Raw genomic sequence first — 72,089 nt, 5'->3', positions numbered from 1 at the left:
GACCATTTCTATAGAAGTAATACAGGAAGTTATTAAGGGAATTCTTTACAAAAAAAGCAGCAAGCCCAGATGGCTTCACAAGAAAATGACAAAGTTAGATTCATATCTCACACCATGTACAAAAAGATAAATTCCAAATGGATTAGAGAGCTAAATGTAAAAAATAAAACCAGGCCAATTACTAGAAGAAAACATGCATGAATTTCTTTTTAACCTTGGTGTAGGGAAAGAATCTCTAACCATGACTCAAAGTCCAGAGGCAATAAAACTCTATTAAATTTGATTACATTTTTTTAAATTTGCATAACAAATGCACCATAGCAAAATCAAACGATGACTGACAAACTGGTAGAAAATATTTACAACACAAAGAAAAGACACATATATCTAATATATGAAGAACTCTTAAAAAATGAGACACAAAAGCCCAGACTTTCCCATTATGCAATCTATCCATATAACAAAATCGCACTTGTACCCCTTAAATTTGTACAAATAAAAATATTAAGGAACATACAGGCAGGACCAGAGATAAGCAGGCAGTTCAATATGCCTAATGTACAGGGTGGGTCAAGGTAGTGTACTATCAAGCTAGAGGTTTAGAGTATGCTTCTCTTGGTTAGGAGGAGAGATATGTTTATATCTGCAGTTTAGAAAGAACACTCTGTTGGCTTGGTGAATGCAAATTAGAAAGGCAGGGAGAGAGTTTCAGAAACTTAAAGTAATCCATCTGAGACATAATGGTGCTTCAAAATAAAGTAGTGACTATAAGGATTAAGAAAGAAAAGATAAAGAGCTATTGAAGAGGTAGAATTACTGGATTTATAAACCGAATTATGTGGGTGAGGTAGGAGTTTTGGATGAAACCCAGGGTTTAATGAGATAAATGGTAGTCTTAGAGAGAATGTAGAGAATGCAAGCATTTAAATTCAGTATGGGCCAGACGCAATGGCTCACGCCTGTAATCCCAGCAATTTGGGAGGCCAAGAGAGGCAGATCACTTGAGCCCAGGAATTCAAGACTAGCTTGGGCAACATAGCGGGACCCTGTCTCTACAAAATAAAATAAAAAATTAGCTGAGTGTGGTGGCGAGTGCCTGTAGTCCCAGCTATTCTGGAGGCTGAGGTGGGAGAATTGCTTCAACCCGGGAGGCAGAGGTTGCAGTGAACTGTAATTGTGCCACTACACTCCAGCCTGGGTGACAGAGCAAGATCTTGTCTCAAAGAAAATAAATAAATAAAATAAAATTCAATCTGTATACTAAATATAATGATCCATATTAATTGTTCAGTGCTGTTCCAGGCATATAGAAAATATCTAATAAGGTTAGCTATTGCTACTCTTCTTTTAGGCTAAACTGGTTTGATTAATCCTAATATAATTTACTATGAAATACTATTCACGATTGATATTTAACATTCTCTAAGCAGATCTGGTTTCAAGTTGCACAGCTTTCCAGCTTTGTGACTCTAGACAAGCTTCTTAACCTTTCTTGGCCTCAATCTCCTCTTCTTGTAAATTGGAGTAATAATATCAACCCAGTAATGTTTTGGATAAGAGATAAGAGAAGGCAAGTGCCCAAAGTGGTGTCTGTCATATAGTAGGATCTTTAATAAATGATAAATTGAACAAAAAGCAACATCATTGGCTTTAGGGGATTCGCTCTCATTTATCTTTGTATTTCCCATAGACCCTACCTGCGTAGAACAGCCTTACAGTTGATAGACAGTAAATACTTATCAAATCTGCAGTTGTTTTCTGCTTGACCTTTTCTTTTATTGTTTTTCTTCTAATCTGCCAAAGGCTGTTAATCTTCATTTTTAAAGTATCATTTAAATGGTTAGAGCACCTTCTCCTTGCTTAATATTTATTTTGTTTAATCTCTCTTTACTTACAAACAATAACCCATGCTTCATAATATGTAACACTTTCTTATAAAACCTTCTTGGGGACTCTGCCTATCTGCACTTCCAAGACCTTACAAGAGTTTCATTCAATAATACAATCTCAGTCCCTATCTGGCTTGTCTGTGATGAGAATTACCCAGGCTGCTGAACCTATTCCAAAATTGTTGCTGATCTCCAGAACTTCTGCCAGAATTAAGAACAGTCAATTAAAAACTTGGTCAAACATATTGGATTTAATCATTGTGAATCATAGCCACTGAAAAGACATTTAATTTGATCTGAAATACTTTCACAAGAATATCAACTCTCAGGCATAATTTGTGATTCACGACTGTATAAAAATAAAGAGTAATTTGAAATTTTAAAAGGCTAAGAGTCAACGGACCAGATACCCAAAAGTGTAACAGCCAATTCTGTTGATGAGTCTTAGGGAAATAGGCATTCTCATTGCTACTGAGAATGCAAACCAGTACAACTCTTTGAGAGGGAATTTGGCAATATCTAACATTAACCTTTCAACCCAGAAATCCCAGTTCTAAGAGCCTATCCTCGAAAATAAACTTTTTTTACAATTCAAAATTACATATGCATAAAGTTATTTATCACAGCATAGTTTGTAATTGCAAAATATTGGAAGAACTTAAATGCCTGTACATAGAATACTGGTTAAATAAACTATGCAACATCAGCCCAGTGGAGTTCTATACAGTTATAAAAAAGAATAAGGAGGATCTCTATGAATTGATGTGGAGTGGGTCCATGACATACTACCCAAATGAAAAAAATCAAAGTGCAAGAGGCCACTTCCAGAATGGCAGAGTAAGGAATTCCAAAAATGTATTTCTTAATAAAAGCAATGAAAACATCATAAAAACTGAAAAATCAAATTTTTTAGAACTCCAGAAATTAACCTAAGGTTAGCAATAATCCACAGAGTGTTTATTCAAGAAAAATCACTGCATCTTGGTAAGAACAGCGAGTTTCACAGGGCTTTAACTTGCCCTACTTCCATGCTTCTCAGTCCCATAGAAACCTTAAAAACCAACAGTGTGCCAATGATAGTAGTTGTGAAAATCAGCAGCCTAGGAGACACCAGAAAGGGCATAGAGGTTTAGAAGTATCCAAAAGCCCCATCCCCAGAGAAATTCTAATAGTCAGCTATTCTGATTGATAACTTGCAGAAAAGTTCCATTCTCAGGAGTTGTCATTATTTGACCTGACTCAGAGCTTACTCTGTGTTAATAGGCTTATCCTCAGGGCACTTGTCCAAAACAATCATTGGCAATTAATACCAGAACTGCCTGAGGCTACATTATCAGTTGGGATGTATAATAAGCTAGCCAAAAAACTTGAGAGAAAAAACTGGGGAATGAGATGACCATAGAGGGTTTTAAAAAGTTTCAAAATGTTCTTGAAAATCTGGAGGACCTCACATACACATAAGACTGTGCACATGCCCATGATTGTGTACATGCTTAGGAAAGATCCAAGAAGAAGAACAAAGTTTGAAGATTTACACTACTTCACTTCAAGATGTACTATAAAGCTACAGTGATCAAGATAGTGTGATGTTGATGAAAGAACAGACAAATAAATTAATGAAAGACAATGGTGAGCCCAGGAAGAGTTCCACACAAATATAGTCAACTTACTTTTAATAAAGGAGCAAAGGCAATTCAATGGAAAAAAAAGTATTCTTTTCAACAAATGGTGCTTGAACAACTGTACAACCACATGTAAAAAGTTTTTAAAGCCCCAAAACAAACAAAAAGCCCCACACAAATCTAGAGACAGAATTGACACCTTTTTCCCAGATTAAAAAGATGTAATTAAAATAGATTATAGTGTTAAATGTAAAATGCAAGGCTATAAAAATTTTAGAAGATAACAAAGGAGAAAATCTGGGTGACCTTGACTTTGGTAATGACTTTAACAAAAGGTCAATCTATAAAAGAAAAAAAATGAAAAATTAATCAAATTCAAAACTACTCTGTTAAGAGAACGAAAAGACAAACTACAGACTAGGAGAAAATATTTGTAAAACATATATCTGATTAAATACTGTATCCAAAATATACAAAGAACACAAAACTCAACCATAAGAAAACACACAAACCAATTTAAAAATGGGTCATAGATTTGAACAGATGCCTCATCAAAGCAGAGATACAGATAGCAAAATAAACATATTGAAAGATGTTCAACATCATATGCCATTAGGAATTCACTTTTTTTTCAGCATAACATACTATTTATTCATGTCTTTTTTTTTCTTTTTTTGTTATTGTACTCTAGGTTCTGGGGTACATGTGCATATCATGCAGAATTGTTATATAGGTACATACATGGCAATGTGGTTTGCTGCCTCCATCCCCCCGATCACCTATATCTGACATGTCTCCCCATGTTCTCCTGTCCCACCTCCCACTCACCGCTGTCCCTCCCCTAACCATCCCCCAACAGACTCCAGTGTGTGATGTTCCCCTCCCTTTGTCCATATGTTCTCATTGTTCAACACCTGCCTATGAGTGAGAACATGCAATGCTGGATTTTCTGTTCTTATGTCAGTTTGCTGAGAATAATGGTTTCCAGATTCATCCATGTCCCTACAAAGTACATGAACTCATCGTTTTTTTATGGCTGCATAGTATTCCATGGTGAATCTGTGCCACATTTTCCTTGTCCAGTCTAACATCGATGGGCATTTGGGTTGGTTCCAGGTCTTTGCTATTGCAAACAGTGCCACAATGAACATACATGTGCCTGTGTCTTTGTAATAGAATGATTTATAATCCTTTGGATATATACCAGTAATGGAATTGCTGGGTCAAATGGAATTTCTATTTCTAGATCCTTGAGGAATTGCCACACTGTCTTCCACAATGGTTGAACTAATTCACACTCCCACCAAGAGTGTAAAAGTGTTCCTATTTCTCCACATCCTCACCAGTATCTCTTGTCTCTACATTTTTTTCCCATTTATTTATTTTATTGCATTTTAGGTTTTGGGGTACATGTGAAGAACATGCAAGATTGTGGCATAGGTACACACGTGGCAGTGTGATTTGCTGCCTTCCTCCCCATCACCTACATCTGGCATCTCTCCCCTTGCTATCTCTCCCCAGCTCCCCACTCCCCACCATCCCTCCCCTATTTCCCCCCAGCTGACCCCAGTGTGTAGTGCTGCCCTCCCTGTGTCCATGTGTTCTCATTGTTCAACACCCACCTATGAGTTTCATTCTAACTGGCGTGAGATGGTATCTCAATGTGGTTTTGATTTGCATTTCTCTAATGATCAGTGATGATGAGCATTTTTTCATGTTTGTTGGCCTCATATATGTCTTCTTTTGAAAAGTGTCTGTTCATATCCTTCGCCCACTTTTGAATGGGTTTCTTTGTTTTTTTCTTGTAAATCTGTTTTAGTTCTTTGTAGATTTTGGACATAAGTCCTTTGTCGGATGGGTAGATTGCAAAAATTTTTTTCCCATTCTGTTGGTTGCTGGTTCACTCTAATGATTGTTTCTTTTGCTGTGCAGAAGCTCTGAAGTTTACTTAGATTCCATTTGTCTATTTTGGCTTTTGTTGCCATTGCTTTTGGTGTTTTAGTCATGAAGTCCTTGCCTATGCCTGTGTCCTGAATGGTTTTGCCTAGGTTTTCTTCTAGGGTTTTTATTAGATCTTATGTTTAAGTCTGCAATCCACCTGGAATTAATTTTAGTGTAAGGTGTCAGGAAGGGGTCCAATTTCTGCTTTCTGCATATGGCTAGCCAGTTTTCCCAACACGATTTATTAAACAGGGAATCTTTTCCTCGTTGCTTGTTTTTGTCAGGTTTGTCAAAGATCTGATAGTTGTAGATGTGTGGTGTTGCCTCTGTGGCCTCTGTTCTGTTCCATTGCTCTATATCTCTGTTTTGGTACCAGTACCATGCTGTTTTCATTACTGTAGCCTTGCAGTATAGTTTGAAGTGAGGTAGCATGATCCCTCCAGCTTTGTTCTTGTTGCTTAGGGTTGTCTTGGCTTTTGGTCCCATATGAAATTTAAGGTGGTTTTCTCCAGTTCTGTGAAGAAGGTCATTGGTAGCTTGATGGGGATAGCATTGAATCTGTAAATTACTTTGGGCAGTATGATTCTTCCTAACCATGAGCATGGAATGTTTTTTCATCTGTTTGTGTCCTCTCTTATTTCCTTGATCAGTGGTTTGTAATTCTCCTTGAAGAAGTCCTTTACATCCTTTGATAGTTGTATTCCTAGGTATTTTAATCTCCTTGTGGGGATTGTGAATGGGAGTTCACTCTTGATTTGGATCTCTGTTAGTCTGTTATTGGTGTATAGGAATGCTTGTGACTTCTGCACATTGATTTTGTGTCCTGAGACTTTGCAGAAGTTGTTTATCAGTTTAAGGAGATTTTGGGCTGAGACGATGGGGTCTTCTAAATATACAATCATGTCATCTGCAAGTAGAAACAATTTGACTTCCTCCTTTCCTAATTGAATACCCTTTACTTCTTTTTCTTGCCTGATTGCTCTGGCTAGAACTTCCAATACTATATTGAATAGGAGTGGTGAGAGAGGGCACACCTGACTAGTGCTGGATTTCAAAGAGAAAGCTTCCGGGTTTTGCCCATTCAGTATGACATTGGCTGTGGGTTTGTCGTAAATAGCTTTTATTATTTTGAGATACGTTCCATCAATATCCGGTTTATTGAGAGTTTTTAGCAAAAAGGGCTGTTGAATTTTGTTGAAGGCCTTCTCTGCATCTATTGAAATGATCATGTGGTTTTTGTCTTTGGTTCTGTTTATGTGGTGAATTATGATTATAGACTTTCATATGTTGAACCAGCCTTGCATCCCTGGGATGAAGCCTACTTGATCATAACAGATAAGCTTTTTGATGTGCTATTGCAATCAGTTTGCCCGTATTTTTTTGAAGATTTTTGCATCAATGTTCATCATGGATATTGGCCTGAAGTTTTCTTTTTTTGTTGAGTCTCTGCCGTGTTTTGGCATCAGGATGATGTCAGTCTCATAAAATGATTTGGGAAGGATTCCCTCTTTTTGTATTGTTTGGAATCATTTCAGAAGGAGTGTACCCAGCTCCTCTTTGTACATCTGGTAGAATTCAGCTGTGAACCCATCTGGACCTGGACTTTTTTTGGTTGTTAGGCTATTAATTGCTGCCTCAACTTCAGACCTTGTTATTGGTCTATTCAGGGTTTCAATTTCATGGTTTAGGCTTGGGAGGGTGCAAGTGTCCAGGAATTTATCCGTTTCTTCCAGGTTTACTGGTTTATGTGCATAAAGTTGTTTGTAGTAATCTCTGATGGTAGTTTGTATTTCTGTGGAATCAGTGGTGATATGCTCTTAATCGTTTTTTATTGCATCTATTTGATTCTTCTCTTCTTTTTCTTTTTATTAATCTAGCTAGCAGTCTAAATGTTTTGTTGATCTTTTCAAAAAACCAGCTCCTGGATTTATTGAATTTTGAATGGTTTTTTTTGTGTCTCTGTCTCCCTCAGTTCTGCTCTGATCCTAGTTATTTCTTGTCTTCTGCTAGCTTTTGAGGTTTTTTGTTTTTTTTTTTTTGTCTTGCTTCTCTAGTTCTTTTAATTTTTAGATAGGGTGGCGATTTTAGATCTTTCCTCGCTTCTCTGGTGGGTATTTATTGCTATAAATTTCCCTCTAGACACTGCTTTAAATGTGTCCCAGAGATTCTGGTACGCTGTGTCTTCGTTCTTGTTGGTTTCGAAGAATATCTTTATTTCTACCTTCATTTCATTGTTTATCCAGTCGACACTCAAGAGCCAGTTGTTCAGTTTCCATGAAGTTGTGTGGTTCTGAGTTAGTTTCTTAATCCTGAGTTCTAATTTGATTGCACTCTGGTCTGATATACTGTTTGTTATGATTTCTGTTTTTTTGTATTTGCTGAGGAGTGATTTACTTCCAATTATGTGGTCAGTTGTAGAGTAGGTGTGATGTGATGCTGAGAAGAATGTACATTCTGTGGATTTAGGGTGGAGAGGTCTGTAGATGTCTATTAGATCTGCGTGGTCCTGATCTAAGTTCAGGCCCTGGATATCCTTGTTAATTTTCTGTTTCGTTGATCTGTCTAATACTGACAGTGGAGTGTTAAAGTCTCCCATTATTATTGTGTGGGAGCCTAAGTCTCTCTGTAGGTTGTTGAGAACTCGCTTTATGTATCTGGGTGCTCCTGTATTGGGTGTGCATATATTTAGGATTATTAGTTCTTCTTGTTGCATTGATCCTTTTACCATTATATAATGCCCTTCCTTGTCTCTTTTGATCTTTGTTGCTTTAAAGCCCATTTTATCAGAGAATAGAATTGCAACTCCTACTTTTTTTCACTCTGCATTTGCTTGGTAAATCTTCCTCCATCCCTTTATTTTGAGCCTATGTGTGTCCTTGCATGTGAGATGGTTTCCTGAATACAGCACACCAATGAGTCTTGACTTTTTATCCAATTTGCCAGTCTGTGTCTTTTGATTGGGGCTTTTAGCCCATTTACATTTAAGGTTAATATCATTATGTGTGAATTTGATCCTGCTATTTTGATGCTAGCTGGTTGTTTGGCCTATTAGTTGATACAGTTTCTTCATTGTGTCAATGGTCTTTACCATTTGGTACATTTTTGGAGTGGCTGGTACTGGTTGTTCCTTTCCTTGTTTAGTGCATCTTTCAGGAGCACTTGTAAGGCAGGTCTGGTGGCAATGAAATCTCTCAGCAATTGCTTTTCTGGAAAGGATTTTATTTCTCTTTCACTTATGAAGCTTAGTTTGGCTGGATATGTAATTCTAGGTTGATAGTTTTCTTTAAAGATGTTGAATATTGGCCCCCACTCTCTTCTGGCTTGTAGGGTTCCTGCCAAGAGATCTGCTGTGAGTCTGATGGGCTTCCCTTTGTGGGTAACCTGACCTTCCTCTCTATCTGCCCTTGGCATTTTTTCCTTCATTTCAACCCTGGTGAATCTGATGATTATGTGCCTTGGGGTTGCTCTTCTTGAGGAACATCTTTGTGGTGTTCTCTGTATTTCCTGGACTTGAATGTTGGCCTGCCTTGTTAGGTTGAGGAAGTTCTCCTGTATAATATCCTGAAGAATGTTTTCCAGTTTGGATTCCTTCTCTCCATCACATTCAGGTAAACCTGTCAAATGTAAATTAGGTCTTTTCACAAAATCCCATATTTCTTGGAGGCTTTGTTCATTTTTTTTTTCACTCTTTTTTCTCTAATCTTGCCTTCTTGTTTTATTTCATTGAGTTGATCTTCAATCTCTGATATATTTTCTTCTGCTTGGTTGATTCAGCTATTGAAATTTGTGTATACTTCACGAAGTTCTCATGCTGTGTTTTTCAGCTCCATCAAGTCATTTATATTCTTCTCTAAGCTGTTTATTCTCATTAGCATTTCATCTAACCTTTTTTCAAGGTTCTTAGTTTCTTTGCATTGGGTTAGAACATGTTCTTTTAGCTCAGAGAAGTTTGTTATTACTCACCTTCTGAAGGCTGTTTCTGTCAATTCATCAGACTCATTCTCCATCCAGCTTTGTTCCCCTGTTGTGATCCCTTGGAGGAGGAGAGTCGTTCTGGTTTGTGGTTTTCATCCTTTTTGTGCTGGTTTCTTCCCATCTTCATGGAAGACCTGCAAGACTGCTGGAGGTCCACTCCAGACCCTGCTTGCCTGGGGATCACCCATGGGGGCTGCAGAATAGTAAGAGTTGCTGCCAGTTTCTTCTCCTGTTATCTTTGTCTCAGAAGTGTACCTGCCAGATGTCAGCTTGAGCTCTCCTCTATGAGGTGTCTCTTTGGATCTACAGGGGTTGGGGAGTTACTTGAGGAGATAGTCTGTCCCTTACAGGAGCTCAAGTGCTATGCTGGGAGTTCCATTGTTCCTTTCAGAGCTGCTGGGTAGGTACATTTAAGTCTGTTGCAGCAGAACTCATAACCACCTTTTTTCCCAGGTGCTCTGTCCTGGGAAGGTGGGGCTTTATTTATAAGTTCCTGATGTGCTGCTGCCTTTTTTCAGAGATGCCCTGCCCAGCAAGTAGGTGGTCTAGTCACAGTCTGCCAGCAGAGGCATTGCTGAGCTGCTGCGGGCTCTGCCCAGCTGTTGTGTGAACTTCCTTGCAGTTTTGTTTACAGAGGTACAGTTAGAACTGCCTTGGTAATGGCAGTCTGCCTCGGTAATGGTGGACTGCCTCAGTAATGGTGGATTGCCTTGGTAGTGGTGGATTGCCTCAGTAATGGCAGACGCCCTTCCTGCCACTGAGCTGGGCAGTCCTGGATCCAGCTGCACTTGCTGTGAAACTCTCAATCCAGAGTGTTTCAGATTGCTGGTCTTTGTGGGGGTGGGACCTGCCGAGCCAGATCACCTGGCTCCCTGTTCCAGCCCCCTCTTTTTCAGTTAAATGGGCAGCTCTGTCTCCTGGGCATTCCAAGCGCCAGTTGAAATGGCCAACCAGATTTGTGTGAGTTTTTGTGCAGAATCCCATGGCACCAGCTGAAACAGCCATGTTGGAAACTCATGGCGCTTTTTGGCCTGGGAATCGCCTGGTCTGTGGGCAGTAAAAACTCATTTGGAAATGCAGTGATCACTCACCCTTTGCATTGTTCTCTATGGGAACTGCACTCCAGAGTTGCTCCTATTCAGCCATCTTGGATCTCTTCAGGAATTCACTTTTATTTTTAAAACAGTTTTGTTGCATATAAGTTTCTTGCTTGAACAGTCTTTTTCTTTTGGCAGTCAAATACAGTAGTTCCCCTTTATCTGCAAGGGATGCATTCCAAGACCCCCAGCCTGAAACTGTGGATAGTAACAAACATTATATATAGTTTTTTCTATACATACATACCTATGGTGAAGTCTAATTTATAAAGAATTTATAAATCAGGCCTAGTGACAGAATAGCAATTATTAAAAAGCCAAAAAACAACAAATGCTGGTGAGGCTGTGGGGAAACCAACATGCTTTTACACTGTTGGTGTTAACATCACTTCATGCTAAAAACCCTCAACAAACAAATAATAAAAACAAAAATAATTTATTATTTGTTAATAATAAATTAACAACAAATAATAAATTATTTATTATTAACAAATAATAATATTTGTTTTGTATATCTGGACATTGAAGGAACATATGTTAAAATAATAAGACCCATCTATGAGAAACCCATAGCCAACATCATACTGAATGGGCAAAAGCTGGAAGCTTTCCGTTTGAGAGCTGGAACAAGACAAGAATGCTCACACTCACCACTTCTATTCAACATAGTACTGAAAGTCCTAGCCAGAGCAATCAGGCAAGAGAAGGAAATAAAAAGCATACAAATAGGAAATGAAGAAGTCAAGCTATTTTTCTTTGTTGATTATATGATTTATCAATCATCATAAATGATTCATCAATCTAGGTATATTATATACCTAGAAAACCCTAAAGACTCTGCTACAAGGCTCCTAGAGCTGATAAATGACTTCAGTGTAGAAAAACATTAGCATTTCTATACATCAATAATGTACAAACTGAAAGCCAAATCAAGAAGGCAATCCCATTTATAATAGCCACAAAAAGAATAAAATACCTCTTTTTGTATTGTTTGGAATAGTTTCGGAAAGAATGGTACCAGCTCCTCTTTTTACATCTGGTAGAATTTGGCTGTGAACCCATCTGGATCAGGACTTTTTTTGGTTGGTAGGCTATTAATTGCTGCCTCAACTTCAGACCTTGTTATTGGTCTATTCAAGGATTCAACTTCTTCGTGGTTTAGTCTTGGGAGGGTGTAAGTGTCCAGGAAATTATTATTTTTTCTAGATTTACTGGTTTATGTGCATAGGGTTGTTTGTAGTAATCTCTGATGGTAGTTTGTATTTCTGTGGAATCAGTGGTGATATATCCTTTATCATTTTTTATTGCATCTATTCGATTCTTCTCTCTTTTCTTTATTAGTCTGACTAGCAGTGTATTTTGCTGATCTTTTCAAAAAACCAGATACTGGATTTATTGATTTTTTGAAGGGTTTTTTGAAGGAGACAGAACTGAAGTTCTCTGTCTCCTTCAGTTCTGCTCTGATCTTATTTATTTCCTGTCTTCTGCTAGCTTTTGAATTTGTTTTATCATGCTCCTCTATCTCTTTCAACTTTCATGATAGCATCCTGGGGATGCAAGGCTGGTTAAACATACACAAATCTATAAAGATAATTCATCACATAAACAGAACCAAAGACAGAAACCACATGATCATTTCAATAGATGCAGAGAAGGCCTTCAACAAAATTCAACAGCCCTTTATGCTAAAAACTCTCAATAAACTAGATATTGATCGAATGTATCTCAAAATAATAAAAGCTATTTACAACAAACCCACAGCCAATGTCAAACTGAATGGGCAAAAACTGGAAGGATTCCCTTTGAAAACTGGCACTAGTCAGGTGTGCCCTCTCTCACCACTCCTATTCAATATAATATTGGAAGTTCTAGCCAGAGCAATCAGGCAAGAAAAAGAAGTAAAGGGTATTCAGTTAGGAAAGGAGGAAATCAAATTGTTGCTATTTGCAGATGATATAATTGTATATTTATAAGACCCCATCATCTCAGCCCAAAATCTCCTAAACTGATAAACAACTTCAGCAAAGTCTCAGGATACAAAATCAATGTGCAAAAATTACAAGCATTCCTATACACAAATAACAAACAAACAGAGAACCAAATCAAGAGTGAACTCCCATTCACAACTGCTACAAAGAGAATAAAATACCTGGGAATACAACTAACAAAAGATATGAAGGACCTCTTTAAGAAGAACTATAAACCACTGCTCAAGGAAATAAGAGAGGACACAAACAGATGGAGAAATATTCTATGCTCATGGTTACGAAGAATCAATATCGTGAAAATGGTCATACGGCCCAATGTAATTTACAGATTCAATGCTATCCCCATCAAGCTACCAATGACCTTCTTCACAGAACTGGAAAAAAACACCTTAAAATTCATATGGAGCCATAAAAGAGCCTGCATAGCCAAGGCAATCCTAAGCAACAAGAACAAAGCTAGAGGCATCATGCTACCTCACTTCAAACTATACTACAAGGCTACGGTAATCAAAACAGCATGGTACTGGTACCAAAACAGAGATATAGAACAATGGAACAGAACAAAGGCCTCAGAGGCAATGCCACACATCTACAACCATCTCATCTTTGACAAACCTGACAAAAACAAGCAACAGGGAAAGGACCCCCTGTTTAATAAATGGTGTTGGGACAACTGGCTAGCAGTGAGCAGAAAGGAGAAATTGGACCCCTTCCTGACACCTTACACTAAAACTCCAGATAGTTTAAAGATTTAAACATAAGACCTAACACCATAGTAACCCTAGAAGAAAACATAGGCAATACCATTCAGGACATGTAGTTCTTGCCTATGCTTATAGGCAAGAACTACATGACTAAAATACCAATAGCAATGGCCATAAATGCCAAAATAGACAAATGGGATCTAATTAAACTTAAGAGTTTCTGCACAGCAAAAGAAACAATTGTTAGAATGAACTGGCAACCAACAGAATGGGAAAAAACGTTTGCAAGCTACTCATCTGACAAAGGGCTAGTATACAGAATCTCCAAAGAACTAAACCAGATTCACAAGAAAAAAACAAACAACCCCATCCAAAAGTGGGCAAAGGATATGAACAGACACTTTTCAAAAGAAGACATATATGAGGCCAACAAACATATGAAAAAATGCTCATCATCACTGATCATTAGAGAAATGCAAATCAAAACCACATTGAGATACCATCTCACTCCAGTTAGAATGAAAATCATTTAAAAATCTGAAGACAACAGATGCTGGAGAGGATGTGGAGAAACAGGAACACTTTTACACTGTTGGTGGGAGTGTAAATTAGTTCAACCATTGTGGAAGACAGTGTGGCAATTCCTCAAGGATCTAGAAACAGAAATTCCATTTGAGCCAGCAATCCCATTACTGGGTATATACCCAAAGGATTATAAATTGTTCTATTATAAAGACACATGCATGTGTATGTTCATTGTGGCACTGTTTGCAATAGCAAAGACCTGGAACCAACCCAAATGCCCATCGATGTTAGACTGGACAAGGAAAATGTGGCACATATACACCATGGAATACTATGCAGCCATAAAAAAGGATGAGTTAATGTCCTTTGTAGGGACATGGATGAGTCTGGAAACCATCATTCTCAGCAAACTGACACAAGAATAGAAAATCAGGGTGGGAGCTGGGGAGAGACAGCAAGGGGAGAGATGCCAGATGTAGGTGATGGGGAGGAAGGCAGCAAATCACACTGCCACGTGTGTACCTATGCAACAATCTTGCATGATCTTCACAAGTACCCCAAAACCTAAAATGCAATAAAATAAATAAATGGGGAAAAAAAAAAAGGAAAATCAAACACTGCATGTTGTCACTCATAGGTGGGTGTTGAACAATGAGAACATATGGACACAGGGAGGGGAACATCACACACTGGGGTCTGTTGGGGGTTGTGGGCTAGAGGAGGGATAGCAGGGGATGGCGATGTTGGGTAGGGACAACATTGGGAGAAATGTCTGATGTAGGTGACGGGGGGATGGAGCAAATCACCGTGGCATGTGTGTACCTATGCAGCAATCCTGCAAGATCTGCACATATACTACAGAAATTAAAATATAAAAAAAAGAATAAAATACCAAAGAATATAGCTAACCAAGGAGGTGAAAGAGATTCACAAGGAGAATTACAAAACATTGCATAAAATCAGACATGACACAAATATGTGGAAAAACATCTAACGCTCATGGATTGGAAGAATCAGCATCATTAAAATGGCCATACTGCCAAAGCAATTTATAGATTCAATGCTATTCTGTCAAACTACTAACATCATTTTTCAGAGAATAAGAACAAAATATTCTAAAATTCCTGTGGAACCCAAATAGCCAAAGCAATCCTAAGCAAAAAAAAAAAAAAAAGCCGGAGGCATCACATCACCTAACTTAAACTAGTCTACAAGGCTACATAGTAACAGAAACAGCATAGTACTGGTACAAAAACAGACATGTAGACCAATGAAATAAAATTTTTAAAAAAACAGAGAAACCAGCAATAAAGCTGTACACCTAACACCACCTGATCTTTGACAAAGCCAACAAACATAAGAAATGGGAAAAAGACTGCCTATTTAATAAATGGTCCTATGAAACTGGACCCCTACCTATCACCATATATAAATATTAACGCAAGATGGATTAAGTCATTACTCCTGTTGAGTTAATATAAGACCTCAAACTATAAAAGTCCTAGAAGAAAACCTAGGAAACTCCCTTCCGAATATAAGCCTTGGAAAAGAATGTATGGCTAAGTCCTCAAAAGCAATTGCAACAAAACAAAAATTAACAAATGAAACCTAACTAAACTAAAGAGCTTCTGCACAACAAAAGAAACTATCAAGGCAGTAACAGACTACTTATAACATAAGAGAATAATATTCACAAACTTGCATCCAATAAATATATAATGTCCAAAATTTATAAGGAATTTAAATCAACAAACAAAAAAGCAAACCCCATTAAAAAGTGGACAAAGGGCTGGCACAGTGGCTCATGCCTATAATCCCAGCACTTTGGGAGGCTAAGATGGGCTGATCACCTGAGGTCAGGAGTTTGAGATCAGCCTGGCCAACTTGGCAAAACCCTGTCTCTACTAAAAATACAATAATTAGCTGGACATGGTGGCGGGTGCCTGTAATCCCAGCTACTCCAGAGGCTGAGGCAAGAGAATCACTTGAACCCAGGAGGTGGAGGTTGCAGTGAGCCAAGATCGAGCCACCTCCAGCCTGGGTGATAGAGTGAGACTGTGTCTCAGAAGAAAAAACAAAAACAAAAACAAAAACAAAACAGACTCTTCTCAAAAGAAGACATACATGAAAAAATGCTTATCATTACTAATCAGCAGAGAAATACAAATCAAAACCACAACAAGACATACCATCTCACACCAGTCATATAAACAAGTCAAAAAACAACAGATGCTAGTGAGGCTATGGAGAAAAGGGAACACTTATACACTGCTGGTGGGAATGTAAATTAGTTCAGTCACTGTGGAAAGGAGTTTAAAGACTACTCAAAGAACTGAGAGTTGAACTACCATTTGACTCGGCAATCCCGCAACTGGGTACATACCCAAAGAAAATAAATACTTCTACCAAAAAGACATATGCACCCGTATGTTCATTGCAGCACTATTCACAGTAGCAAAGACATGGAATCAACCCAGCTGCCCGTCAACAGTGGATTGAATAAATAAAATGTGGTACGTCTATACTGTGGAATACTACACAGACATTAAAAATAATGAAATTATGTCCTTTGCAGCAATATGTATGTAGCGGTAACCACTATCCTAAGCAAACTAACATAGAAACAAAACCAAATACCACATGTTCTCATTTATACGTGGGAGACAAACATTAGGTACACAAGGTCGTAAACATCAGAACAAAATATTTCTAGAGAATACAAGGGGAGGAAGGGAAGTGGATAAGGGTTGAGAAAAATCTACATGTTAGGTACTATGTTTATCACCTGGGGGATGGATTCATTCATATTCCAAACCTCAGCACAACACAATATACCTATGTAACAAACCTGCACATGTACCCCCTGATTCTAAAATAAAAATTGTAAGCAAAACTGGTAGAATCCAGCAATGAAAGCATCAGGTCTCAGGCCTTTTTTGCTGAAGGACTTTTTATTAGGGCTTCGATCTCATTACTTGTTATTGGTCTATCCAGGTTTTGGATTTCTCTGTATTTCCATCTTGGTAGATGGTACGTGTCTAGGAATTTATCCATTTATTCTAGGTTTTTGAATTTATTGGCATACAGTTGCACATAGTAGTCTCTAATGATACTTTGAATTTCTGTTCTATCAGTTGTAATGTCTCCATCTTCATCTCTGATTTTATTCATTTGGGCCTTCTCTTTTTTTCCTAGTCTGATAAAAGGATTGTCAATTTTTTTATCTTTTAAAAAATGACTTTTCATTTCATTGATTTTTCATATTGGTTTTTTCAATTTCATTTATTTCTGCTCTGATCTTTATTATTTCTTTTCTTCTACTAATTTTGGGTTTGTTTTGCTCTTGTTTTTCTAATTCTTTAAGATGTATAATTAGGTTGTTTCTTTGAAGTTTTTCTAATTTTTAATATAGGTTCTTATTGCTGTAAACCTTCCTCTTAGCATTGCTTTCACTGTATCCCATAGGTTTTGATATATTGCATTTCCATTGTCATTTATTTCAGGAAATTTTTCAGTTTTCTTAACTTCTTCATTGACCCAGTGGTCATTCAGGAGCATATTGTTTAATTTCCATGTATTTTTACAGCTTCCAATATTCATTTCTGTATTTATTTCTAGTGTTGCTCCGTGTGGTCAGAGTAGATGCTTGATATTGTTTCATTTTTTGAATGTTTTAAGACTTGTTTTGTCACCTAATGTATGGTCTATCCTTGAGAATGATCCATATGCTGAGGAGAAGAATTCTGCAGACGCTGGATGAAATGTTCTGTAAATATCTGTTATATCCATTTGGCCTATAGCGCAGATTAAGTCTAATGTTTCTTTGTTGATTTTCTGTCTGGGTCATCTATCTGTCCAATGCTGAAAGTGGGGCACTGAAATCTCAAACTTTTATTGTATTGAGGTCTCTCTCACTCTCTCTCCTTAGCTCTAATAATGTTTATTTTGTATATCTGGGTGCTCCAGTGTTGGGTTCATACATATTTACAATTGTTATTTTTTCTTGCCGAATTGATCCTTTTATCATTATATAATGAACTTCTTTGTCTCTTTTTATAGTTTTGTCTTGAAATCTATTTTGGTTGATATAAGTATAGCTACTCCTGCTTTTTTTTTTTTTTTTTTTTTTTGTTTCCATTTTCATGAAGTATCTTTCTCCATTACTTTATTTTCAGTTTATGTGTGTCTTTGTAGGTGAAGTATGTTTCTTGTGGGAAACAGATTGTTGAGTCTTTTTTAGATCCATTCAATCACTGAATGTCTTTTGATTGCAGAGTTTAGTCCATTTACATTCAATCTTATTATTTATAAGTAAGAACTTACTACTGCCATTTTGTTTTGTATTCTGGTTGTTGCATGGCCTGCCTGCCTCCCTCCCTCCCTCTCTCCCTTCCTTTCTTCCTTACTTCCTTCCCTCCCTCCCTTTCTTCCTTCCTTTTTCTTGTATGAAAGTGATTCTCTCTGATGGCATGCTTTAATTTCTTGCTTTATATAAATATCTGCTGTTGGTTTTTATTTGAAGTTAGCACGAAGCTCTAGAATAACATCTTATAATTCATTATTTTATTTTATTTTTTAATTTAACTTTTATTTTAATTCAGGGGTTCAACTTACCTACCAAGTTAAACTTTTAAGTTCAACAAACATGTGCAGGTTTATTATATAGGTAAACTTGTGTCATGAGGCTTTGTTGTACAGATTATTTTATCACCCAGGTATTAAGCCTAGTACCCATTAGTCTTTCTGATCCTCTCCCTCCTCTCAACTTCCACCCTCTGATAGGCTCCAGTGTGTGTTGTTCCCTTCTATGTGTCCATTTGTTCTCATCATTCAGCTCCCACTTATAAGTGAGAACATGAAGTATGTGGTTTTCTGTTCCTATGCTAGTTTGCTAAGAATAATGGCCTCTGTCTTCATCTATGTTCCCTCAAATGACATGATCTCATTCTTTTTGTGGCTGTATAGTATTCCATGGCATATATGTACCACATTTTCTTTACCCAGTATACCTTTGATGGGCATTTAGATTAATTCCATGTCTTTGCTATTGTGAATAGTGCTTCAATTAACATAAGGATGCATGTGTTTTTATGACAGAGTGGTTTCTATTCCTTTGGGTATATACCCAGTAATGGAATTGCTGGGTCAAATTGTATTTCTGTTTTTAGGTCTTTGAGGAATTAACACACTGTTTTCCCCAGTGGTTTAACTAATATATACTCCCACCAACAATGTCTAAGTGTTTCTTTTTCTCTGCAACCTTGCCAGCATCTGTTATTTTTTGACTTTTTAACTAAAGCCATTCTGACTGGTGTGAGATAGTATCTCATTGTGGTTTTGATTTACATTTCTCTAATGATCAGTGATGTTGAGCTTGTTTTCATAGGCTTGTTGGCTGCATATCTTTCACCCACTTCTTAATAGGTTTGCTTGTTTTTTTTCTTGTAAATTTGTTTAAGTTTCTTATAGATGCTGGATATTAGACCTTTGTCAGATGCGTAGTTTGCAAAAATTTTCTCCTATTCTGTAGGTTGTATGTTTACTCCCTTGATAATTTCTTTTGCTGCCTAGAAGCTCTTTAGTTTAATTAGGTCTCATTTGTCAATTTTTACTTTTGTTGCAATTGCTTTTGGTATTTTTGTCATGAAATTTTTGCCCATTCCTATGCCCAGAATGTTACTGCCTAGGTTTTCTTATAGGGTTTTTATAGTTTTGGTGTTACATTGAAGTCTTTAATTCGTCTTGAGCGATTATAAATTTTGTTTAGGTTGTAAAGAAGGGGTCCAGTTTCAATCTTCTGCATATGGCTAGCCAGTTGTCTGTTGTCCAGCACCATTTATTGAATAGGGAATTCCTTTCCCATTGCTTATTTTTGTCAAGTTTGTTGAAGATAAGATAGTTGTAGATGTGTGGCCTTATTTGGGGTTTTTTCTATTCTGTTCCATTGATAACACATTATTTTAAAGTGATGACAACTTAAGTCTGATTGCAAAAACAAACAAACATGCAATGATAAAACTCTACACTATAACTTCATCTCTCCTGCTTTTTAACTTTTTGTTGTTTCTATTTATATATTATACTTTCTGTCTTCAAAGCTTGTTCAAAACTTTTGATAAGTTCATATTTTATTCTCTGACTCAAGATGTAATTTATACATTACAATTACAGTGCTATAATATTCTGTATTTGTCCATGTACTTACTGATATCAGAGAGTTTTGTACCTTTAGATGATTGCACATTCCTCATCAATGTCCTTTTCTTTCAGATTGAAGAACTCCCTATAGCATTTCTCTTCTTTTACTTTAATTTTTGATTTTTTGTGGGCACCTAGTAGGTATATCCATTTACGGAATATGTGAGATGTTTTGATACAATAATATAATATGCAATAATCACATCATGGTAAACGAAGTATCCATCACCTCAAGCATTTATCCATTCTTTGTGTTACAAACAATCCAGTTATATTCTTTTAGTTATTTTTAAGTGTGCCATTAAATTATTTTTTATTATAGCCCTTCTGTTGTGCTAACAAATACTAGGTCTTATTCATTCTTTCTATTTTTTTGTTCCCATTAACTCTCCCCACGTTCCCTCACCACCCACCACTACCCTTCCCAGCCTCTGGTAGCCATCCATTTACTTTTTATCTCCATGAGTTCAGTTATTTCAAATTTTAGGTCCCCAAATCAGTGAGAACATGCAATGTTTGTCTCACTTCATATTATGACCTCCAGTTCCACTCATGTTGTTGCAAATGACAGGCTTTCATTCTTTTTTATAGCTGAATAGTACTGTATTGTATCTATGTGCCACATTTTCTTTATCCATTCATCTGTTGATGGGCACATTGCTTCCAAATCTTGACTATTGTAAATAGTGCTGCAATAAACATGGGCGTGCAGATACATGTTTGATATACTGATTTCCTTTCTTTTTGGTATATACCTAGGAGTGGGATTGCTGGATTGCAAGGTAGCTCTATTTTTAGTTTCTTGAGGGACCTCAACACTGGTCTCCATAGTAGTTGTATTAATTTACCTTTTCACCAACAGTGTACAAGGGTTCCCTTTTCTCCATATTCTTGCCAGCACTTGTTATTGCCTGACTTTTGGATACTTTAGCATCTCTTACAGGACTAGTCTGGTGTTGATAAAATCCTTCAGCTTTTTTATGTCTGAGAAAGTATTTCTCCTTCATGTTTGAAGGACACTTTTACTGAATATACTATTCTAGGATAAAATATTTTTTCCTTTAGCACTTTAAATATATCATTCCACTCTCTCTTGTTCTATAAGATTTCCACTAAGAAATCTACTGCCAGACATATTAAAGCTCCTTTTGTGTTTGTTTGTTTGTTTTTACTTTTCTCTTGCTGCTTTTAGGACGCTTTCTTTATCCTTGACCTTTGGGGCCAGGCACCATGGCTCATGCCTGTATTCCCAACACTTCAGGAGGCCAAGTCAGGTGGATTCCTTGAGCCCAGGAGTTCGAGACAAGCCTGGGCAACATGACAAAACCACATCTCTACAAAAACAAACAAACAAAAAAGTCTGCAATATATTCTCGATATTTGGCTGTTTGAATATGAAATGTCTTGACATAGTCTTCTTGGGGTTAAATTTGCTTGGTGTTCTATAACCTTCTTGCATTTGAATATTGATATTTTTCTCTAGGTTTAGAAAGTTCTCATTATTATCTTTTCAAATAATCTTTCTACTCCATTCTGTTTCTCTCTAACACCTTAAGGCCAGTACTCTTAGATTTGCTCTTTTGTTGCTATTTTCTAGATCCTATTGTCATACTTTATTATTTTTATTCTTTTTTTATTCCTCTGACTTTGCGTTTTTAAATAGACTGTCTTCAAGCTCACTAATTGTTTCTTCTGCTTGATCAGTTCTGCTGTTGAGAAACTCTGATGCATTCTTAAAGTTGTCAACTGAATTTTTCAGCTCCAGAATTTCTGCTTAATTTTGTTTAGTTATTTCCATCTCTTTGTTAAATGTATCTGATAGGATTTTGAATTTCTTCTCTATGTTATCTTAAATTGTGTTGAGCTTCCTCCAAACAGCTAGTTTGAATTCTCTGTCTGAAAGGTCCCATATCTGTATCACTCTGGAATTGGTCACTGGTGTCTTATTTAGTTTGTTTGGTGAAGTCCTATTTTCCTGAAAGATCTTCATGTCTGTGGATATTCATCAATGTCTGGGGGCATTGAAGAGTTAAGTACTTATTCTGATTTTTGCAGTCTAGGCATGTTTGTACCCATTCTTCTTGAGGAGGCTTTCTAAGTATTCAAAGATAATTGAGTGTTATAATCTAATTGTTTGGTCACTGCACCCGTATGTGCATTAGGGGGCACCCCAAGCCCAGTAATTCTGTGATTCTTGCAGACTTGTAGAGGTACCACCTTGATGGTGCTGGGTAAGATCTAAGAGAATTCCATGGATTACCAGGTAGTCTCTTGTTCTCTTCCCTTACATTTTCCCAAACAAATAGAGTCTTTCTGTGTGCTATGCTGCCTGGATTTGGGCGAGAGGTGATGCAAGTACTCACGTGGCAACCACTGCTGGGAATGTACTGGGTCACACCTGAAGCCAGCATAGTACTGGGTCTTGTCCAAGACTGGGTGGTGACTATTTCCTGCCTATCATTGATGTTTATTCAAGGCTCGAGTGCTTTTTAGTCATCAAGTGATGACTAGTACCAGGACTGGATCTTTCTTTTGGGCAGTGGGCTCCCTTCTGGCCCAGGGCAGGTCTAGAAATGAGCTTCAGAAGCAGAGGCCTGGAATCATGGTCTATAGGGGTCTGTTTGGTATTTTTTTTTTTTACTGTGGCTGAGTTGGCACCCAAGTTGCAAGGCAAAGTCCTTTTTACTCTTCCCTCTCCTTTCCTCAATCAGAAGAAATCTCTCCCTGTGGCCACTAGAGCCGGGAATGTGCTGGGTCACACCTGAAGCCAGCATGATACTGGGTCTTGCCCAAGGCTTGTGGTGTCTGCTGCCTGGCTACTGCTGATGTTTATTCAAGGTCCACGAACTATTTAGTTAGGAAGTGATGAATTCTGCCAGGACTGGGTCATTCCATTCAAGGCAGTAGGTTCTCGTCTATCCCAGGGTGGGTCTAGAAATGTCATCCAGGAAATATAGCCTGAAAGATGAGTTTCAGGACTCTGCCTGGTGCCCTGTCCTGCTGTGGCTGATCTGATACCCAAGTTGCAAGACAAAGTCCTCTTTACTCTTCCTTCTCCTCTCCTGGAGCAAATAGAAGGAATTTTTTCAGGAGCTGTGAGTGGTGCTGACTGGGATTAGGGGAATGGTGGCACAAGCACTCTGCTGGCTGCCCTGGCTGGTGTCTTACTGGGTTATGTGTCCCCAGGTCCACTGTTCACAAGACTAGTATGACACCAGGACTTGCCCAAGAATTGCAGTCCTTGTGGATAGACTGCCTTTCAAGTTTATTTAGGACCTCAGAGTAGTTTTGCCTATGGTGATGGGGCTTGCCAGAACTCAGATTTCAACCACTGAGTTGGACAATTTCCCTCTGGCTAGGGCTGGTATAAGTGCTCTCTCCATGGAAGCCAGCTGAATTCTGTCCTGTGTTCCTTTCCACTGTGAAAGGGCAGCATTGAGTTCTGATGCAAAGTCCCACAATCGCTTTGCTCTCCCTCTTTTAAGCACACAGTTTCTGTCTCTGAGCCACACAATACTGCCAGGGGGTGAGGGAGGGGTGATGTTGGCAATTCAAGACTACCCTCTTCAGTGTCTCTTTCAGTAATATGATGTTAAAATCAGATACTATGATTGCTCACCTATGTTTCAGTCTTACTATGAACATGCTTTCTTGTGTGAACAGTTGTTCAATCTGGTGTTTGGGTGGGGGGAATAATCACTGGAGGCTTCTATTCAACCATTTTTTTCCACCTCCCCTATTAATTGATGTCTTAAACCATTCACATTTAAGTGATTGTTGATATAATTGAATTAATATCCACCATATTTGTAACTATTTTCAATTCATTGCCTTGTTCTTTCTCAGGGTTGGTTTTTTTTTTTTTTTTTTTTGGTCAGTTTTTTTTTTTGTTTGTTTGTATTACTCTGTTCTCACACTGCTATAAAGATACTACCTGAGGCTGGGTTATGAAGGAAACAGGTTTAATTGACTCACAGTTCTGCATGACTAGGGAGGCCTCAGGAAACTTACAATCCTGTCAAAAGGCAAAGGAGAAGCAAGCATCCTCTTCACAAGGCAGCAGGAGAGACAGAGAGTGCAGGGGAAATGTCACTTTTAAAACCATCAGATCTCAGGAGAACTCCCTCACTATCATGAGAACAGCATGGGGGAAACCACTCCAAGGATCCAATCACGTCCCACCTGGTCCCTCCCTCGACACGTGTGGATTACAATTTGAGATGACATTTGGGTGGAGATACAGAACCAAACCATATCATTGTTTCTTTGGTTTTTCTTTCTTCCACTCTTTTTCTGCCTTTTCTGGGTTTAAGTGAACATTTTGTGATTTCATTTTCTCTCCTCTCTTATATACTGATTGTACTTATTTGTTTAATTTTAGTGATTTCCCTGGAGTTTGACATATACACTTACAATTAATCTAAGCCAACTTTCAAATAATGCCATACTACCTCCCAGATAGTGCAGGTACCTTATGACAGAGTATTCCCAAGTCTTCCTTGCCCTCCGTAATAATATTGCTGTCATTCATTCACTTATCCATAAACTATAATCACCCAATACATTGTTGCTATTATAGTTTTAACAAACTGTTACCTATTGGATCAATTAAGAATAATAAAAATTGATTTAATATTACCTTCGTTTATTCCTTCTCTAATGTTCTTCCTTTACTTAGGCATAAATAAGTTTCTGATCTTTTCTCTGAAGAACTACTTTTTAACATTTCTTCCAAGGTAGGTCTATTAGTGACAACTTCCCTCAATTTTTTTTTGTCTGAGAAAGTATTTATTTCTCCTTCACTTTTAAAGGATAATTATATTCTATACATACATCCAGGCTGGTAGGTTTTTTCTTTCAACATTTTCAATAGTTCACTCCACCCTCTTCTCATTTGGGTGCTTTCTGAAGAGAAGTCCAATAAAATTTTTATCATTTTTCTCTATGGATAAATTTTTTTCCTCACAATTCTTTCAAGATTTTGTTTTGCCTTTGATTTTCTGCAGTTTGACTATGACATGCCTAGATATAATGTTGTTGGCATTTATCCTGCTTAGTGTTCTCTGAGCTTCCTGGATCTATAGTTTGATGCCTGAAACTAATTTTGGAAAACTCTCAGCCATTATCACTTCAAAGATTTCTTTAGTTCCTTTCTCTCTTTCTTCTCTTTCTAATATTCCAATTATACAACTATAATTGTTCCACAGTTCATGGGTGCCCTGTTACATTTTTTTTTTCATTTCTTTTTCTCTTTGTTTTTCAGGTTGGAAAATTTCTATTGTCATATCTTCAAGTTCATTGATTCTTTCTTCAGCAGAGTCCAGTCAACTAATGAGCCCATTAAAGCTAATATCCGTTTCTGTTACAGTGTTTTTTAATTTCTAGCATTTCCTTTGATTTTTCTTAGAGTTGGCATTGTAAAATGATGCAGCCACTGCAGAAAATAGTATGGCATTTCCTCAAAAAATTTAAACATAGAATTACCATATGACCCAGCAAATCTACTTCTGGGTATATACCCAAAGGAATTGAAAGTAAGGACTCAAACATATTTGTATGCCAATGTTTATAGCAGTATTATTTATAAGATCCAAAAGATAGAAAAAGTCCAAATGTTCATTGGCCGATGAATGGATAAACAAAATGTGATATATATAAACGGAATATTATTCAACCTTTAAAATGAATGAAATTTTGATACATGCAACAACATAGATGCATTTTGAAAACTGTATACTAAGTAAGAGAAACCAGAAACAAAATGCTACATATTATATAATTTCATTTATATGAAATATCCAGAATGGGTAAATCCATAGTCACAGAAAGATTGGTAGTTGCCATGGGGAAGGAGGGGATAGAGAGTGAACATTAATGATTATGGGGTTTCTTTTGGGATGATGAAAGTAATAGGAATTAGATAATGGTGACACAACTTTAACTGAACACTTCAAAATGATCAAATTTTTACTATATGAATTATGCATCAATAAAAAATATGTCTCGAAATGATAAATATATCTTGATATAGATATTTACTATAGAAGGTGTTAAAAACATATCATCTTTTCAAATACTCATTTTAGTTTTATTAACAAGCAAAATTATGTACCATTTTATTATGTTTTGTCAACTTAATATAAATTTAAACTATTCCACATTAGCAAACCTTTCTATGAAAATTTTTTAAAAGAACTGCTGCTACATACAACAACATGAATGCATCTTAAAAATGTAATGTTTAAGAAGAGATCCAGTCACAATGGCTCACACCTATAATCCCAGCTACTAGGGAGGTTGAGATGGAAGGATCACTTTAACCCAGGAGTTTGAGACCAGCCTGGAAAATACAGTGAAATCCTCATCTGAAAAAAAAAAATTAATTAAAACCTATAATGTCTAACAAAAGAAGCTACACTTAAAAACACGGACATGTATTAGTCCTTTTATATGAAGGACAGGCAAAACCAATTTGTGATAATAGGCCTTCAACCACTAATTAACTGTAAAGGAGGTATTGACTGAGTTGGGGCATGAAAGAGCCTTCTGGAGTCTTAGAAATGTTCTACATCTTCATCTGAATGGTGGTTACAAAAATATGCATATATGTATAAAATCCATTTAACTGTACAAGATATGTGTGCACATCACTGTATATGTTATGGTTAATTAAATTTAAAAACAATGTGGTATTGGTGCAAGGATAGACTAATGGAACAGAATAAACAGTCCAGAAACAAAGAGATAAAAAGGGAGATATTTTCATATATGATTACCTAAATGACAACAAAGTCTTTACTGCAATACAGTGGGATAAAGTATGATCTTTTCAATAAATGGTGATAAAATGAAAATATGAATCCTGGCTATACAAAAAAATGGACTTTGACCCCTAACTCACACCATACACAAATCAACTTGAGATAGAACATAGACTTAAATGAGAAAGGCAAAACTATAAAGTTTCTAAAATTAAAAATAGGAGAATATATTCATTATATTAGAATAATCAGAAATTTCTTAAATGCAAAGCACAGTCAGAAAAAACTGATAAATTGGACTTTATAATATTAAGGACTTTTGTTCATCAAAAGATACAATTAAGAGAGCAAAAAGGCAAACCACAGACTCAAAGAATATATTCATGAAATTGACACATATACACATGCATATCCTGTTACAGGTCAATAAGAAAAAGAAATTTCCATGTTAGAATAGTCAAAATATTTGTTCAGGGCCTTTAATAAAGAATATATTTAAATGGTCTATAATCATATAAAAAGATGATTGACATCATTGCTCATTAGAGAAATGCAAACTGAAACCACAATGAAATAGCACTAGACACCCACCAGAATAGCTCACATTAAAGAAGGCTGAAAATATCGAATGTCTACAAGAATACAGAGTACCTCAAATTCGCAAACATTGCTAATGAGACTATAAAGTGGTTCAACAATAATATGGTTTGGCTGTGTCACCACCCAAATCTCATCTTGAATTATAGCTCCCATAATCCTCAGGTGTCATGGGAGGGACCCAGTGGGAGGTAATTGAATCATGAGGGTAGATTTTTCCCATGCTGTTCTCTGATAGTGCTTAAGTCTCACTAGATCTGATAGTTTCATAAAGGACAGTTCCCCCGCACATACTCTCTTACCTGCTGCCAGGTAAGATGTGCCTTTCCTCCTTCTTCACCTTCCACCATGATTGGGAGGCCTCCCCAGCCATGTGAAACTGTGAGCCCATTACACCTCTTTTTCTGTATAAATTACCCAGCCTCAGGTATTTCTTCATAGCAATATGAAAATGGCCTAATAAAAACAACTTTGGAAAAATATTTAGCAGTGTCTACTAAAACTAAATACATACATACATACTCATGACTCAGCAATTCCAATCCTAGGTATATTTCCAAGAGCAATGAGTCCATATGTGCATCAAAAGATATGTAAAAGAATGTTCATAACAGGTTTCTTAAAAGCCCCAAACTGTAAAACAGCCCAAATATTCAGCCACAGTAGAATAGATGAAAAGTGGTATTATATTCATACAAATAAGTTCTACATAACAATAAAAGAAAATGAATTCCTTATACCTAAAGTAACATGGATAAATCTCACAAACAAAATGATGAACAAAAGAACACAAACACAAAAAAGTGCATTCTGTATGCTTCCATTTAAATAAAGTTCAGTAAGTTGGCAAAATTACTTTGGCAAAGAAGAGCTTTCTGGGGTGCTGGAAATGTTTTATATTTTGATGTGTGTGGTAGTTACATGGGTATACACATATGTTAAAATTTTTTGAGCTCTCTACTGAAGTAAAGCTTGACACTGAAGTAGTGTTTTTCACTGTATGTGAAATTATACCTCAATACAAAATTAAATTAAAAGACATATACAAAAATGATTATAGAAGCACTTTTATCATAGTTTCAAATTAGAAACAACACAAATATCATCAGTAGCAGAATAAATCAGTAAATTATAATATATTTATACTGTAGAATGCTGTATAAAAATGAAAAATAACCAACCACTGACATACACAGAAACATAGATGAATCTCAAAGACATAATATTGAGCAAAAGAAGTTGGATTACTTGACCCATAATATTGAGCAAAAGAAGCTGGATTACTTGACCCAGCAATTCCACTCCTAGGGATATATCCAAAAAGGTTGAAAGCAGGGACCCAAGCAGAAAGCTGTACATCAATGTTCATAGAAGCATTATTCAAAATAGCCAAAAATGGAAACCACCAAATGTCGGTCAATACATGAACCAGTAAACAAAATTTGGTATGTCTCTAGAATGGGATGTTATTCAGCCATTAATAAATAATGTATGGATACATGCTATGATATGGGTGAACCTTGAACACATTATGCTAAGTGAAAGAAGCCACACACAAAAGGGCCAACATTGTATGATTCCACTCAAATGAGGTACCTAGAATAGGTAAATTCATAGAGACAGAAAATAGAATGGTGGTTACTGGGGTTAAGGGAAGGGAAATTATTATTTAATCAGTACAGAGTTTCAGTTTGAGATAATGAAGTCGTTCTGGAAATGAATAGTGGTGTTGGTTGTGCAACAACGTGAATATATTTAATACCACTGAATGATACACTCAAAAAGTTTACAGTGGTAAGTTTTATGTTATGTACATTTAATCACAACTTTTTTAAAAAAGTATGTACTCTTTTGCTGGACACAAAAGAGTACAAACTGTATCCTTCCATTTATATGCAATTCCAGAACAGGCAAAATTAATGTATGGTAAGTTCAGGATAGTGGTTGCCTTTGGATGGGGTATTGATTAGAAGGGGGCAACAGGAAATTTCCTAGAGATCTACCTATATCTTGGCCAGGGTGGTACTTACATGGATGTATACATATGTTAAAAAAAAAAAGAAAGAAGAAAAAAAGAAAAAAGAGAGAGAGAGAGAAAGAAAGAAAGAAAGAAAGAGAAAGAAAGAAAGAAAGAAAGAAAGAAAAAAGGAGAAAGGAAGGAAGGAAGGAAGGAAGGAAGGAAAGAAAGAAAGAAAGAAAGGAAAGAAAGAAAGAAAGAAAGAAAGAAAGAAAGAAAGAAAGAAAGAAAGAAAGAAAGAAAGAAAGAAAGAGAAAGAAAGAAAGAAAGAAAAGAGAAAGAAAGGAAGGAAGGAAGGAAGGAAGGAAGGAAGAAAGAAAGGAAGAAAGAAAGAAAGAGTCATGCTGTCACTTTACAGTATATAAATTATATTTCCATTTAAAAAGAAAAGAGGGGGAAATTGTCATTTAAAAGTTGTTTCCATTTTAAAAATCCCTTGCTTATGGAGATTTAGGCTCACCTGGAGGCAGATTGTCTCTTTGAGGAAGTAAGCAAATTTATACCTTTCATTCTCACTGCTGTAAAGCCAGAAGCTCTGCATTTTTCCTGGGAGAACTACGACACACCTGAAACCTGAAGCAGATATTCAGCTTCTTGCCTTGGTCACTCAAAGTGGGTGGGGTAAATCAGAGCTGCGTTTGGGAAGCTTAATTGCTTTTGAGAGTGAAGGGGAACAGGATAAGGGAGAGGGGGCTGTGAATGAACTGAGAAGGAACTGGGCTGGAAGTGCTGCTTGCTTCTGGGCGGGTGATTATGGGCGCGGAGGCGGAGGCGCGGCGCAGTGGCGCAGGCAAGTTTGGTGAGGGCAGCTGCAGGAAATAAGCAGAGATGGCCGAAGTGACTGCTTTCAGTAAACTCGGTATGACTTTCAGGAGACTTGGTGTGAGTGGTGTTGTTTCAGGCACTGGGGGAAAAGTGTAAAACAAAGCTGTAATAATGGCAGATAATTTTCGTCACCTGTCTCATCTCCTTTCAAAACCTTGTACCCCGCAACCCCCTGGAGAGTGCCAGTTAGGAGCATTGGGACACAGTACCCTTGGTTTGGACACTTGCAGTCTCACACAAAGCAACTTCTTGGGTGTGAATGGAGACTAAGAACATGGAAAGCATGGAGAGGGGAGCTGACCGTGACCAGTTTGTAAGGACATGAATAAACACCCCTTTTAGTTATGTTTTCTGCGCAGAAATTTGGCACAGGATTCAGGCAGCCCTTGATGGCTCAAACCACTTTAACTAGGGCATTAAAAATATCTGTCATTTCTTCCCATGCTATCTCTCCCCAACTCCCAACCCCCTGCTGTCCTCCCCTATTTCCCCTTGACATACCCCAGTGTGTGATGCTCCCCTCCCTGTGTCCAGGTGTCTCTCAGTCCTGTGCCTCTCCCACTGCCTCACGAACTGTTTCTTCTTCCCAGCAGCCTTTTGGGTCGTGACATTATTGGGGGCCTGGATTCACTCCTTTCAGGGGGGTAAAGAGGGGTCTGTTTTCAGAAGCCATGTCAGGTACAGTCCAGAAATCCAAGAGCAGGCAGGTTAGGTCATCCAATGTCGCTGTACTAGTGTGAAGAACATACCAACCCCAGCATGCTCTCCTACCCCCACCCCCCGCCTCTCCACAGTTTGCTAAGTAAAGGGACTGAAGTGAGTGGGGTCAAGGGACTTACTCTGGCAAACGGCAAGTTGGTAGCAGGGATGGAACTTGCACCCAAGTCTTCTGATTCCCCCAAGGTCAGTGCTTTGCCACCCCTCACCCTGTACCCCCTCCCCATAAGTAACTCCAGTGGAGAAATGAATTTATTAACAAACCACAAGCTAAAGCCACCAAACACTTTTATTTAATTGCTACCACAAATACAGAATAGAATTAAGGCAGTATAACGCATTTCCACTTATCCTCACAAGCTTTCATACAGTAAACTTTGCTTAAAGTGTCTATTTGAATCAGCAATTGAAATGTCTATTAAACAGCAGTTTTTTCTTTCTTGAATTGTAGAGAAAAATCATTTCCTGGTCTGTCAAGTGTGCTGATACAAGACATCTACAACTTAACATTGTGCATCACTGAACCTTAGCCAAGTTTGGTGGGATTGGCTGGTGTTGGCATCTCTTTCTCCTCCTTGCCCCCCTCGCCATCCAGGAGGAATGCTCATTTACAACCTCCCAGCAGTACTTCATTTGCTTCTTGCTGCCAGTTATTACTTTGAATTCCCTTTTGAATGAAAAAAGAAATGTAAAAACTGTGTAAACACACCAGGCTGTTTAAAAAAAAAAAATCTCTGTGGTAAAGAGTAGTTATGATTTACAATATTAAAAACATTACCGTAATTCATCCTGGCAACTGAAAGATTGGATTTTGGGAGAAGAAACTAGTTTATGAATGGATTTGTTTCTCTGGAACTAAATGAAAAAAAAAATCCTGGCAAATGCTAAAAGAGGTAAATAATTACAAATAAGGTAAAAACATCTTATCATTTGCAACCATGTTTGACTATAAAAAGCACCAATGTTTGAACTTTCACAAAACAGAAATAATTTGGTGTGCCCATATCTTTCCTTTTGCCATTTGATCTCATAGGCATAAGAAATGCATTTTAATAAGAGCTCATCAAATTGTATTCTTCAAATATGGGTCATATGTTGTTGCCGAAATTCAGGAAAGAAACTTTCAAGTACTTGTACTTGATCACAACCACTTTTCTGACTGCTGTTAAAAGTCCAATATAGAGGTACACATTTAAGATCATAAAGCTGTGCAGTCATATTAACGGAAGCCTTCACCACAACACACTTTTACCATTGCGCATGCAGCCCTCTCCCAACCCCCTTGGGGAATGGGAGAAGAAAGCAGGAACAAGGCAGAGGAAATGAGGAAAGGGGAGGAGGGACACAGGAGTGGGAAAAAATCAGTCTAACATCAGGGATCACTGAGGGCTGAAGGTCGACCATAGAAGGAAAGGGAGGCTTGGAACAGCAGATGTCAAATTTGAGGGAAATTAAGGTCTCCAAAATAGCAAGCACATACACACTCACTCATACACACTTTTATAGAGTACATTAAGTAAAGGAGGAGTATGCCTGATAGGTGGATGTAGCTTACACCATATCTATGTGTCAGTGTCTGTGTGTAGATGCAGTAAGGTATCTCACTTTGGATTACATATGCAAAACAAACTGGAAAGGGAACCATTGCCTGGCCACCCACGAGAGCATTTTTCACACAGCCATTTCATCTGAATAATCTTCAACATCAATAACCACAACATCATGGTCATCATTAGTAGCGGTGGTGACTACAGTAGTGTCAGGAATGTCAGCGACGGTGTCAGGCTCCAGCTGGCTGACAGCAGGCTTGGTGGGCCCAGTGGCAGGACTAGAGGCTGACTCAGGGAGGTCACTGTCATCAGACTCAGGGTGGGCAATGGCAGGGATCTCGGAGCAGTGGGAGGCAGAGAGCTCAGGGTGGTCAGCAGCAGCGGGCTCAGGGTGGCTGGTGGTGGCAGGCCCGGGATAGTCAGCAGCAGTGGGCTGAGCATGGCTGGAAGCAGGCTTGATGTAGCCAGTGGTAGGTTTAGGATGGCTGGTGGCAGCACTGAAGGCAGACTTGGAGTGGCTGCCAGCAGAGACACAGTGACCAGTGATGGGCTTAGGGTGGCTGGAAGCAGGCTTGAAATGAACAGAGTCACCCTTGAAATGGACACAGGCAGGCTTGAAATGGACAGAGGCAGGCTTAGGGTAGACAGTGGCAGACTTGGGGTAACCAGAAGCAGGCTTGGAGTGGCCAGAGACAGGCTTGAAGTGGCCAGAGGCAGCCTTGGAGTAGCTAAAGACAGTTCTGTGGTGGGTAGAGGCAGATTTGCGATAGGCAGAGGAGGATCTGGAATGGGGCTTAGGGTGGCCAGAGACACGGTCGGGGTGGCCAGCTGCAGCATCACCAGGTAGTGGAACATTCCGGAAATTCGTCAGAGTTTCCTCCACAGCAGGACAGGCATGGGGACTGTCTTGTTCACGGGCTTGGTCACGAGCACGGGCACGGGCGCGGGCCAGGGCACGGGCCTCCTGCATCTCACGAATATCAGTGATGAGGCCAGAGAAGAATAGGATAGGGTGCCGCATAGCATGGAAGATGGTCCAGTATTCTCTTCGGAAATTTTCATTGAGGAGTCCATAGATCACAGCGTTGAGGCAGCTGTTGAAGTAGGCTATGAAGTAGGCTGCAAGATAAAGCCAGTTCGGGATCTTGCCTGCCATCTCTTTCGGACTGACAGCCACCAAGACAGTGAGCACATTGATAGGGCACCAGCACACTGCAAAGAGGAGGAATATCACAAACATGGTTAGAAAATTGCGAACCTCAGCAAGTTGGTTGTCAGGATTCTGCCCGGCAGGGTCACGGGCTGCCAGGACTTTTGTCCAGATCCTCACATAGCAGAAACCCACGACGAGGAGAGGAAGGACAAAGTGGATGCAGACGATGGTAACGGCGAAGACAGGGTTGTTCAGATAGTTGAAGATGCAGCTGTAGGTGCGAGGATCGTACTCGATGGTGCCAATGTACATGTTGGGCAGGACAGCCAGGATGGTCATGATCCAGGTGACAACCAGGTAGATGCAGGTATTGCGCACACTGAAGATCCGCTCGTACTGGAGGCTGTGGCAGATGTAGCAGTAACGGTTGATGGCGATTGCCACGATGTTGAAGATGGAGCCAACCACACTCAGCCCTGTGATGAAGCCGACCATCTGGCACTGTAACTGGCTCAGATCCCAGCCCCCAATGGACATGGCATGCAGCATCAAAGGGTATGGGTAGATGGCCACCAGCATATCAGCCACAGAGAGACTGACCACAAACATGTTGCCTGAAAAACATAACAAGGGAGGGAGAAAGGGGAAAGACAGAGAAGAATAAATGATTTAAGTACAGAAATGTACACATTTAAGGTGCAGGGGAAGGCCAACTGCATTATGACCATTTAGAATTCTGGAAATCTTTTAAAGAAATGCAGTTGGGTTTTTATTTACAAGCAGGTCCTACATGGCTCTGATGAGCAGCCAGGTTTGGGAGACCTGAACTTTGCCCACCTTTCTTTCCTTTCAGAACGACGTCATCTCTCCTATGAGAAAGAAGCGAACATAAGACAGACAGCAGTGAGCACAAAAGCCCTACCAGGAGCCTTCACACTCAGACAGGACCCTGCTGCCACCATCTTAGAGAAAAACAAAAAGCAAACGCTTACCTCACTGGAGGTGAGGAGGAGGGAGAAGGAGGAGGGGAGTAGAGGTGAGCTAGAGGGACCTGTCCTTAGGAAGGAGGCTGGAGAGTGGGGGACAAGGAGAGACACTGGAGGGAAGCCTCAAACTAAAAAAAAAAAATAAAATAAAGCAAACAAAAAAAAAAAAAAACATAGTAACGTAATTAGAAAAAGATAAATTAGCCATCTCCCTCCTAAAGTCTAGCATTGCATTTATAACGAACACATTACTAGAGAGAAGATTCTGAGAAAAGGCATTAGAGAACATCTTCTTAAACAGTCTTTTCCGGTGGGATCAAGCAGTAATCTAAAACATTGCCAAGTCAAATACTTACCGCTCCTGAGGTAACCTAAGAGCGAAAACTGAGGGGAAGCAGGGAAGCCCTGTAAAATTTAGTCTGAGACCAAAGAAGTGGTGAGAGAGCGAGCGGGGAGGGTGGCGCGAGGTGGTGGGGGAAGGGGGCGGTGATGGGAGAAAAATTCCTGCAAATTTGCAGAAGTGCCCGTTTCAGTTTCACGTCCCGTCCACGCGCAGAGCCGAGGACTGGCACATTCAGAGCCCTTCACAGGGCTCCCGGCCCCGGGCACTGAACTTTACTGGAGCCTGCAGGAATTAAACAGGATAGCGAAGAAGAATCACCCCCACTCAGGTCTTATAGGGCTGAGGTGGGAGCTTTTTTGTAAAACCTTTCACAAAAAGGAGAAGGAAGAGGCCAAGTGCAGGCGCAGAGCCCTCTTTCTTTGGAAACACCTCGTTGCTAATTAGCATTGGTTTGGCAAAATATTGCACTTCGTCTTGGACGAGGAGAAAATGAGCGCTTTTGAAAAGGGCAAAGGTGTGGATCCTTGTGCCTCCTTCCACCAGCGCTGCCAAGACTCGGCCTCAGCACTTTCTACCGAAGAGGTTCTTTCTAGGGTTTTCCCTCAAAGTAATGAATTCAGGGAAGTGCATCGGAAAAGAGAAGGGGGAAAGCCTTAAAAACAAAACCACAACAACCATAAAAGCCTTTATTTGAATTATAGGAGGAAGGAAGAAGGAGAAACAGCAAGAAAAGAAGAAGAAATGTAAAGGAAAGAAAATGGGCTTTGCAGGTCCCCCCAGGGACTCCATGGATCTGCACCTCGGGACGCACCGCAAGGGTGAAGGTGAAGTCCTAGTGTGTCGCCCCACGACTCCGGGAGACGAAGAAGAAATCGGAGACACCCACCAGACTTTGAAGAAAACTTTTAATTACTGTGTGCCAGTGAGTGCGTTTTGAAACTTGTTCGGTGTTCCTGAGTCCTTGCCCAAGCAAAGTAATCGCACAGACCCCGGCCGCCTCCATTCCCACCAGTGAGAATCCAGTTGTCTCCCACCCTCTCGGACCCCTTTTGGTCCCAACTCCTCGCCCCCAGCCGAATGAGACCCAGGCGGAGGAAATTCCAGGCGCCGCCCCTTCCTCCCCCAACCTGAACAAGGAGTTCGGGCCCCCTTGCCCCTTCCCCTCCCCTCCAGAGCTCTCTCCCGCCCAACCTGTAAACCAGACTAGCGGCTTTGCATTTTCTGCCGCCCCCACCCCCAGCACAGGTCGCAGCGCCGGGCCTCCTCCCACGCTTCCCTCCAGCCCTGCTCGCCGCCCGCCCCCCGGCCCCCGGCCCCCGGCCTCCCGCACCCTCCCCCTCAGCAGTGGCTGGCAGCGGGGGAAGTCCTGCTAGCGGTTCCCAGACCCGAGCCCTTTGCATCCTCTCTGAGTCCCCCATCTCCCCTTCAGAGCTCTCCCGTCGCCCTCGCGCCAATCCCTACTCGCTTTTACCGCCTTCTATCCCTCCACCCCCAGCAACGCTCAGCTCCCAAGCCTCTCCGCCGGCCTGCCCTGCGACCTCCGGTTCCCCGCTTACGGACCTCGGGGTCTCCGCTGCCACCGCCGCCGTCGCTGCCACCGCCTGCTGTGCCCAACCCGCCGCTCGCCTCTCTCTGCCGCGCCCTGGGACAGGCGCACGGAACTCGGCTCCGGCGGGCTCAGACCTCCCTGCTTGATTCTCTCGCGCGGGGGTCTGTACTCCGCCGCCCGGGATCTGCCCTGGAGTCGCTCTGTAGCCCCAGAGCTGCGGCGAGCGAGGTCTTGGCCGGGTTAGGGAGAAGCCACTGCGTTGCGCTCTGGTAAGCGCCGCCGCGGCCGCCGCCAACTTAACTTTCACGGAGCAGATCGCAGCCCCGCTGCTCCCTCCGCGTCAGTTCGGTCCGCGTTGCCTCACCGCGGCAGCCCTTGCTGCGCTCGGCTAGGCTTGCTGTCCCCGGGCAGCCCGCCTGACTTTCCCGCTCGGGTGCTGGATCCGTCCGCATCAGGCCCGGACGGAACAGGGATCCTCGGGCTGCCGCGCACCACGGGAACTTGGTGCCCAAAGCTAATTCTCTGAGCTCTCTTGGCCTTGAGAACCTCTACGTTTAGAGGGCCCAGCCAGAATACCACCACCCCCAGGCTTTCAGGGAATTTGGGAGCAGGGATGTTCAATGTGAGTGCACTATCCGTAGATTCTCTATTCAGGGTGCTCAAAAACTAACGCCCAAGGGATTGCAAGTTGCTGCACACTGGGTAGGGAAAAGAAAGGGTGGCTTACCAGAATTCCGGAGCTTCTTGTTCTTCGTCACAGCCAAAATGACCATGGAGTTTCCGATTAGGTCCACGACAATGGTGATAACCATTGCGCAGAACATAAAGATGATTAGAGCCGGTGGGTAGTCTGGCTGGGGTAGCTTACAGCCAATACAGCCATATGGGGTGGGAACCGCTAGGGTAGGCCCCATGTTGCTGCTGGAGATCGTTAAGATCTCCCAGCAGGCTCAGGATCAGCAGCTGAGTCCAGACAGCGAACACCTGCTCTGTCACCAGGAGCTCCAGGAAAGCGTGCCTCCCTCTCTGAGAGTCGGAAAGCAAATGACAGCATCCCGCCCCTCTCCGATGAGCTTTTAAAGCCTCAAGAGGCGGCCAGCCCCACCCCAAATCCCTCCCCCCGACCAATCAGAGTTCCATGAACACCCCCCGCCTTGGCCACCCTCTATTTTTGGACAAATCCACAGTTAGGTGTCGTCTTGCTTCCGACTGCCTTGTAAGTGCTTCCCCTCTAGCCAGCCCTCCCTGCCTTTCAATCTCCCAGGTACCTCGCAAGCATCGTTACTAGCTCGGAGTCCACCTCCCCCTCCCCACCAGCCGCTGCGCATTCGTTTCTAGCAAGTTCTTCTCCCTCCCTCCTCTAGTGCAAACACCTGGCAAAGAGACATAGATTGCAGAGGGAGCGGGAGCAAGGGGTCTTTCAAAGGATCTGGTTTCAGCCCAAGCCAGTCCGCAGCCCCCAGCAGGATGTGGGGGACAGCCGGTGGCCCCTTAAACCCTAGATGGTTGCCTCTGCAGTATCCTTGTGAGATCCATCTCACACCCCATGCCCTTGCCTGTCTAGAGCCTTCTGTGCCCCGCGGGGAACTGGGGACTACTGCTCGGAGCTCCCAACCCCAATCTGGGTCCGTAATCCCTAGGGAAGTTATCCCAGCTCCTGTTCTCGCCAGGAGCCGCTTGGCTCCCTTACCGGCAGCCGGGAGGAGCCGCTTATTCCGGTCCAGGTCTTGCACTCTCCATAAAGAGATGTACCCTGCGCCCAGCTCTGGAAGCAGGGAGCGGGTCTGCACCCTGGGACCCAGGGAAGGCAGCGGTGGCCACTCGGTCCTCAGCTTTGGGGCGAACGGGAGCGGAAGCTAGTCTCCTTCCCAGCTGCGGGCAGCCCAGCGGCGGGAGCCACGGGACGCTTTGGGAAAAAGTAAAGCAGGCAATAAAGCTCTTTTATTGGGCCCCCTCTTCTCGAGGAAACCCAGGACGAGAGGCTCTCACTCCGCTCCCCTCTCGAGGTGCGCTCTACTGAGCGGTACGGGGCAGTCAGGCAGGCTGAGGGAGCTGCGCTGCAGCTGTGGGAATGGTGCGGAGGTGTCAGGCGGCAAAGCCAATAAGCCGCTGGCTGACCGGCGACCCCTGCCTCAGTCAGGATTCATCTAGGTCTTTCCACTTTCCCATCCCCTTCTGGGGTTCTCGTTTCGACCCCATCCCTCTGAGGCCGCACCCAGCGCCCCGACCCCGCTGTCCACAATGCGGATCTCTGTTCCGGTGCGTCACGGTTACCCGGCGGTGCTCCCAGGATCTCGCCGCACAGGGACCACGGAAAATTCGAATATTTGGGCAAAACTAAAGGGGTGCGATTCTGACACTCGTTCCTTCAACAACAAAAATGCCCTTGGTCATGGGAAAGCATTTTTGCCGCCTGCTAAAAGTTATGGCTACGGACGAGAAGCCTTCCAAAATCTCAGTAAACACCTTGAAACTTGTTCCAGACTAGTCTTCTTGCCACAGTAGGGGACAGGGGGTTGCACTGGCCAGGAGCGCCATCGTCTGGACACAGCCGCCCTCTTGCCCCGGGGTGGGTGGGGGGACGGACAAAGCAGGGTGGTAGGGGCCGGCTCCGCGACGGACTTCAACGTTAAACCCTTTAACGAAAAAAAAGAAAAACAGACACTGTTGAAAACCAAGATTGCAAACACTGTCTCTAGCTAAAAAACCTAAAGTGGGAATGTGTTCCCCTGTTTGAAAATGAAGCCCCCTCCACAATCCTGCGGCTTTCACTTCCTTGAACTGAATCGGGCGCGAATTACAATGTCCAGCCTGGAGGCTTTTCACATTCATTATCTCACTGCTCCTCGCTGGCTGGAACTCCAACCGCGCGCTCTCGCATTTTTCCCCGTAATTGCAGCTAGTGAAGGAGCTCCAGTGTCCTCCCCTACACAGCTGTGCGATCTGGTGAGAGGCCGGCAGTCAAAAGCCCGTCCGCATAGTGGAAGATTTTGTAGGATGCACATCAGGCTGTTCTTGCTGGTTCCCCGAGAGTTTGAATACCTTCACTTGTGGGAAGGAGCGCTTTTGAAATCAAATAAGCAAACAAAATACATTTGAGGTAAAAAAAGGAAACAAGCATTCTACTGACTTAAGACATAAGAGTACCTCCGCCCCAAACAAGCCTGTGAGGAGAGCTTGCAAACCCTTAGCAGGCATTGCTACACTCCATTGTGCTGCACTTCTGAGATGAGGTGACCCTAGGGCCCCGAGAATTCCTTACGGATGTGGTCCGAACAGCCCTGGGATTGAGGAGTAGGCAGGAGAGAGAGGGTGAGCTGACCCCCGGCCCCTGCCCCTGCTTGAACACTACTTGACCATGACCTGGTGGGACTTGGGTTTTCAATACTAGACAAGAGGAAAATGTGAATATTTTAGTAATATAGGGGGACAGAAATATGTATCTAGTTAAATTAATTTTCTTATTTTTATGAACTTGTCTTAATAAAGATTCTGAACATTGCCCCAGTACTAAGAAAATCAGATATTGAATCAGTTGTAAGGATACATATGAGGGAGAGAATCACTTCCTGTTTGCAAAGGCAAAACAAGTCTCATGTGCAGTAAGTTCAATTACTTTGGAATAGTTAAGGGGGAGTCCTTTATTGGATAGAGTGTAGTGTGCAAGGTTTAAGATTCCAATGGATTTTTAATTAAGTCTCTTTGTAAAAGGCTTCTTAGGAAGCCCTAAATAACTGGAGTGCACAGAAACCATTTATTTGAGATTTAAAAGCTATTAAGATATCCAATCCAAATAGAAAAAACCTGGAACATTCCCTGAGGATGACAGACGGCAAGTGAGCAGTTTCTGCTCAGGAATGGGTAATCCTTCTGCGCACATGAGGGTACTGCCTGTATCTTCAGTTCTCTGATTTGCAGCGGCAATGATGGAAGGTTGCCTTTCATCAAACGTTCTAAGCTCTCTGTTTAACCCTCCAGCACTATAATAATACCTTGCTTGTAACTAGTGAGCCCAGTTTTAAATAAGCATAACATCGTTTTCAAAAGTTCATTAGGAAAATGTTTTCTCATAACAATGTCATTAAATCGATGGGAAAATTGATGCCCAGAGAGGTGAAATAACTTGTCCAAGGTCATGCCAAGGCTTAAATCCAGGCTGGGTTCCCTCTCAGTTTAAGGTCTTTCTTCCATGGCACAACTTCATAAGACAGTGTTTTGCTCTGGAACTTAAAAGTGTGGAGTCTGTGTTCTCTTTTTTGTTGCCGCTGTTCTGGTTTTTGTTTGTTTGTTTTTATTGGGATGTAATTCATATACTTCATATACCATAATATTCACCCTTTAAAGTGTAGAATTCAGTAGTTTTTTGTATATACACAAAGTTGTGCAATCATCATCATTATCTAATTTCAGAACAATTTCAACACCCCAAAAAGAACCCTCATACTAATCAGTAGTCACTATAATCTGTGTAACCTCCCAGCTCCTATAAACTATGAATCTGCTTTCATCCTCTATGGACTTGCCTATTCTGAACATTTCACAAAAATGGAATCTCTTAATATGTGACCTTTGGATCTGGCTTTTTTCCCTTAGCATAAGATTTTCAGGTTCATCAATGTAGTAGGATGGGTCAGTACTTCATTCCTTTTTATGGCTGAATAATATTCCATTGCATAGATAAACTACATTTCATTTACCCATCCATTGGTGGATGCTTGAGTTCTTTCCACTTTTTGACTATTGTGAATAATGCTGCTATGAACATTTTGGGTTCTCTTTTAGTCCCAAGCAGCCTTGGCCCAAGTTAGACAGGTGGAGGATCTCTTAGTGCCAGCTCACACCTCCCCTCTCCCCCAGATAGATATGGACAGCCAACCAAGGCCTGTCCCGAGCATTCCAACTTTCTCTGGCCAATGCTTCTCTGAAGCTACTAGATCATTTGTTAAAACTACATGGTACCATTGGTTGATACTCTAATGTATAAGACTAGCGAAATGAGAATTTGATGCAAACTCACTAAGAATGAAAATGTCTTTCAGTTGGAACACAAGCAGAACATTCTCAATTTGTTTCCACACATTTGGAGATATCTACCTCTTCATAGGAAGTTACACAGGAGCCTGTTGGCTGTTTCACCCATCCAGGTCCTGCCCCTCCTGCTGCTCCCATCCCAGCAGCTTAATGAAGGAGGACTTCCATTTGACTCAATTCCTGAAAATAAAAACAAGCACAGAACCCAGCCTTACCACTAGTCAGATATGTGACCTTGGGCAAGTTACATAGCCTCTCTGTGTCTCAGTTACTTCACTATAAAATGCAGCTAATCATAGTGCCTCATCGTAGGGTTGTTAGGAAAGTTAAGTGAGATAATGCCTGTAAGCACGTAGCACACTACACACAACAGAGTAGGCATTTGAAAAACACTAGCTATTATTATTATTATCCTGAAAGTTTCTGATACTCTGTCTAGACTCTACTCTGTTGCACTTCTATTGAAAACAGGGGCTCTCTGTGATATCAGGAGACTCTGCACCCAGCACACCCAGGCCCCAATTCCTGGCAGAAGCCAACCAATGGGCACTTACCAGCATCCCAAGCCCCTGTGAGTGTGTCATGGAAAGGGACATACAGAGTGACTTGCCTTTTCACTGTGCCCCACCCCCAACCCCAAGATGCTTCACTGACACAGTTTGTATCTTTTCCACAAGAAAGAACAATCAAATTCCTTGACATCGGTTCAGTATGAAAGTAGGAAGGATGGTTGGCCTAGGAATACATGAGATCCCAAGTGCATAGGTGGCTGGGAGAGCTCAGGCAGGAGAATCTGGGTTTCAATGGAGCGTGAGGCCAGTCCAGGCTAAGGGAGTTCTAGTTCTAAGTCAAAGGTGGGGCCAGGACTCCAATGGTAAGGCTGAATCTTCAAAGGAACTGAGTAGAGATTTAGGCAGGGATCAAGACATTGGAACTGAGAACCAGCCATGTCACGACATCAGTCAACTCAAGAGCAGTTTGGGACAGATACTGATTTTTTTTTTTTTTTTTTTTTTTTTTTTTTTTTTTTGAGACGGAGTTTCACTCATGTTACCCAGGCTGGAGTGCAATGGCACGATCTCGACTCACCGCAACCTCCGCCTCCTGGGTTCAGGCAATTCTCCTGCCTCAGCCTCCTGAGTAGCTGGGATTACAGGCACGCACCACCATGCCCAGCTAATTTTTTGTATTTTTAGTAGAGACGGGGTTTCACCATGTTGACCAGGATGGTCTCGATCTCTTGACCTCGTGATCCACCCGCCTCGGCCTCCCAAAGTGCTGGGATTACAGGCTTGAGCCACTGCGCCCGGCCTAGATACTGATTTTTTCTTAATCAGACTGCGTCTGGTCACATTTTCTTTACCAACTTGGAGACATCATTCACATTTGTTAAATGAACAGAGAGAATGATTGTCCTCTCCAAGTCTTCCAGGCTTAATTCATCATGGTTAGAACCACTTTATCTTCTCCCTGTGCCTGAGTCATTAGAGAGAGCAGGACACATCCATTTCCTTTAGTGCAATCAGGGGCTCACCAAAATAATTAGCAGCCAGTATTTCCAGGATCTTAGTGTCTGATAAAGACTACAGGTTAGGTGGTTCAAATCAAAGGGTGACCAGGGAGAGAAGAAGTACATTAATTACTTATAGTAACACTTGGACTCTCTTCCCCTTGTACAATTTATCTGCTAATTAGAGCTTAATGAACAATATCCATTTTCTTAGCTTCTCATTCTAGCCAAGGCTGATCACCTGTGGAGTCAATGACTGTCCCTTTTATTAAACATCCTCATGACTTCTCATGCAACAAGCCCTCCTCCACTTGCTGTGAGTTCTGCTTCTGCCCACCCTACTGCAGGACATAGGCCATGGGTACCCATCAAGGCCCATATCAGTCCTCTTTCTGAGGACCCTGTGGGTCCACTCAGCTCCTAATAACAGCTAACACATATGAATGTGTGTTTCCTAGATGTCAGACTGTTCTGAGTGCTTTGCTGATATATCTCATTTAACCCTCACAATAGCCCAATGAAATAGGCACTATTATTATGCCTGCTTTACAGATGAAGAAACTGAGGCCCAGAAAGGTTAAGTCACTTAGATAATAAAGTCACACAGATAATAAGTGGTAGAACCATAAGTCTAACTTGGGCAGTCTGGCTCCAGAGTCTATGCTTTAACCACTGTGCCTCATGACTTATTTGCAGGCCACACATGATTCCTGGCTCTAGAGCATTGGTTCTCAAATTTAGTTCATGACAGAGCAGCCAGGAGTGCTTAGGAAATTACAGCTTTCTAGGCCTTTCCCTAGAGACAAGGGGAAGACCTTGGCAGGTCTGGATGGGGCCCTGGAATGTGCATGTTTCCCAAGTATCTCAGGCGATTCTCATGCAAGCAGCCCAGGGATCCCTTTAGAGAAATCCTGCTCTTAACTCAGCCCTGCCCCTAGCCCTCAGTAATTTCAGGACGTCTAGGTCTGTCATCCAGTGACTCCTGCCAAGTTTGCTCCTGAGAGTTTACATACGAGTCCCTGCTGGGACTTTATAAACTTGTTCTAGTATATAAGATCTTCCTTTTACCCTCAGACTAAACCCTACCCTGTATCACAGTCCTGGTGATGGGGTTTCCAGCCTGATGTCTGATAATAACCTGCCCAGCTCATTGAAAATAGGGTGACCAGAGGCCTGACTATGGCCACTTTTCCTGTTGCCAGACTAATTCTGATGGCTTGCCTGAGTAGGATTGCCTATTTATCAAAAAATACAGGATGCCGGCCGGGCACGGTGGCTCACACCTGTAATCCCAGCACTTTGGGAGGCCGAGGTGGGTGGATCATGAGGTCAAGAGATCGAGACCATCCTGGTCAACATGGTGAAACCCCGTCTCTGCTAAAACTACAAAACATTAGCTGGGCATGGTGGCGTGCGCCTGTAGTCCCAGCTACTCAGGAGGCTGAGGCAGGAGAATTGCCTGAACCCAGGAGGCGGAGGTTGCGATGAGCCGAGATCGCGCCATTGCACTCCAGCCTGGGTAACAAGAGCGAAACTCCGTCCCCCCAAAAAAAAAAAAAAAAAATACAGGATGCCAATTAAATCTGAATCCTAAGTACACTCTTAGTACAAGTATATTCCATGCCATATTTGAACATACTTATACTCAAAGTTATCCGCTGTTTATCAGAAATTTAAATTTAGCCAGGCACCCTGTATTTTATCTGGCAGCTCTATGGCTGTGAGCCACCTGTGGCTGACCCTAAATGAGTCAAATATGAGGACTTGGCGTTGGTTGGTAATGGGATTTTCTTTCTTTCACCCCTTTCCCCCAACAAGGGGTTCAGTCAACTCTGGGGAGCAGGAACTATTGATTCAGGATTGGAGGGGCCCAGTTCTGGCTATCAACTTGCCACCTGCCTCTGGTGGATACTGGTTTGGTATATTTCCTACTTGCTTTAGCCAGCCTCCTCTGTTTGCTCAGGAGATTCGTAACCCATCCTTAAATACATACCTGTCTCCTGTTTGCCTGAGCAGTATAGTACTGTAGAATTGCCCCTGTAAGTAGAAGTTTGACTGCAAATTGATCCCTGACATTTGAGGAATGTACATTCTGTTTTGATTTGGGGTTATATTTGAAACCACTGTGTGTTTTGTATCCATGCCATCTCATAGGTATGGTGGGTCTCTCTTAGAGCCTCAATTTCAGCTGCCATGGAAGACTTAGCTTTTGGGGGTCCTTCCCAGGACTCCCCCAAATCAATTTTGCATATTCCATGTAACATATCTTCAGAATCTGAGTATCGTAAAGCTACCTCCAAATGCAGAGAACATCTGTCTAGCCATTTTCACATGATATTATAATGCATGAACAGTCAGAAAAAAAAGTATAATTTTATTGAAATAGCTTTGTCACCTAAGCCAGAGGGTTACATCGGTATCCATTCCAGTCAGAGGGAGGCCAATGAGTGAAAGGTGGGGATTTGTCTTTTTCTTGTTTTTTTTTTTTTTAATTTATTTTATTGCATTTTAGGTTTTGGGGTACATGTGAAGAACATGCAAGATTGTTGCATAGGTACACACGTGGCAGTGTGATTTGCTGCCTTCCTCCTCATCACCTACATCTGGCATCTCTCCCCTTGCTATCTCTCCCTCTCCCCAGCTCCCCACCCCCCACCGTCCCTCCCCTATTTCCCCCCAACTGACCCCAGTGTGTAGTGCTCCCCTCCCTGTGTCCATGTGTTCTCATTGTTCAACACCCGCCTATGAGTGAGAACATGCAGTGTTTGATTTTCTGCTCTTGTGTCAGTTTGCTGAGAATGATGGTTTCCAGGTTCATCCATGTCCCTACAAAGGACACAAACTCATCGTTTTTTATGGCTGCATAATATTCCATGGTGTATATGTGCAGTGTGATGATTCCTTAAGGACCTAGAAAAGGTGGGGATTTGTATGCACAGGTACCACCTCTTGAAGCCAGGTATTACTGGAATGGAGAGGAAAGTATGTGAAGGGCCCAAGGGGGAGATGTGTCTGTCTGGAATATTAAAGAAGCAAAAGGACACACTGCAATAAAACACGCTACCAGGACCATTCATTTGGCCGTAGAGTCACCAAAAGAAATCATTGGAACTTTCTGTAAGTGGATGCAAATGAGGAAACAATCCCACACTAGCCTGTGTCAAAAAGACTCCAAGGCTTCCCTTATTTTTTTTCACACTGAGGCCAGCGCCAATTTGTAAGACTTAAAGCCCCAGGGAATTAGATTGAACAGATATTGTAATTCCAGTGACACAGGGCCCACAATGAGCCCCCATTTGAAACAAACACCAAAACACTTTCTGAGGCTCCCCTCTGGCACGACTTGCAAGGCTCTGATCTGAGGAGCATCTGATGAAGTGGGTGTCAAAAAGAAGCCCCCTCCTCTCCTGCATCCTGAGATAATTGCCTGCTGACAATTGGCTAGAAGTTCTGGTGCTTCTATCTTCTCTGAAACAAATAGTTCATAGTTAAGTTCCACTTTCTAGTCAAAATTGCCTTACGTGACCAGTATGCTTCTCACCGTCTGCTTTCTGTTCTCACTGTGTGTATTAGTTCGTTATGTTGCTGATAAAGACCTATCCGAGACTGGAAAGAAAAAGAGGTTTAATTGGACTTAAAGTTCCACATGGCTTGGGAGGCCTCAGAAACATGGTGGGAGGTGAAAGCCTCTTCTTACATGGTGGCGGCAAGAGAAAAATGGGGAAGAGAAAAATGAGGAAGATGCAAAGGTGGAAACTCCATTTACATATGGCTGTTATGTTGAGGTATTTTCCTTCTGTTCTTATTAATAGTTTGTGGAGTGGTTGTTTTTTGTTTGTTTGTTTGTTTGTTTTGTTTTGTTTTATCATCGCAGGGTTGTGAATTTTCCAAATGTTTCTTTCTGCATCAATTGAGATGACCATGTGGGTTTTTTGCTTCATTCTGTTAATGAATATTCCACTGATTGATTTTTGTGTGTTTACCCATCCTTGCATTCTAATAATAAATCCCACTTGATCATGGTGTGTAATCATTTTAATGTGCAATCGAGTTTGCTTTGCTAGTATTTTGTTTATCGTTTTGGTATCAATGTTTATAAGGGATATTGGCTTACAGTTTTATTTTCTTGCAGCGTTTTTCTTTGGTTTGGTTATCAGGGTAATCCTGGCCTCATAGGATGCGTTTGGAAGGGTTCTATCCTCTTCAATGTTTTGGAAGAGTTTGAGTAGGATTGGTGTTCATTCTTCTTTAAATGTTTGTTGGCATTCCCCATTGAAGGCTTTTGGTCCTAGACTCTTCTTTGTTGGAAGATTTTTTACTGCTGAGTCAATCAACAGGTCCTCTGGATCTTGCAGTCATGTAGGAGGGGGCAGGTTTACTTTTATTTTACCTTTACCTTGAGGTTATAGCTTTATTTTGGGGTCCCAGTGTATTATGAGGGAAGATCTCCTATTAGACTCTTCCCTCCAGCCTTTGACTTCTGAACCCTTTACCCCATGAGGCTGTCAAATCCTAAGTTCAAGTTTTCCAGGATACCCTCAACAGAAATGTTTTATTCCATGAAACTTTGTGAGTTATGTTTCCTTAGATTTCAGACTTGTAATTCATTCTCTGTTTCAGATTTTTTATGCTTTTAAGATTTTTAAAATATATATTTTGTCTAACTTCTCTGGTTGTTTTCAGCAGATGAGCTGGTCTGGCTAACCTAGCTTGCCCCATTCCTAGAATTGAAAGTCTTCAATCCATTATATTCTGGAGTGCATGGTCCAACAGCACTATGTACAGACTTCAAACCATTTCTTTCTCGATTTTTTCAGCATCCCATCTCTCTCTTGTCCTCTGGATCTCCAAATCTTAATTGTCTGTAGAGGTCTTCCACAAAGCTGGTTCCCTCCTCAATAGCACCTTCTTTATATACTCCAGCAGACAGTTCCTTTCATTTCTATTTGTAAGTTACCACTCTTTCATCTGCATTATGCCCTATAAACAGTCACTGAAATCTCTCCACTATGAGACTATCTCATGTTCTCTTTGTGTTCCTTGATTTACACTTTTTCCCTTTTATTATTTTTAGTGGCATCTCAATAGGGCTTAAAGATAAACCTGAGTGCTCAGTGTATCATCTATAAATGGTAGCCCTCTTCACTCTTAAGGCTACTATAACCTGGATTTCATCTCCACCACTCTCTTGAAACTGCCTTTGGCGAGGTCACTCAAAAACCACCTCTTGTAGTCTGGGCGACAGAGCGAGACTCTATTTTGGAGGAAAAAAAAAACAAAAAACAAAAAACCTCTATGTTGCTGAATTCAATGAATATTTTCCCTTGGTCATCTTCCTTGACATCCCCACCATATGTAAGATTAACCATTCCCTTTTTGAAACACTCTCTTCTCTTTGCTTACATGACAACATACTCTTTTGACTCTCTACTTACCCTCCTGGACATTTATTTTCCAGCTGCTTCTTTTCCTCTCACCAATATGTAAATGGACAACTGAACTCAAGTTTAAAAGACCTGATCTCTATTCTTCATGCTATTCAATGTGAACAAATAGCCTTGACTCTCTAGACTTCAGTACGTGACTTATAGAAGCATTTTCAGCTCTAAGTTTTTAGAATTTCATATTTTCGAAGATATTTGCAGGAATGAAAATGATAGTAAATAATTTCTACGAAAGCTTAGTAGGGCCACACCAGTTCCAGCCAAGAATACTTAATGCTCTGTTCTGGAGAAGGAGACTCCCTTAGAGGAGCAAATGCCCTTTGGGGTTTAGCAACTTTCATTTAGCTGTGTGTGATGTGTGACCAAAAGCTTTGTCCTAGATCCCCATCTTGTGTGGGACTGTGGGTTTAGGCAGAAGTATTTAGTAACCTTACCTGGGACCATGTCAAAAAGAGGAGTAGCAAAAGCATCACAGCATCAGTTCTCTCTTTTGATCACAGTGTGATACCCTATTTGACATAGAGATATATTAAGAAGGCCATCTGGAAAAATTAATTCCCGGAAAATGAATTGTATACCTTCAGTACTCTGTAAGAATTATGGAATACATCATTTTATAATTTAGTATCTTGTATAGGATCCAAAATCAAATCACTGTGAAACTTTGATGGTGAGGGTAAAGAAACTGGTTCTTACCCTAGTCTTTTATTTTTGTGTCTAAAGTTCTCAGATACATTGCCATTTTTCACCAGCTGAATATTTCTTATGTGATACTTGATTGTTTGGAAAAAGTGAACATCAGTTTATGCTAAAATTTGAATAAAAGGCATGTTACTCATTTCTGGTAATGATTTTTCAGATAGAGCTAAGAGATAGCCTATACCTGTAGCACTCTCAGGATGACTTAGGCCTGATTTCTAACCCGGCACTCTCCAACTTTCTGTGATGATGGAAGTGCTCTCTATCTCAAATATGGCAGGCACTAGCTGCCTGTAGCTATTGAACACTTGAAATGTGAGTATTACAACTGAGGAAGTGAGATTTTGATTGTATTTAATTATTAATTAATTTAAACTTAGAGTTAAATAGCCACATGTGACTCCTGGCTAAAGTAGTAGCATGCAGTTATAGAGAACAGATTTCACTTTTTCTCATCTATGCAATCTTGGAGTCAGAGTGCATATGAAAGTGAAGCAAATGGTTTCCAAGAGCCCTCTTGATTCTAAAGACTGCCCTTCATTCTGCTCCCACTGTCACCCGCTCAGAGAAAAGTCATAAAAATTATTCTGCAAATACCATGGAGCCAAAGAGGAAGTTAAAAGTGGCAGGACAGGCTGGCTGGTGAAACAAGAGCTTACTCCTGAGTCCATAGCCACGCTAACATTTGTGAGGCCCAGGGCAAGAGAAAAATAAAGGGCCATGTGCTGTATGTCTAAATATTTAAGTTTTAATGGAGTTAACAAGACATTAAATAAAAATGTGCTCTATTCTCCTAGCTTTGCAATTGTAACTTCCTAATGACCAGAAAAGTAGGTCCAAATTTAAAATTCTTAGACTCCTCAGAGTTCTACTCTTGAACTTGGATAGTCATCCTTCAACTCTTGGTTGAGGGTACTCCCTTTCTCTTCCCACTCCCACTCTATCCAACACTGTGAGGGGCTCCCTGTACATGCCTGTGGACACCTGAGCATGCACATCCACACTTTGGCCAAACTCCCCACAAACACCCACCACTTGGCCACATCTTGCACATTATCAATGTCTCAGTTCACATTCAGGAAGATGTACCTAAAAGCAGGCTAGGTAGGGGCAGTTTGCACAGGGAATTCTTCGGTCCTGGGCCATTAGAGCACAGTCTAGAAGTGGGGGCAGAGGTATTGGCTCTGGTCTAGAGCAACCTCTTGATCCTTTGGACTCCTTGACCCTGCCATGAGTCATTCACTTTAACAGGTTTTTCTCTGGCCCTCCTCCAGACATGCCACCCTTTAAAGGGCAGGTCGCAGGGCAAGGGCTATTCCTGCCTAATGTTAAGTGCAGTTTTACCTGAGTTTAAGACTGTGAAGAGTTATGATAAAACTTACCTTAAATTAGAGATATGGCTTCCACATTGTGCTGTGGAAGAGCTAGACTCGTGGACAATATACCTGACTTACTTTCAAGATGGAGTAACGGATGTGCCCAGAGAAAATCCAAGCCTTGAAGGTGAGGGAGAGTGAGAGGTAGAGGAGGTTGCCTGGTAAGAAAGGGGGGAAAGAAAGAAAAACATTTCAGACACCACCACCATGTCCCTTGCCAGTCTTAGCACTCTGCCTGGCCTCAGGGAGAAGAGAGGTGAAAAGTCAGCTGTAGGCAAGGTACAGGTAATGAACACAAGGATTATGGAGAATTTGTGAGGCCAGCCGAGGCTGGCCAATGCAAATACATAACAAATGCAATCAAGTGATAAGATACGAGGCAGTACTCAGGCAGTGCTAGGTGACAGAAGGATGTAGGGAAGCTGCTAGGAAGTAGGCACCAAGGGAAATTTCTCAGAGCCAGGGACTGGAAAGAAAAGAACACTGCAAGGGCAGGAGTCAGGGCCCTGCATGTGACTTCCCTGTGCCAATTGAAAATTCTGTGTTGGGGTCCCTGGCAAGGAAGGAGCCGTTGGGTGGGGACTAGAAGCCCAGCTGGGAAAATCCAGAGGGCTTGAGAGCTGAGAGGGCCCATGGAGATTGAGGGGGGAGGCTATGCTTCTGGCCAACAGTTCTTGAGAGTGGAGCAGACTCCCTGGGTACAGGGCCCAAGGGTGCATCTGCGTTTATGGGAGGTCACAGCAGAGAAGCAAAGGGGCTCATGCATCTGGCAAGATGAGGGGCTGGGCGGTAAGGTGAGGCTGGGAAAGCATAAGAAGCCAGGAGGGGAAATGGGAAAAAGAGGAGACTGAGTCAGGGGAGAAGGGATTAATGTGGCTGTCCCAGTGGAGGGAGGCAGGCCAAGCCTGTGCAGACCAGCCTTCTAGAGAGCTCGTGGGAAGGGCCTGCTCCAGAGCCCTTTTCAGAGGATGGATTCTGAAGCCTGTATGCTCCAATTTTACTTTCTGGATCTACCACATAAGGGTCATGTCAGTTCGGACATGTCCCTTCACCTCTCTTTGCTTCTGTTTCCTCACCTAAAAGAAAGGAATAATGACACAACTAATGCAACAATATGGGATTGTCAGAATGAATAAAGAAAATAATCTTTGGAAAGCTTTCCAAACCAAGCCTGACAAAAGTCAGCTCTCACTAGATGCCAGCTGTTGTAATAAAATATTAGAGTTGGGACACATGTTCCCCCCTACAGCCAGGTTAACTTCCTTTGCACCTCCCTAAGATAACTCACCAGCTGCCATATCAGGACTTAGGCCTGGCCTCCAACCTAGAAATGCTCCTGGGCATTGACTGTGGTAACGCTTTTAGGCACTTTCCATTAACCAAGGTGCACGGGACCCTGTAGTCCTGTGCAAGAGAGAGGTTCACTGTGTTAGCAAAACAAAAGGGAGCATACTCTCACTGGTGACAAGAAACCAAAGGAAGGCTTAGCCGGGTAGGGATGGCATGCGTATGTCATTAAAAAACATCCTCTTGGCCAGTGTTCATGTCTAGTGCATTTGACCTGCATAGGAAAATGGGATGACATGCTCTGATATCTAGAAAACCCCATCCTCTCAGCCCAAAAGCTTCCTAAGCTGATAAGCAACTTCAGCAATCTCAGGATACAATATCAATGTGCAAAAATCAAAAGCAGTCCTATATACCAACAATAGACAAGCAGAGAGCGAAATCATGAATGAACTCCCATTTACAGTAGCCACAAAAAGAATAAAATACCTAGGAATACAACTAACAAGTGATGTGAAGGACCTCTACAAGGAGAACTACAAATCACTGCTCAAAGAAATCAGAGATGGCATAAACAAATAGAAAAATATTCCATGCTTGTGGATAGGAAAAATCAACATTGTGAAAATGGCCATACTGCCAAAAGTAATTTATAGATTCAAGGCTATTCTTATTAAACTACCATTGACATTCTTCACACAATTAGAGGAAACTATTTTAAAATTCATATGGAACCAAAAAAGGGCCTGAATAGCAAAGGCAATCCCAAGCAAAAAGAACAAAGCTGGAGGCATCATGCTACCCGATTTCACACCATACTCAGGGATACAGCAACCAAAACAGCATGGTACTGGTACAATAACAGGCACATAGATCAATGGAACAGAATGGAGAACCCAGAAATAAGACCACACATCTACAACCATCTGATGTTTGACAAACTTGACCAAAACAAGCAATGGGGAAAGGATTGGATTCCCTATATTTTATAAATGGTGCTGGGATAACTGGCCAGCCTTATGCAGAAAATTGAAACTGGACCTCTTCCTTATACCATATACAAAAATCGACTCAAGAAAACTTAAATGTAAAACCCAAAACTATGAAAACCCTAGAAGAAATCTAGCAATGCTATTCATGACGTGGGCAAAGATTTCATGATGAAAATACCAAAAGCAAGTACAACAAAGCAAAAATGAACAAATGAGATCTAATTAAACTAAAGAGCATCTGTATAGCAAAAGAAGTATCAACAGAATAAACAAATAACCTACAGAATGGGAGAAAAAAATTGTAAACTATGCATCTGACCAAAGTCTAATATCCAGGATCTATAAGGAACTTAAACAAATTTACAAGAAAAAAAAAACCATTAAAAAGTGGGCAAAGAACATGAACAGACAGTTCTCAAAAGAAAACATACATGTGGCCAATCAGCATTTAAAAAAAAAGCTCAACAGCACTGTTCATTAGAAAAATGCAAATCAAAACCACATGAGATACCATCTCACAATAGTCAGAATGACTATTATTAAAAACTCAAAAAAATCACAGATGCTGGCACGGTTCTGGGGAAAAGGGAACATTTTACACTGTTGGTGGGAGTGTAAATTAGTTCAACCATGGTGGAAGATAGTGTGATAATTCATAAAAGACCTACAGACAAAAATACCATTCAGCCCAGTAATCCCATTAATGGGTATATATGAAAAGGAATAGAAATCATTTTATTATAAAGACATGCATGCCTATGTTCATTGCAGCACTATTCCTAATAACAAAGACATGGAATCAACCTAAACACCCATCAATGATAGATTGGATAAAGAAAATGTGGTACATATGGAATATGTACCATGTGGTACCATGAAATACTATGCATCCATTAAAAAGATGGAGACTATATCCTTTGCAGGGACATGGATGGAGCTGGAGGCCATTATCCTTAGCAAACTTACACAGTAACAGAAAATGAAATACCTCATTTTCTCACTTATAAGTGCAAGCTAAATGATGAGAACACATGGACACATAGAGAGGAACAATGCACACTGGGGCCTACTGGAGGGTGGAGGGAGGGAGGAGGGAGAGGTTCAGGAAAAAAATTAATGGGTACTAGGCTTAATACCTAGGTGAGGAAATAAACTGTACAACAAACCCCCACGGCACACGTTTACCTAGGTAACAAACTGCACATCCTGCACATGTCCCCTGAGCTTCAAATACAAGTTAAAAAAAAATTAAGATGGAATGGGGTCTTAAGGGTGGAGCCCTAATCCAATAGGATTTGTATTCTGAAAAGAAGAGGGAGAGACACTAGAGAGGGAGAGAGACAGAGAGAGAGAGAGAGTTCTGCATATACAGAGGAAAGATCATGTGAGGAAACAGCAAAAAGTCAGCTGTCTACAAGCCAGAAAGAGAGTCCTCACCAGACACCAACCCTGCTGGCACCCTAATCTTAGACTTTCCAGCCTCCAATCTCCAGAACTGTGAGAAAATAAATTTCTGTTGTCTAAGCGACTTGCTCTATGGTATTTTGTTATGGCAGCACAATCTGACCAATACAAAGAGCATCCTCATAAAACTTCATGTCCACCTGGAAATAAGGTCTTGGCAGATGTTATTATTTATGTGAAGGTGAAGTCATAACAGATTAAATTGGGCCCTAAATTCAATGCCTAGTGTCCTTATAAAAAATACGACGTGAAGATACAGTGACACAGAGACACAGAGGGGAGAACTTCATATGAAGATGGAAGCACAGAGATTGCAGTAATACAGCTGCAAGGCAAGGAATGCCAAGGACTGATGGCCACCACCAGTAGCTAGGGAGAGGCAAAAAATAATTCTTCCCTGCAGTCTTCAGAAAAAGCATGACCGTGCTGACACCTTAAATTCAGACTTCTGGCCATAGTTAACTAATACAGTAGTAGAGCTCCAAGCTCTTTCTGTTCTTTCTCCTGCCCCACGCTGCTTCTCCCATTAAAATTTGCCTCCATTTCTGAATTCAGAGTCTGTGTTAAGACTTTCTTCTTCCAACAAGATTTTTTTTTTAAGAGACAAGGTCTTGCTATGTTGCGCAGGCCAAATTCCTGGGCTCAAGCAAACCTCCTGCCTCAACCTCCCAAAGTGCTGGGATTACAGGCATGAGTCACCATGCCTGGCCAAGAATTTTTAATGTTCAACTTAATTTTTAATTTTTATTTATTTTTAATTAATTTATTTTATTTATTTATTTTTTGAGATGAAGTCTCACTCTTGTTGCCCACAGTGGAGTGTATTAGCTCCATATTGGCTCACTGCAACCTCTGCCTCCTGGGTTCAAGTGATTCTCCTGCCTCAGCCTCTTGAGTAGCTGAGGTTACAGGCCTGCACCACCACACCTGGCTAATTTTTCTACTTTTAGTAGAGACAGGATTTCACCATGTTGGCCAGGCTGGTCTTGAATTCCTGACCTCAGGTGATCCACCTGCCTCAGCCTCCCAAAGTGCTAGGATTACTGGCGTGAGCCACTGTACCCCGCAATGTAATATTTTTTAATCTCATGGATACAATTTCAACAGTCAAGAGAGTGTAACATGAAACATAGAAACCTTCTTCCTCCCAATCCCCTTGTCGTGCTGCCCCTCCCTAGAAGAGACAGTATTTAGCATTCCATTTGGGTTCCCTCCAGAGGCTGCCCATGCATGGGGGTGATACAAACCCTTTTTCTTAACCAGCTGATATCTTACTATGCACATTATTAAGTAACTTGCTTCTTTCGCCTACCAAAAAGCCTCTGCTGTCTTCCTTTGGCCATCTAGGAGAAGGCTGTCCCAGGCAGTGCTCCTTACCATGCACCTTAGTGGACAGTCATACTGCATGGATTCAAATCCTGGTTCTACCACTTACTAGTTGCATGATTCTAGGCAATTGCTTAACCTTTCTCCTCCAAGTTGGCTCATCTGGGAAGTGGGTACCAATCTCACAACTTGTAATAAGGATTAAATGAGTTAATGTACACAAAACACTTGGAACAGTGCCTGGTGCAGAGTAAATGCTAGATATCTTGTTTTTGTTAACAGGTATGTGGTATTCCCAACTATGAATGGATCATCATTTATATCTACACAGACATATACAGTGCTTCCAGCTTTTCACTAGTAGTCATCACTTGAATGAACATCTTTGTGTGTGCCCCCTTGTGTGTGAGTGTCTAGAGGATAAATTTGTGGGGATTGAGTTGGTTGCGTCAATTTTCACTTTTGATAAGATAGGGAAAAAATCAACCATTGCACAACAGAGATAATATGGTTTTTAGGAAGGTAGAGAGGAACTAGTGGTTGGGTTCATTTGTTTGGGGGTTGTTTCTTGCTGTTCCCCTTCCTCTGTGCTAGAAAGAATGGTAAGAGGAAAGTGTTAAGTGAATAAATAAATTTAGAAAAATACAAAATATTCACAGAATTATGAACTCCTCTTCTAAAAAACAAAAGATGTCAGAAGTCATTCAGGTTAGCCCCTTCTTGTGCAAGTGAGACAACCAAATCTCCGAGAAGGAAAATGAAATGACCCCAGTCACCTGTGCAAGAAATCCAAACAAGTCAACTAAGTTCATTCAGCCCCAAGTCTCTTGCGTGATCCGGGCCCTATGTTGGGGGCTAGAAACATGGGGAAGAACAAAGCAAGGCCCCAGACAGGATCTTCTTTAGGTTTGGCAGAGGTCTGAGGTATAGAGAGAACAGTGATGGAAGGCAAGGACTGGGAGAAGAGCAGGGAACAGAACAAGAAGCTTATGGATGGTTAAGTAAAGACTAAAAATGAAGGCTTTGACTGCTGCGGAGTCTCAAGCTCCCATGGCAAGATAAGGAGTTGGGCTTGGTTCCATTTAATAGAACAGGAACGTAGAAACTCCCTGGAAACTGGAATGTTCCCACCCAATTGTTGTAGAATGAAATTGTCATTTACCAAAAGCCCAGGAGTTTGCCTTCCTATCTCAGGCATTGTGGGGGTGCAAAGAGCGATGAGGCTTTTTTTTTTAAGTGATGAAGACATTGCACTTCTGAAAATCACAGGGAAGAAAAAGGCTCAAGAATATAAATAATTAGATACAGTCTGTAGAGCTGTGTTAAGGGCACAAACATTCCAACTTCTGAGTCCTTTAAGATTTACACACACACAGACACACACACATACACCCTACACACACTGACCAAGCAGGGCATGCTTAATTATATAAACACAAATGAGTTGGATGCAGTAAAGCAGAAAACAGGTAAGTTTTGGATTTTTTATACACTTATCCAATGAAGCCTTAAGGAAAGTTGCAGTGAAGAGATGTTCTGAGAGAAAAGATTTCCATCCTTTGTGGAGAGAATATTACATCTGAGGCAGTCCCCAGGGCTGTCTGAATTACAGATGCTCCTGAATAAGAATGAAAGCTCTATGTTCATTCTGTCTCCCCCCAGCCTGCCCCCAGCACTTTAATTATAGAGTAGTGGGAAGATTGTCTCTCTTGCTCTCTGAAAATGACTTGCAAACAAGCCAAATCATCTTAACAGGTGAAGCCCCTAGAACTGGTTGCTGCCCTGTGGGGGTGGTGATGAGACTTCCTAAAAGATTTTTCTGACTTGGAAATGAACTGATTTGAAAGTCGTATAAAATGCAACTGTGCTTGCTTATACATTGACTGAATCATCTGTGCTGACGAGAACATAATGACACAGTCACGACTTGCTGAGCTGTGTGCCTCTGGTACTCTCTACAAAACATGGAAGGGACCTCTGGGAAAAGACTTCCTTTGGGGTATTTGCAATCCTCTATCCTGCCACCCTCCACCCATTGTATTCTCACCCTGTTCTCCAGCAGAAATGTTGCTCTCCCAAATGTAGTCATTCTGTATGCCAATTATTCCTAACATGATTTCTATGTTCACATTTTCTCAGGATAAAAACGGGTCCAAGAAAAGCGGAGGTTTTTTAATCCATGGCCCACGACCTGTTTAGCAGCAGCAGACCCCCTGAATGCCACATTTCTGATTCTCAACAGAGTTCACAATTCCCAGATGCTTAAGAGTTCATGCTTTAAGGGATCTGAGAAGGTACCTGAGGGAGTGGTGGCCTGTTATTTTGGGCAGAAGCCCAGGAGGGGTTAGCAGCCAAGTTTAGTCACACCTGAAAACGTCTGAACAGCCCCCAGCCTACGTCTGGGCACCCCCAAAGATACAAATGGAAAATAACTGAGCAAATGAGCCCACTAGTTAAACAACAGCACCCCCAGCATGTAGAACGGTGCAAGCAGTGCAAAGAGCATTTCCTCCGCAAGCAGTTAGGATGCCGGAGCCCTGGAAAACTACTGGTTTCCAGCCAGCACCAGCAGTGATTCATTATGAGGTGACCGGTTATGCCTGCCTTCTACCAACCTCCCAGGGACATGAATAGCCAAGGGCGTTGTGCTGCATATTTGTGCCAGGAGAACTCTAGACTAGAAATCAGAATTCTGGAATTCAAGTTCTGGCTCTGCCTTTAACTAGCCTTGTAATTCTGGGCAAATCACTTCCCACTTTAGGGCAGTTATCTGTTCTAATGTAAAGCATTGCTTTCAAGCCTTAATGGATATTACTCAGTTTTCTTATTCTCACATCTATCCACTCCTTTATTCTTTCATGTTTCCATAAATGTTTTTTGAGTCACTAATATATGCCAGTAATTAGGTGGCCAAGACCCTGGTTACCGTCTTCATGCTCATGCTGAATTTATAGATTCAATTTTTTCTCCTTATCCTTTCCCAAACATCCTCTTTCCAGACAGGAGAGGTCTAATTAGGCTAACTCCTTGCACACAAAAAATTCCAAGGCCAGGTGCGGAGGCTCACATCTGTAATCCTAACACTTAGGGAGACCGATGTGGGAGGATTACTTAAGTGCAGGAGTTTGGGACCAGCCTGGGCAACTTAGCGAGACACTGTCTCTACAAAAAATTAAAAACAAAAATAGCTGGGCATGTTGGCGTATGCCTGTAGTCCCAGCTACTTGGGAAATCGAAGTAGGAGGATCACTTGAGCCTAGAAGGTTGAGGCCACATTGATAGCACCACTGCACTCCAGCCTGGATGACAGAGTGAGACCCTGCCTCAAAAAAAAAAAAAAAAATTCCAGCCCCCATCATCGCCCCTGCTCTCCCTGTGCTCTTGCTAGACACTGTCATACCTACCTGCCTCAATATACAAATGAAGAGGCCAAGATTCAGATGGAGGTAGAGACTTGTCCCGGGATGATCCAGTGGGTCGCTTCTCACAGCTCCTGGGTGCCCACATGGAATTGTTGGAGAATCCATTTATGTGATTTTAAATCTGTATAATGGACCTTAGAGAAAGTTTCAGCATAAAGAGGAATAACCAGTGGCCCAGACCTCCTTCCTCAGTGACCACTGGCAAAGAGGAAATAAAATAGGGTAGCTTTGGTGCTAGAAGGTATCCTAGGAAGCCAGGCTGAATCATTCTGAGAGTGGGGATAGGAGTGGAAAGAGATTTGCCCTTTAAAATGCAGAGATGGGGGAACAGGCCACCTGGGACCCTATGGCAGGGCAAGCCTTGGCTGCAACGAAAGAACTAAGATCCAGCAAGATTCAATCTCAGAGCTGGTGCAAACTGAGGCAGTTGGTTAGGGAGAGTATGTCATTCTCAGTGAAGGAGCGCCCTCTAGTGTCCATAGTGACCTTGGCACCACTGAAGAATTTAGAAATAGCACACAATCCCAGTAACCAGATGAGACTCAACTTGCTACCTTTCCTTGATTGTAGCCAAATTTTCCCTCCAACACATAGATAGTTTCAAATAAGGAAACGCAGTTAATCGTGAGGCGAATTTGTGAATTTCCAGGAATTATGAGCATAGGTCTGAGTCTGAAGCCTGAAGGGGTGCAGATATCACCCATAGGCCAACCTATGCTCTGGAATATTCTTAATAGGTGCAGGTGTCATGCACACGTGTGCATTTTATTTTTCTTTACAGTGTAATTTTTAACATATTTTTTAGATAATTGAGTTATACTTATTTCAAAAAGCTTGGAAAACATAAATCTCTGGCTTTGAAGAAGTAACGGAATCTGGAATTACTCGTCCACCATAAGCAACTAGAAGTTGGACACAATATATTAAAGAACTAGACAAGAGGCAACACACATGGCATCATAGATAAGGAAAGAAATGAGGTAATCCTAGACCTTGGAGCAGGGAGGAGCGACTCAAGCAGAGCAAAGAAGTTTCTCTGAGTTGAAGAATTACAGACCAAAGTTCAAGGAGGCTGAAGTAGCTAAAATGTGTAGGACAGGCTATCAGAGATGAGGCCACTGCATGGAGAAAAAACTCCAGAAATCTGACGTGGGCTCTCCTTGGGTCTTTACTGAGTGCTAGGATAAGCAAAGAACAACTGGAAAGTTTTAACAGAACTATGCTCAGAGTTCACACAAGACTGGCAAGCATTCAAGTTCTGACCCACAGGAGTAAAGAATCCTCAGTGATTATCTAGGTCATTCAATGGAGACCCCAGAGGGATCATACGTTAGTAATAGATCTGAGGCATCCCTGGAGTAAAGGCTACTCTGCACCTCCTCTAGGAAAGCTTAAAAACAAAACGTAAAGAGATGGAACAGAGCGACAAGTAATTTGCTTCTCTGTCAAAACAAAGTCCCACCGTTTTGAAAGAAGAAAATAAAATCACTCAGCGATGTAACATTTACAATGTCCAGAATCCAATCAAAAAATCATCAGATACACCAAGAAGCGATAAAATGTGAACCAAATGGAACTTTCAGTGCAGAAAAATATAGTATCGGAAATGAAAAATTCACTGTATAGGAGTAACACTAATTAGACATTACAGAAGAAAAGATCAGTAAACTTCCAAACATAACAATTAAATATATATGAGATAAAGTACAGAGAGGAAAAAAGACTGAAAATAATAAACAGAATCTCAGTGATCTAGGGGACTCAGAAGGGGGTGCAGAAAAAATATTCAAATAAATAATGCCCAAACTTTTTCAAAATGTATTGTAAGCTATAAACTCACAGATCAAAAGCTCAACAAACTCCAAGACAACTAAACACATAGAAAAACACAACAAGGCACATCAAAATTAAAATGTTGAAAAATAATAAATCTGGAGGCATCACACTCTGACCTCAAAATACACTAAAAAGCTATAGTAACAAAAACTGCATAGTACTGGCATAAAAACAGACACATAGACCAATAGAACAGAATCCAGAAACAAATTCATATACTTACATTCAACTGATTTTCAACAAAGATGCCAAGAGCATTCAATAAGAAAATGATGTCTCTTCAATAAATGGTGCTGAGAAAACTGGCTATCCATATACAGAAAAATGAAACTAGTCCCCTATATTTCATTATATAAAATATTAAATAAAAATAGATTGAACACTTAAATGTAATTCTTAAAACTATGAAACTACCAGAAGAAAACTTTGGAGAAATACTTCAGGACACTGGTCTGGGCAAAGATTTTGGGTGGTAAGACCTCAAAAACACGGGCAACAAAAACAAAAATAAACAAATGGAACTTAGTTAAACTAAAATCTTCAGGACAGCAAATGAAATAATCAACAGAGTAGAGACAACCTGTTGAATGGGATAAAATATTTGCAAAATATCCATCTGATATGAGACTAATAATGTCCAGAAAATACAAGAAACTCAACAGGAGAAAAAACAAGTAATTCCATTAAAACTGGGCAAATGACATGAATAGATATTTCTCAGACGAAGACACACAAATGGACAACAGATATATGACAAATGCTCAACAGGGGAGGGACGGTGGGGGGTGGGAAGCTGGGGAGAGATAGCAAGGGGAGAAATGCCAGATGTAGGTGATGGGGAGGAAGGCAGCAAATCACACTGCCACGTGTGTTCCTATGCAACAATTTTGCATGTTCTTCACATGTACCCCAAAACCTAAAATGCAATAAAAAAAAAGAAAGAAAAATGCTCAACATCACTAATTATCATAGAAATGCAAATCAAAACCATCATGAGATATCATCTTACCCCATTCATAATGGCTACTATTAAAAAGACAAAAAATAACAGACATGGGAGAGAATGTGGAAAAAGGGGAACTCATACATTGTTACTGGGAATGTAAACTAAAACAGCCACTATGGAAAACATTATGAAGGTTTCTCAAAAAATGAAAAATAGAATTACCATTTGATCCAGCAATCCCACTACTGGGTATTAACCCAAAGGAAAAGAAATTAATATAACAAAGGGATTGCAGCACTATTCACAAGAGCAAAGATACACGGAATCAACCACGAATGGATAAATCAATAAAGAAAATGTGGTACATATACGCAATGGAATACTATTTGACCATAAAAAGGATGAAATCCTGTCCTTTGTAGCATCATAGATGGAACTGGAGGTCATTATCTTAAGTGAAATAATCCAGGCACAATAAGACAAATATCACGTCTGGGAACTGAATTTGATCATATAGAGAATGGAAAGAGATAACAGACACCAGTAAGGGTGAGTAGGGGAAGAAGGGAGGATAAAGAAAAGTAGGTTAAAGAGTAAATTCATACAGTAAGATGGAATAAATTCAATGGTTGATAGCAGTGTAGGGTGACTGATATGGTTTGGCTGTGTCCCCACCCAAAATCTCACATTGAATTTTAATCCCCACGTGTCAAGGAGGAACCAGGTGGAGGATTAATTAGATCATGGAGGCAGTTTCCCCCATGCTGTTCTCATGATCGTGAGTGAGTCTCACGGATCTGACGGTTTTATAAGTGTCTGGCATTTCCCCTGCTTGCACTCACTCCATCCTGCCACCCTGTGAAGAAGGTGCCTGATTCTCCTTTCTCTTCTGTCATGATTGCAATTTTCCGGAGGCTTCCCCGGCCATGCTGAAGTGTGAGTCAATTAAACCCCTTTTCTAAAATATAAATTACCCAGTGTTGGGTATTTCTTCATAGCAGTGTGAGAACAGACTAATCCAGTGACAATACTTCACAAAAATCCTGCACCCTAAATTACACCCTAAGTACCCTGACCTGATCACTACACATTATATACATGTAACAAAATTTCACATTTACAGCATGAATTTATTTTAAAATAAGAAATCAAATTGCTGAAAACCACTGACAAAGAGAAAAATATGTCTATTTAAATTCAGAGGAGAGAAACACACTTTATTTGTATAGCAAAGTTAACTCAATTTGGAACTTCAAGCTAAATGTGAAAGCTAAAACTATAAAACTTCTAGAATAAAATATCAAAAATCATTATGATGATTGTGTTGGCATAGACTATTTTTAGATAGAAAACAAAAAACACAAATCATCCAAACAAAAGTGCAGTGGACTTTGTTAACATTTTAAAACTTCTGTTTTTTAAAGTTTCCATCAAGCAGGGTTAGCCACAGAATGGTACTAAACATTTGTAATACACATATCTAACAAAGAACTAGATGATATAAAGAACCCTTGTAACTCAATAAAAATAAGATAAATAACAGTTTTTAAATGAGGGAGATATTTGAACAGACACTCACCAAAATATGCATGCAAATTTCCAATTCACACATGAAAAGCTGATCAACATAGTCATCAAATAAATGTAAATAAAAGCCTCAAGATGCCATTACCCACCTACTAGAAAAGCTAATTTTTTTAAGTTTATAATATCAGGTATTAGCAAGAATTTAGAGCAACTTGCATCTTTCATGCATTGCTGTTGGGAAAGCAAAACCATGCAAACACATCAAAAGCTAAATGTACAGTTGCCATGCTACTGAGCATTTCCACTTTTAGCTGCTTACTTGAGACATGGAAACATATGTCCACACAAAGGCTCTTACATCAATATTCATAGCAGCTTAGCCATAAGAGCCAAAAACTAGAAACAACCCAGTGTCACCAATGGAAGAATAGAGAAAAATGAATGGAATCCTACTCAGCCATATGTAGGAATTAACTATAGATAAATATAAAAACATGAATGAATCCCAGAAATCTTATGCTGAGTTGGGGGAAAAAAACCTTACACAAAAATTACTTATTGTATGACTACAATTATTTGAAATTTTAGAAAAGGATAAAACTAGTATATGCTCGGAAAAAAAATTAGAGTGCTGAGTCAAATGGTAATTCGATTTTTAATTCTTTAAGAAATCTTCAAACTGATTTCCAGAGTGGTTGAACTAATTTGCATTCCCACCAACAGTGTGTGTTAGCTTTTGTCTGCATCCTTGCCAACATCTGTTATTTTTTAATTTTTTTAATAGTAGCTATTCTGACTGGTATGAGATGGTATCTCACTGTGGTTTTGATTTCCACTTCTCTGATTAGTGATGTTGAGCATTTTTTAATGTTTGTTGCATGCGTATATGTTTTCTTTTGTGAGGTGTCTATTCATTTCCTTTGCCCACTTTTTAATGAGGTTTTTTTAAAATTAATTTGTTTAAGTTTCTTATAGACTCTGGATATTAGCCTTTTGTCAGATGCATAGTTTGCACATACTTTATCTCATTCTGTAGGTTGCCTATTTACTCCCTTGATAGTTTCTTTTGCTGAGCAAAAGCTCTTTACTTTAATTCGGTCCTAATTGTCTATTTTTGTTTTTGTTGCATTTGCTTTTGAGGACTTAGTCATAAATTAGTTGCCTCTGAAATTACTAAGCTACCTTTGTTAAGCCTCTAAAAATTGAAAGAGCACACTGTCCATTTAAAATTTGATTGATTTCGCTTACCTCTCATGATCTAGAGAGCTATAAGAGCTTTAAGTTTCCTGGCCAAAAAAAAAAAAAAATTAAATTAAAGATTTAATTTTGTAAGTTCTGAACAAAAATAATAAAGGTGTTTATCTCCAAGTAAATCCAATTCAATTAATAACTCGAGTTGGTTTCAGATCTTTTCCTTCAGGTATTGAGGAAAAATCATGACATGAGTACAAAGTTTTTATGTTCAGGAAAGATTGGCCTTGTGCTTAAGGAAATTATATTGACTGGGATTTCTCTCAGACTACTTTAGTTGCATTTACCATTATTAAAATTAAATGACATTCACTTGTATTAAGCAGTCATAATAAAAATGTGAGGCTTTCTAGTGATATTTGGTCCCAAGCCTTTTATCACCATCAGACCTTCATATATGTGCTTGAAAACAAAATCAAGTGTTTCAGTGCTTTGAAGATTCTAGTGGTGAAAATTACTGAATCAGTTGTCAGTACTGTATCTAGAAACCCATTATGGAAATGTGTGGTGATACTCTTTAAAAAGAGCTGAAAAGAAAATATTCTGTGCCTGTTCTTACTTTGTCCCTGGTTTGTTGGATAATATTTGAGTGAAAGGAACTTATAGTCACACTGAATTCCAAAACTCATACTTGCATTTACCATTTTTTAAATGATGAAGAGAAAAATTAGTTGTCTTACTTAGATATGTTTGCCATAGGACTTATAACATTTCTGATGCTTTTGGTTACAGTTCTGTCACTAAAATGTTACCAGTTAGACATGTGCAAGGAGTTTTTTTTTTTTTTTTTTGAGACAGAGTCTCACCCTGTCACCCAGGCTGGAGTGCAGTGGGGTGATGTCGGCTCACTGCAACCTCTGCCTCCCAGACTGAAGCGATTCTCCTGCCTCCGCCTCCGAAGTAGCTGAGATTACAGACATGCACCACCACCAAGCCTGGCTCATTGTTCTATTTTTTTAGTAGAGACAGGGTTTTGCCATGTTGGCCAGACTGGTCTTAAACTCCTAACCTCAAGTGATCCATCTGCCTCAGCCTCCCAAAGTGCTGGAATTACATGCATGAGCCACTTGTGCCCAGACAATATAATATTTTTTAGTAACTTTGTGCATGAAACAAGGTTTGTGTATATACAACAATCGGAAAGCAAAGGTGTCACTATCTCAGCCATCCATGTGGACAATCCGTGGTTGTTTGTCATCCATTATTCCTCACTCTGAATTTATATGCTACCAATAAGCAATCACTTTCTTACACTTATTGGTACACAAGTACTTAACAGTAAAAAATATGATGTATCATTCACACAGTGAAAACATAATGTGTTCAGGTAACTAAGCAGCACAGTAGCACCACTAGAATACCTATGTCAGCTGTTCAACAACAGCAACAAGATATGATACCACATTTTCAATCGCCACCTATGATGCTGTGTTTCCATTAAAATGGGTACTGTACTATATATTTTATTTCTTAGGTGAGAAGAAACATCACAAGCAGTGGAGAAACCAGGAAGTAGGTCCTCTAGGGATGAGGAGACATTCTGCTGGATGACTTTTTTTTTCTTTTTTTTTTTTATTGCATTTTAGGTTTTGGGGTACATGTGAAGAACCTGCAAGATTGTTGCATAGGTATACATGTGGCAGTGTGATTTGCTGCCTTCCTCCCCATCACCTATATCTCTCATTTCTCCCCGTGCCATCCCCCCAACCCCTACCCCAACTGTCCCTCCCCTATTTTCCCCCAACACACCCCAGTGTGTAGTGCTCCCCTCCCTGTGTCCATGTGTTCTCATTGTTCAACACCCACCTATGAGTGAGAACATGTGGTGTTTGATTTTCTGCTCTTGTGTCAGTTTGCTGAGAATGATGGTTTCCAGGTTCATCCATGTCCCTACAAAGGACACGAACTCATCGTTTTTTATGGCTGCATAGTATTCCATGGTGTATCTGTGCCACATTTTCCCTGTCCAGTCTGTCATCGATGGACATTTGGGTTGGTTCCAGGTCTTTGCTATTGTAAACAGTGCTGCAATGAACATTTGTGTGCATGTGTCCTTATAGTAGAATGATTTATAATCCTTTGGATATATACCCAGTAATGGGATTGCTGGGTCAAATGGAATTTCTATTTCTAGGTCCTTGAGGAATCGCCACACTGTCTTCCACAACAGTTGAACTAATTTATACTCCCACCAACAGTGTAAAAGTGTTCCTATTTCTCCACATCCTCTCCAGCATCTGTTGTCTCCAGATTTTTTAATGATTGCCATTCTAACTGGCGTAAGATGGTATCTCAATGTAGTTTTGATTTGCATTTCTCTAATGACCAGTGATGATGAGCATTTTTTCATATGTTTGTTGGCCTCACGTATGTCTTCTTTTGTAAAGTGTCTGTTCATATCCTTTGCCCACTTTTGAATGGGCTTGTTTGGTTTTTTTTCTTGTAAATCTGTTTTAGTTCTTTGTAGAGTCTGGATATCAGCCCTTTGTCAGATGGGTAGATTGCAAAAATTTTTTCCCATTCTGTTGGTTGCCGATTCACTCTAATGACTGTTTCTTTTGCTGTGCAGAAGCTGTGGAGTTTGATTAGGTCCCATTTGTCTATTTTGGCTTTTGGTGCCAATGCGTTTGGTGTTTTGGTCATGAAGTCCTTGCCTACACCTATGTCCTGAATGGTTTTGCCTAGATTTTCTTCTAGGGTTTTTATGGTGTTAGGTCTTATGTTTAGGTCTTTAATCCATCTGGAGTTAATTTTAGTGTAAGGTGTCAGGAAGGGGTCCAGTTTCTGCTTTCTGCACATGGCTAGCCAGTTTTCCCAACACCATTTATTATAGTACTGAAGTTCTAGCCAGAGCAATCAGGCAAGAAAGAGAAATAAAGGGTATTCAAATAGGAAAGGAGGAAGTCAAATTGTCTCTATTGGCAGATGATATGATTGTATATCTAGAAGACCCCATCGTCTCAGCCCAAATTCTCCTGAAACTGATAAGCAACTTCAGCAAAGTCTCAGGATACAAAATCAATGTGCAAAAATCACAAGCATTCCTATACACCAATAACAGACTTAAAGAGAGCCAAAACAAAAATGAACTGCCATTCACAATTGCTACAAAGAGAATAAAATACCTAGGAATACAATTAACGAGGAACGTAAAGTACGTCTTCAAGGAGAACTACAAACCACTGCTCAACGAAATAAGACAGGACACAAAGAGATGGAGAAACATTCCATGTTCATGGTTAGGAAGAATCAATATCGTGAAAATGGCCATACTGTCCAAAGTAATTTACAGATTCAATGCTATCCCCATCAAGCTACCAATGACCTTCTGCACAGAACTGGAAAAAAACACCTTAAACTTCATATGGAACCAAAAGAGAGCCCGCATAGCGAAGTCAATTCTAAGCAAAAAGAACAAAGCAGGAGGCATCACACTACCGGACTTCAAACTATGCTAAAAGGCTACAGTAATCAAAACATCATGGTACTGGTACCAAAACAGAGATATAGACCAATGGAACAGAACAGAGGCCTCGGAGGCAACACAACATATCTACAACCATCTGATCTTTGATAAACCTGACAAAAACAAGCAATGGGGAAATGATTCCCTGTTTAATAAATGGATGACTTTTTAAAGTGTTTCATCCAGAGTGATTTCTCTCATTAACAACAGTTTTTGTTTTAGAAATCTCTATTTGATTTTATAAAGTGACATGATTTCTTCTCTGTTATGAATGCATACTGTTCTGGTCCTCTAATAAGCCCATCACACATTTCGCCATATCATTTTCACCATATCATCTAAAGGCACTTTTTCTGCAGTGTTAATCATGTCATCTTCATTACTATGATCATATCACCTTTATTCAGAACCATGTTGACTCTTCCACCACTGATTAATGAATGAAAAAGTGGAGCCTCATTATCTAAATCAAAATTCTTTGACATCCACTTCTTACAGACAGACTTTGCAGGTATATTTTTTGTGTATGTAAGGAGGTCAGGCATTTTTTTTTTCTCACTTGACATATAAAATTCTTGAGTCACCACCTTGTTCATCCTTATGGAGCATAATCACAGGCCAGAGGTTGTGCCATGCATGTACAACTGTGTCCTTAGTCACTGTTTTCCAAGCATTAGTAACAGCATATATACAGTATCATTTATGCTAAACTCCTTTTGAATACCTTCCACATCCATACCTTTCTTCAGTGCTGCTAGCATGCTCTTCAATAAAGTTTTTTTTAATATTTACCCTTCAGTAATCTAAGAATATCCCAGTCACATGGCTGAGTTAATAGAGTCACATTTGGGGGAAGTACATGGTATAAACATTATTTTTTATGAGAATTTCAGCTGAGGAATGAGAAAAACAGTTGTCAAGGAATAAGTAAATCCTGCAAAACCCAGTCCAGGTTTCCTGAAGTGAGCACAAGCCGCTGGTACAAATTGTGAAACCAATCAGAAAAGACGTCGCTGATGATCCATGCTTTTTTGTTAGCATAATAATGGACTTAAAAGAAATTCACTCCTTGAAAACGAGAAAAATGCAAGCTTTTGCCTACCACAGTAAACTTACACTTATGTGTGCCTGTGGCATTAGCCCATTCTAGCACAGTTATTCTATTCTTGGCATCTTTAATTTCTGTAGGGGCTGTCTCCTCCGCTGTAGCCAGTCTATTTCTGGGGCAGCAGTTTGATGTGCTGCATGCAGTAACTACTAGACACCAAATCACAATATTTTAATTTGTGGCATGTTAAAGAGAATGATAGAACTTTCCGCAGTATTAGTAAACTGAGGCACTAATTTCTAAATGTTCTTGTTTTATGTCTCTAAATGTTTCATTAAACATTGGCTCCTGTTTTTAGCATAAATGCATATACTATACTTGATAATTTATACTGTAGATAGAAATTTATTTTACAAAAAGTAGTCTGTCTGCATGTTACATGTAGAGTGCCCCTTTATTGTAATATTTTCGATATTGCTTTTAAAGTCTTTTGATGATCACTTTGGTTAAATGAATAAGTGTTATTTTACAATGACCTGTTATTCTGCTTTAACAAAACGTTTTAAGCCTTTTAATGTCTTTGATAAGCAACTTATTAACTAATCCTTATGCTGTTAAGTTACAGGGCTTTGACTCCTGCGTCTGAAAAAGGCACCAGCTAAATCTTTAACATTGACGCCAATCAAAGCATCATCTTTAGACCCAGGAGAAGGCAACAATCAAAGTGAACTGCTTTCATGAGACACAGGGCCGCAAATTAAAACTAGCCAATCCCTCTAGGCCCATGGACTATAGCAGTAGCGGGGGCAGGTACATGAGATTGTAAGGGCCAGTTCTGACAGATAAGATTAATTATGTATGTTCTTTTGTGATTGTTGTATGTGTCCTTTTGTAACCTTAAAAAGATGTCACTGTTCTTGGCCAATGCTGAAGATACAACTCAGCTTGGGAGGCCAGGGAACTGGGCTTCCATTCTCAAATAGCACAGGAAATTCCTTTGAGTCATAAGCAATTCTATAACCTTAATACAGCTACATCCTGGAATCTGAGAAATGATGAAAGGGGAGGCAAGATGGCTGACTAGATGCAGCTAGGAGGAACATCTGCCACCGAGGGACAAAGACACCAGTAAGACTGGCACACTCTGAGATCATAGAAGGAAGGCATTGAGAGGGAGGACACAGATGCTGGGCTGAAGGGGGAGGAAATTGGGAGCCGTGCACAAGGCTACTGTACACTAGAATTCGTTCCTGACCCCCAATGACTGCTGGCGAAGGGGTAAGTTGTACAGACGAGGAACAACCCACTCTCTCAATGGACTTCCAGAATCCTGGTAGCAGGACATCCCATAACTGGCATAGACACTTAAGCTGGCAGGGAGAACTGCTTAGAGAATTGATAGGGGCAGAACTCCAGTCTGTACAGAGCCCAGAGAGTTTGGTACTGGAACATCTGCAAGGGAGCATGGCCACAGATGTCCATCCCCCAAAGTACTTACTATGCTCCCTTCAGAGATTCCGGCTTTAGGGGAACTGTTGGACCCAAACAGAGCAGGGCAATCTTGCCCATGAGACAGGGCTAGTCTGACCTGAGCACCTTTCTGTTTGCTGTCCTCTCCCAAGGACCCAACCTGTAAGCCTGCTTGCAGTGAAGCCTCAGATGCCCAACCAGGGTGACACATCGTAGCTTCTGTTCTGGCATACCACACCTGACCATCAGAGAGCTCCAGCAAAGTGGCCCCTGCCGACATGCACCAGCACACCCGCATCCCTCCCCCGCTGCAGCCTCCCATGTGCCACTTTGCTGGCATGCACTCACGTATGGCCACATCTCCCATTGCATTGCTGGTGTACAGGTGGATGGACAGACCTTGTCTCTCTTTCTGCATCAGCTCCTGGGTGCAACGTGCACCTCATGGTGCCATTGCTGCTGACAGGAATGCACCCATTCCCCTGCCACTGTGCCACCTTGCCACCATTGCTAGCGCAGACCCACACCATTGGCCCTGCCCCCCATCCCATGCCACCACCACCACTGGTGTGGATGTGTGCACAAAGGTTGGCAGCCCTACACCTGCCAGCACCCATTCCCCCACACTGACACTGCCATGGGTGCAAATGGGCACATGGACCCCAGTTTCCAGGTCTCCCCACTGCTGGCTGCCACTGCTGCTGCTGCCAATGACTGCAAGGAAGATGGTAGTCCCAGGCTCATCTGTATCCCACCTCAGCCAATGAGCATGCACACCACTGCACTGCTGCTGCTGCTGTAGTACATTGGAATGTGCACAGATCTCACTGCTACCACCCACTGAAGCGCTTTGGCTGACACCAACCTTTGGAGTCCTGTGGCCAGTGGCCTGGGAACACCTTGGCCCCCCCCAGGCACAACAGGGTCCCAACATTGAAGGACCAATGAATAAACCCGGGGCCCAATACCAGCCCTCCAGAGTTAGAGCACACAGTCCAGGAGTGCTGAGCCAAGCGTCGACTTCACACACACACACAAAAAAATCTAAAAGAAATGAAGCTAGTCTATTGAATCTATCTTATATCACAATTAAACACCCAATAGTATAAAAAAAAATCCAAAGGACAGCAATGTTGAAGATTGTAGGAACATCAGCCCACAATGGTTCATCAGATAAGAAAGAACCAGTGCAAGAACTCTAGCAACTCAAAAAGTCAAGAGTATCTTCCTACATCCAAATGACTGCACTAGTTCCCCCGAAATGGTTCCTCACCAGGTTGAAATGGATAAAATGACAGAAATATAATTCCAAATATTGACAGGAATGAAGACCATTGAGATTCAGCAGAAAGTCAAAACCCGATCCAAGGATCCTAAGGAAAACAATAAAACAGTACAGGAAATGAAAGATGAAATTACTGTTATAAGAAAGAATCGGCATGGTGACTCATGACTGTAATCCCAGCACTTTGGGGGACCAAGGTAGGTGGCACCTGAGGTCAGGAGTTTGAGACCAGCCTGGCCAACATGGTGAAACCATGTACTAAAAATACAAAA

General features: G+C 40.8%; 1 protein-coding gene and 3 long non-coding RNA genes across 4 annotated transcripts in view; 2 read left to right on the top strand and 2 right to left on the bottom strand.

The window, feature by feature from the left end:
* The window catches only part of LOC116540563, a 15,366-nt gene extending 14,874 nt beyond the window's left edge, over positions 1–492 (bottom strand). The window contains exon 1 of the long non-coding RNA XR_004264497.1: positions 422–492. This is a non-coding gene — a long non-coding RNA (uncharacterized LOC116540563). The remainder of the gene's footprint in view (positions 1–421) is intronic.
* A 30,635-nt stretch (positions 493–31,127) lies between these two features.
* On the bottom strand, positions 31,128–37,489 carry GPR50 (G protein-coupled receptor 50). The gene is made up of 2 exons (XM_032264123.1): positions 37,165–37,489; positions 31,128–34,173 (listed from the first exon to the last, which is right to left on the bottom strand). Exons 1-2 carry the CDS (start codon positions 37,349–37,351, stop codon positions 32,528–32,530), a joined length of 1,833 nt encoding a protein of 610 aa, XP_032120014.1. The 5' UTR covers positions 37,352–37,489; the 3' UTR covers positions 31,128–32,527.
* Positions 36,241–39,294, top strand: LOC116540578. The gene is made up of 3 exons (XR_004264502.1): positions 36,241–36,706; positions 37,198–37,278; positions 37,802–39,294. It is a non-coding gene; the product is annotated as an uncharacterized LOC116540578 (long non-coding RNA).
* Positions 39,295–46,520: 7,226 nt separating this feature from the next.
* On the top strand, positions 46,521–64,454 carry LOC116540576. Its single transcript, XR_004264501.1, has 3 exons — positions 46,521–46,531; positions 47,670–47,672; positions 64,358–64,454. It is a non-coding gene; the product is annotated as an uncharacterized LOC116540576 (long non-coding RNA).
* The last annotated feature ends 7,635 nt before the right edge of the window (positions 64,455–72,089 follow it).

The sequence above is a fragment of the Sapajus apella genome, unplaced genomic scaffold, assembly GCF_009761245.1.
Source record: "Sapajus apella isolate SASKATOON/1434 unplaced genomic scaffold, GSC_monkey_1.0 scaffold142, whole genome shotgun sequence".
NCBI classification, from domain to species: Eukaryota; Metazoa; Chordata; class Mammalia; order Primates; family Cebidae; genus Sapajus; species Sapajus apella.
The sequence above is the reverse complement of the archived record's forward strand: the minus strand, read 5'-3'. Positions and strand labels throughout refer to the sequence as shown.

What these genes read in the sequence shown, in the direction of transcription:
- GPR50 (XM_032264123.1), bottom strand. Translation starts at nt 37,351, where the DNA reads ATGGGGCCTACCCTAGCGGTTCCCACCCCATATGGCTGTATTGGCTGT. An exon ending in CAAGAAGCTCCGGAATTCTG is followed by an intron (nt 34,174 to 37,164) that starts GTAAGCCACCCT and finishes TATGTTTTTCAG; the next exon opens with GCAACATGTTTGTGGTCAGT.